Source organism: Symphodus melops (genome assembly GCF_947650265.1).
Source record: "Symphodus melops genome assembly, chromosome: 10".
Taxonomy (NCBI): domain Eukaryota; kingdom Metazoa; phylum Chordata; class Actinopteri; order Labriformes; family Labridae; genus Symphodus; species Symphodus melops.
In genome coordinates this window covers 22,367,489-22,439,577 of record NC_136700.1, presented here as the reverse complement: position 1 = coordinate 22,439,577, position 72,089 = coordinate 22,367,489, and the positions used below count along the sequence as shown (strand labels likewise).

Sequence of the window (72,089 nt, the reverse complement as noted above, 5' to 3'; positions counted from 1 at the left end):
TAGTAGATTTTAATTATTATTTCAGAAATATTTCCACAGATCATTCTAATAGTGTGTCACTGTATTTATTATTATTATTTCACAGCCAGTCATCACAGGTCTGAATGAGGAAGTATAAAGAAAAACAATTCAGATCAAGGTGGTTTCCCAAAAGATTACCATCCATAATGACACTCCCATGTAAATCACTCTTTCCTTTTATGTAATATTAATCAACAGTCTGTCTCTTTGTTGTTTTGCTCCTCTCACTGAGCGACAAAAGCAGATGAATCATGAAGGCATAATCAAAGAGTTGACTCTGCTCCAGATGTCTAAAGACTGTTGGCTCCAAACTTTTTAAAGTTCAGGATGATCGTGTCATTGGCACATGGAATGTAACATCCGATTCCTGCAAAATAAAAGAAACACCCAAATGATTATTTACTGATTAACAAGACCATGGGACAACATACTGGATATTAAAAGTGGCTCACCAACATTAGGTGTTATGACTGTGCCGTTTGCTGAAATGACCCGCAACTCCCAGAAGGTTTGTTCTGTAGGACATCCGTGAAGACCGTTCACGCTCTGCAGGAACGGGCCGTAGTTTGGATCCTCCGTGTAGGTGAACCTGAAAGAAGAAGAGATGGCTTAAGACCATTTTTAATGTAACTTCCCCTTCAAGGTGTGGCAGCATGGTGTTGTTGTGAAAGTGTGGAATTGTTTTTCAAGTTTAGCAGAAAACGGAAACACATTATTGTGCAAGATTGGTTATCTGACACTCAAATAAAAGCTCTGAGTCTCACTCAAAACCATGAGAGAAAGAGTACAAATATGTCACCCCTGTCTTTGAGTGAGATCGCTAAAGAGATCACTGACTGAAGCAAAGCTAAAGGGGATCATTTGGATTAAAATTGCATGGTGACATGATTATTAGTTTGTAAAAATAAAACTCTAATCTCACCAGAAGGCGTTGTTTTCCCTCTGCAGTCTCCGCATTCCACCCAGTAAGATTCCTCTGAAAACTACAAACGTGCTGTAGGTCTTATTGGGAGCATTTGTGACGGAGTTTGACACCAGAATGTTGATGGGAGTTTCATTAGAGTCTGAAAAATATAGCCAAACTTTGAATTCCAAGGTTCTTATTTGAGTTACTTCCTTATAATCTCTGTGTAACCCAGAATAACACCCCGAGGCTACTCAAGTGCCCGATAAGGCCAATCTGGGAATTTAACCCAGAGAACATCGCCAAAATAAACAAGTCAGTTTCAAGAAAAGAATGGGGCAAAGACACGAGCGTCAAGTTGTAAAAAAGGAATGGTTTTATTTAAATGTAACAGGGTAATTATTCAAAATATTAAAGCTGCAAAAGATGCCAGGTAGAGATCTCTTTACCCCTTTAAATTCCAAAACAGAAACAACGAGAAATAATCAATGTCAAAACAATTTAAAAAAAAAAGTAAAACCATTTAGTATAAAAACAAAACACTCAGTAGCATAAGAGTAGGAAGTTAGAGGAAAGACATTTCTGTCCTCCAGAGAGAGAAGTATTCTGAGACGTACTTGCAGCAGGAGCTCCAGGAAGCAGAAACAACAACAGAGCTGCAGAGAGCAGAGCTGGAGTCATTCTTCTCACCGTTTAAACAGCACAGACTCTGAAACATGATAATCAACTTTGTTATAAAAAAAAACAACCCAAAAACCCCCCCCGACCAGAACAGTTGAAATATCATCTCAGTGAAACACATCCAAAAACATGATTCCTACTTCTTCACATCAGCAGTAAGACAAACCTTTATTTAACCCTTAACAAAGAAATTCACAGTGTCACTGTAACAAAGCGCAAGGACACACAGAACATTAACAAATACAAATTAAAACCTGAGAAGTTGATCGGCTGTTTTCATTAACCCCGGCCTGTTGTTCAAAAGGAAAAGAGTCAATCAAAGCTTTCCCATTGGATCTAATCTTGACAACAAGTTGTTCAAATGGAACTGAATAAGATCAGGAAATACAGGCTTATTTGAATCTGGAAACAACCTGCAGTTCTTGTTGAACAACATTTTTGGCATTTTGACAAAGTTTCAAAAATGTTATAAAGTACAAAGTACAAACTATAGGCATTTTTAGACAAATATTTGGCACTTGAATTAAATCCCTTGAATCAAAACTGTGACTAGACAGTAACGTAGACATGACCAAAGAAATGAAGACCTTTGTAGCTGTATACAAAACATTATTCAAAACAACGGAATTGTGATGAACTTTTATTTTGTGTCTGTTTTGGTTCCGCCTGCTGACAAAGTATGACGTATATAGTCCGATATAGGTAAATTTTTATATACGGTATATTTGGTTATCTGGAAAATGTGGTTTCTGGATTAGTTAAAACTTAATTTTAAGTTTTATTTTGAAAAGCAGGACAGCAGGAGCTGAAACTGGATGGAAAAAGATTCAGTCCAGAACTTTTTGAACAACTTGGATCAATTGACCTTTCAAAACAACTACTTGTACTACTTTTGTCTCACATCTTCACAACTCTTCAAGTGTTATTAAGAGGTAAAAGCTTTAAGTCATGAGCTGCATGTTGGAAAGTTATAGGAAGGACTACCCAAATGCAGACAGTATCTCTTTATGTCAAACAATCAAAACAACATCTTAAAAACCTCCTGACCTGAAAGGGAAGATTGCCGAGGTCTGATCTTTGGTCTTTGAGCTACTCCTGGTCCTACAGTGTAAAAGTCCTCATCCCTCTCTTTTATACCTCTCCTCCAAACATCACAAAACAGCCAGTCATGAGCTATCAGAATGAGTTTCAGGTGAGTCACAGTATGGACAAAGAACAAGTTTAGCAACATTACAAAATAAAGTGCATCCTCAAAGCAGGAACTAAGAGCTCATCATTATACCCTCTTGTAATCAGATAATTCTTTTCTTCTCTTGCTTCCTCACAATAAGCAGGCTGACTTCATGTTTTGGCCTTTAGAGACAAACCTATGACATTATCATCAGTAGGCCTAATGAACCTCTTTAGTATATCTACATCAGGATGTTCTAATTATAGGAAACTGATGACCAATTAGTAATTCACAAAAAAATTAAAAAGTTTCACATGGGAAAAGTTAAACATCACCTTCAGTTTTATCAGCACGGAAGGAGAGTGATGGGTGAAAACGAGATGATCTAGTGATATGATTGTTGTGTTGTTCTAACAAGAGGTTGCTGTTGAAAATGACCCCAATGATGCAAATTGGGATTAACAGAAACAATTTGGAGTCGTCGATGATGAGACAAAGCAAGGCAAGTTTATTTATATAGCACATTTCAACAACAAGGCAATTCAAAGTGCTTTACACTAGACATCGAAAGCATCATGACAGAGGAAAAAAAGATACATTAAAAAAGAAAAGTTAAAAAATAACTGAAATTATTAAAACTTAAAATATGTCCAAGTAAAAATAATTCAAATATAATTAATGTAAGGAAAAGTATTAAAGGAATAATAAGACAAGGATTCTGGGTGGATATGGGGATAATGGTTTGTCTGAAATGTCTGATTGGTGTTGTTCAAATGTTCTTGTATCTTCAGTTCTCCAGGATCTTTCTGTTTGGTACAGGAAGATAATCTGTCGTCTGATGGCCCTGCCAACAATCTCCACAGTTCAATGTTGCCCATTAAGAATATATCTTATGAACAGGCGCTGAAATTTTACCTGAGAATTCAATATTTAGTATATTTTCTGTAATGCTCATGCTGGGCACCTTTAGGTGAGAGTGATCATCAGACAGGAGTACCTCAGTTTCCCCATAAAAATCCAAAGCAATTACTGTAGAGCCACGAATCTCTGCAATCTAATAGTGCTCTCTGTGTTCTTTTCCAGCGTTTAAACTAATTCCTGATTGATCACTAATTATTGGTGATGGGGCCTCTGGGGAGAGCCGGGCCCCTCCCTCCTGTTCACAGCACGATAGCAGCTATAACTTTCAAACAGTCAAGTCTGCGTCTTGTTCTGACAGCAGGCTTCCAACATAAGGCTCTGGAGGCCAAATATTTAGACGAGAAACAGTCTGAAGCTTTAATGGTCAGAAGTTACTGCATCATAGATTTCAGGAGTACGTCCACACCAATCAGCTGTCGATCTTTAACTGTAATGAAATAACATCAGTGGTACTTTTTCTTGTTATTGACTGAGTCAAAGCTGTTGGATTGATAACCTTCTCTGTGTAATGACAGGCGTGTCTCCTAATAGTGCACCGATTGATGTTGGCCATGTGGATGTGAATCACTCCTCAGCCAGGCCGACAAGAGCAATAACAAAGAGCATCATCGATAACATTGTATTTATTTATTTAAAGGTGAGATCAATTGAGGGGCAGCTTTTGTCTTGTTGGAAATCAATCCACTCATTTTGCTCTGCATGTGCTGCAGAAGGCAGACTATAAAAGTGGAGACCTGTGAGGTGGTGTTGCTCAGAGATGTTGTCCTGGTTTAGCGAGAGGAACTTCAGCTGCACTACAGAGACATCATGGTCCAATCTGAGCAGGTAAGTCATGATTAATACAGAACATCACGTCCGTTTATCCTTTGACCCTGTATTTGGGAGTAAAAACCAAAATCTGTAAAATGGGGGAAATAATGAAAGAAACATCAACAAGAGCAACATAGAGGAGGAGCTTAACCAAAGCTGTGTAAGGGATAATGCATGTACAGAGTTAATTAACATGGTAATATTACGGTTTGGATTATCCGAATGACAACTTTATTCATAACACAGTTCAGGGTGCCAACTGACAGACAGAAACCATCCCACATGACCTCCTTCCAGACTGGAGACCTGGAAAAAGATCTAAAGAGACAAACAGATTGCATTACAAAACAATTACAGACCACATTAAAATATGTACAACAAAGAGAGTTTAGAGGTAAGCCAGGTCTTTCAGGCCTAAAGTCAGAACTTCCCATGTCACAAAGCTGACTCTCTTGAAACCTGGTTAGATCACCATGGTAACTCCAAACTCGAAAATGAATTGGGTGGTACCAGGTTATGTTTAGAGTTACTGTTTTAAGTCAGCAGTTAAAGATGAAAGCAGTCAGATCTCAAACTTGTCAAATCTCAACTTTGTCAATAAATCCGAGAGAAATGTGTCAGGTGTGTGTTCGGTGTGTTAGGTGCAACACCATATTACAAGAATAAAGTCTGGAGTTCTCTGTGTCATCTTTGGACAGTAAATGAAATCATTGTTGTTTTTATTAGGTTTTGGCAGAAGTCTGAGTTCATCACGAGATACTTGTCGATATATGTTGTTTCTTTCTAGATGTTTGTTTCTTTATTAGGGGGTATCTGTTTCCCCCTGGTGGTTGTTTTAGAGTGTAATGTTTGTGTTGTTTATTTCTTGCTAATAAACAACGTTGGTCAGTTTAGTCATGTGACACAGGGTCATAGTTTTTAAACTCTAGTCAGGGAATGCTCCAGTCTCCCTCTGTGCTCTTACCATGGGCAGCTTCCTTTGTGAGTTTAGTTGCACAACTTATTATATTGGCCATACAACTTTGTGTGCAGACACTCATGTGTTACTGTTGGATATATGCCTTAAGTGGTTTCAATTTAGTTGAAAATTTGCTTTTTGAATTTTGCATTTAGGAGGGATAAGTGGCACACCAAAGAATTGTGTACAACATCTAGAACAGCCGACAGAAAAACATAAATTTTACAGCTCACACACACTTTTTAATTTTTGAAAGAGTGTGTGTTTAAGGAGTTTATCACACTTCTTGGGCTGTGGTTCAGTGGTGGAATGGCTTGTTTCTAAAACAGAAGGGTCAGAGGTTTGATGCCCAGCTCCTGCAGCCACATGTCATAGTGACATTGGGTAAGACAAGGAACCCCAAGGTCGTCATGCTGCTGGGTCTGTGGCGTGTGAATGTGTAAAAATGGATTAGTTAATGCTCACAGAGACTTTACAGAGCAGCCAATCAGTTTGTGAATGTAATGTGAATGGATAGGTGTAAACAGCAGTAAAAAAACCCGCTTTGAGCAATCAGAAGACTACAAAAGTTTTACACATGCTCTGGTCCATTTGCTTCTTGTACTTATGGCTATCAAACAATTTTTAATTGCATACTCTTCTCATAACCTGCAGACCTATAGGATGATTGGCCCTTTAAAATATGAAGAATTGCCATCAAATACTCATTCGGTTAAGTGCTGACTCTTAATTGTCTGTAGGTGTGGATGAGAATGTAACTGGGGTTGTTTGTGCATGTGACTGGTGACCAGTCCAGGGTGTTACCCGGCCTATCACCCAATGACAGATTGGTATCAACCCCTCTTGACCTTAATACACGTATGTACAATTACCTGCAAACTTAAAACCAAGTCGTAATTATGATCTGCAATTACCCACTTTTCCACTGTGAGATTGGATTGTTCTTCTATTGCAAACACACGTTATTAACCTCAGGATGATTGAAAGTAATTTAAAGCAGTCTGCAGTATCTGTTCCACCCAAAGGGTGGTGCCAGCGCACCATGTGTAGGTCGACCCTGCATGTAAATGCACAATGAATAGTTCTCAAAGTCTACAGTTTTGTGCCTTGTTTTCTGTCCACAAGCTGTTTTACTGTATCTCTGAGAGTTGGACCACAAACTGTCCGTCCTCTGCTGCTCACTCTGTTTCAGCACTTTATGCACTCTAATCTTTGTGTTTGGAGCTGCTACGACCTGCTGTCGAGGTAAAAAAAGAAGGTATCCAGACATTTGTTGCTAATGATGCTTCGAGCGTTTTTGTCAATATGATTGCTTATAACCACATCAAACAGCACCTGCCAAAAACAGATCAATACTGCTGCACAATCAATGAATGGTTTTATCAATAGGTGAAAGTGTTGCAGAGGGATGAGTTTAACTTCACGTCACAACTTTAATGATGCAACAGCTCTTTCTTTTAGAGTCCAATCTGCTGAGCAGATGTAATATAAATCATTGTCTCTTTTAAAGATTCCCTGAACATTATTTATCTCATTAAAAGTTTACAGCTGTCGATCGTTTGTTGTTTATATTTTCAAATGGAGATGAGGACTGAAATGCATATTCCATCGGTGATATAAAAGACTGACAGAAATATTGAACTGTTTAAATGTGCTTTTCATGGACTCAAACTTGTGTTACAACTTGAGGAGCCACAGGAAATAGGAAAGTTCAAGACTTTTATCATAGAAATTAAAAGATGATCATTAGTGGCAAAAAAGGAAATACTGTTGGCGCGAACTGAACTGTTTTGACTCGTTCTTCAATTCAGTTTGTTTTTGGATTTCTTTATTTTTCATTAATCCATTAATAAGAGATTTAGCTAATTCTTAAACAATGAATATGGATTTTTGTTTTCCTTCGTAGGACAGGATCAATATAAGTCAGCATCATATTAAAATACAAACACCTTACTGCTTAGGAAGTTCAACATGTCTGTGTGCTTGAGCTTCTTGTTATTGGGTTATTGACTGAGAGAACAAGAAAACAAACAATTCACTCTACACAATTATTGCCTCCCACCCCACCAACACACAGCAACACACCTCTCACACATCTCTCCGTCATACACACACACACAAACACACACCTACACACACACACACACACACACACACACACACACAAACACTGTGTTTGCAGAGGAGCAGGTGGATGGATACTCTTATTCAGACTGTAAACATCGCATCACTCCCTGTCTGCCTGTGACGGGGCGGAGGGATTGATGAACGTTGCGTGTTGTGTTAGTCTGACCCTTCTTGATGCACCCTAGACAGTCTGCGGGGGCTGCAGGTTGTGGCCAAGAGGGCAGCCGTGCTGGAGTTAATGACAGGGCTTTGTTCGGAGCCGGGGGATCGCATCAGGAAAGGTCTAAGCCAGACAAAAGCTGGGGTCACAGCTCCTCAGAGACCCCGGGTGAGAGGGCTAATGAGTCAGTATTGAGCTAAGAGGAGCGGGCCAGTGTGGTCTGCAGCCACAGGCTCAGTTGGGTCTGACACAGCAGAGACCAATTTGTCTGTTTTGTTGTTTGTGACAGGAGGCTGCAGAGTTGCATGTGACAGTCTGATCAGCAGGCATCTGATACATACTGTAACCTATTTATTCACATTCAGTTAGAGGGTTTGATGACTAAAGTCAGATTTTGTAAAGTACAGTCTGATATGTTTCAAACCAATACCAATTTTAGGGAGTAATAATTAATAAAAACACTGAGATATGCGACTTACACAGTAAAAAAATACAAATGCCTACTCTACGCTGAGTGTTAATAAGCTGCAGAAATATAACCACGTTATGCACTCTGCCTCCGTCTACATTTACTAAATAATATTTTAGACATAGTCATTCTTGTCTGCTCAGCTGTGAGTTGGTTTATATGATGTTAAAAATTGTATATTCTATTGGTGCGCTTAAAACAGACATGTATTCATGTTGACGGAAAATTTGTCACTAGCACTTGTGCGATCGATGGGGATCGATGTATAAACCTCAATCAGCCCGAAACTGGCCGAGATGTTCTGAGTATGCTTCATAGTTTTCACACCAAGCTTTGACCTGGAAGTCTGAACACGTAGAAGAAATCTGAAGAGAAAACAAGACGAGGGTATCAACATGGTCAGTGCTTGAGTGAGAACCAACCCAAGTTTTAGACAGACAAGGAGACAGTTTATTGTGTTCGGTTAAGGAGTTAAACTTTCTGAAGTACATTAATGGAAGGAAAATGGAGACCTTTGCAAGGAAGATTATTTGTTTGGTAGGTGATGTATTGGTCAACATGAAGAATGTGCATATCATCAATACCGCGTGGAAGTCACACATACTTCTATAATTTAATCGATGCTTCCCGGTGCCTGTATTATACAATAATGTTTTATTTTTTTTAAAGATTTATTTTGGGCATTTTATGCCTTTATTATAGATGGAGGACAGTGGATAGAGACGAAAATTAGGAGAGAGAGTGGGGATCGACATGCAGGAAAGGAGCCACAGGCCGGACGTGAACCTGGGCGTCCGCGTGAGGACTATGGCCTTGATGCATGGGAACACTCGCACTGCCACTGCGCCACCAGTGGCCCTAACATAAGAATGTTTAACTGTATCTGAACTTAAATGTGCATGTAAACAGTATAAACAGTGCATGAAGTTTTGCTGCAGACAGTGCTGAGAGGAGAGCGCTCATTCTGTTGCATGGTGCAAGCATTTCTCAATTTTCTGCATGAATTGTCCTTTAGGAGTGTTATCAGTATAATAGATGTATATGATAATGTATCTCACTGATATGTGGACATACAGCCTTTATTTTGGTATTTGGCTGTCACCACCTGGGAACGTTTGAGAAGAAATCTGTTCCAGTGAAACTGAAACATAGTTTTTATTGATTAATAAAAACTGTATGAAAAAAATAAAATAAAATAAAAATCTCAAACCAAAGGTCAATAACTATCCAATCATATGATGAATGAATCTTTTTAATGTTGGGTCTGTGCTGCTATACTGGGGTCTGGATCTTCAGCGTGGGAAGTGTTCTGGTTTCTGTTTGTAGTCCAGGCTGTATTGACCAATAACACCAGCAGGCTTTTTGGTGTGCAGGAAGAACAATCAAAACAGGTGGAACGTTATCTAGCTAATGAACATAGTACTATCTGGGGTTTTCTGATTAGAATTCAGAAACCTACCTTACAGTACATAGACGTAGATTTCTTCTCCTCTTGTTAATTACAGTGAAAAACAGAAAATGGTGCTTTTCTCTTGGCTCATTCCTCTGAAGTGAGCCCCGAGTGAGGCTGCTCTGTAATTTATATTCTGCTATTAAACGCAGACGCATCAGATGAACGAGAGCTTCTCCAGGTTGTTATGAACAATGATGTAACGCTCTTTACGCTTGCAGCTTCAAATGCTGAGGGGAAAAGAAATTGATTAAGCGCTAATCACTAGCTTCACTGGAATAATGGAGATGGGTTTTTTTCTCTCAGATAATGAAAGATGATGACTGACAATGTTTTGTTTTTCTTTTGCTTCAGGGAACAAACTTTTGACAGTTAACTAAAAAAAAAACTAAAAAAACAAAACTTCTTTTCACAATTCCCAACAACTTTACAGCTGAATTTGTATCCAATTCAGCTGTTATATTCAAGTTGGGATTTTAACCCACTTCAAACCTTGTTTCACGGTGGCCTTCTTTCTTTAAAATTTAAGGGGCTAAAAAAATAGTAACCATCTAAAATAAATAAAGCAGTTACTCTTGACTCTAGCTGAAAGTTTTCATAATTATTGTCGACTGCAGATGCTTCTTGGAGGCTGTGTTGTAAGGTTCAAACAAGAAACTACTTCGTTTTCAGGGCTTCACTCATTCTACCATGATGCACCACGGGAGTCATTTGCCTGTGGCCATCCTTTTCAGTACTGCACCTTTTACATATCGCTTCAGCGCATTAACACTGCACCTTTTGTACTTTTTTTACAATTCTTGTTTTATTCATGTTTTAAAATGTATTCCGATATGTCAAACTGCTTTAAATTGTATAAGAGCCTCTGTAACTTCCTCATCGCCCCCGGGATGAATCAAGTATTTCTGATTGTTCTGTGCGTGTAAAACACTGAATTTCTGTTCTGCAAACTCTCCGGATCTTGCATTCCTTCCATGGTGCTGGACTGTGAACTCCTTCAGGCTCGACTGGCTCCTCTCTTCTCTTTGTTCGACTTTGTAGCTTTTAATTCTGATTCTGTCACACTTTCACCCACCCACCCCCCATCAGTCCTCATCGCTCCGTCAGCCGCCCTTCCAAACGGACACATGCGGCTCTGGATCATCCAGCCGTGACACTGACCTCTCATCTTTATACTGACCCCCTGTTTCCCATGACCTCAGACCTCTGGAGGTCAATCCTGCAGCCGTCTGGACGTCCACCTCCTCCTCCACCTGGCCCCTATCTCCACCCTTCAGATGGTCCAGATGGATTACACTCTGCTCAAAATGATTACATTGTTGACTCAGCAGAGAAGATCACAGAGCTCGTTGGCTGATTTAATTTGCATTTAAATATTGAAACTCCAGCAAACCTGACATTTATCTTCTTCCTTATTTTGATGTATTTCTGGAGTATCATCCAATTACTTTGTATCTCTTGAATCTGTGTTAAAATGTTATCTCAGTCATAAAATAAAAAATACAATAAAATACAAGAATATTTAAATTGAGTCCAATTCTCAAATAAAAATAACACGTTGAACGTTATCTAAAGATATAATTATTACTATCAGAAGTTTTCTGATCAAAATTCTTAAACCTATATTACAGTATACTAATGTTGATTTCTTGTTAATTACAGAAAACGCTTGTCTTCATCAGCAGAGTTCAAATGCTTTTTCTATCTACACTGTATGCTTCAATATTTGTTGCACATTTTAAACTAGTGGAGTTTTTTCAAATGCATCACATCTGCAAATCCTACAGAAAATGTCAATATTGTCAGTTAAATTCTTGCTATTATGGTTTAGTTTGAGATGATGTATAAAATGACTTATGCAGAAATAAGATCTCCTGCAGTCAGCCTGCATCTCCGTCACTACTGCCACCTCGCATGAAACAAGAAACCACAAGGTCCTCAAAACAAACCTCAAAAACAAAATCACAGCCTGAGGTGTTAGCTTCTAGTTGCAAAAATAAAGCCGACTCCTGCAATAACAGTTTATATCATAAATCAATTTATACAAGATGATGCAAATAACTCTTTTTCATCTGTAATGTTGTCGCCAGTCATGAGCTGCTATGGGACAATGTCAACAACAAACAAACAGTTTAAGTGTTAGCCTTAGAGGTAAGTATGTAGAAATCTGTTTTCAAAGGGTCTCCGCAGGCTTCCTATTACTCCCAATATTGATTTTTTTTGTTTGCATTGGCCCATATCACTTCAGATTCTTTCCCTGAGTAGCACGTCACAGATGGCTGAGGAACTTTCCCTGCCTGTCTGTCTCTCCGTCTGTCTGTGTGAACTCGCTGCTCTCGTTCCTCTGCCTGCTTGTTACACAAAACGTCTCGATAGTTTGCCTGGGAGAATCTGGGTCAGTGTGCGGAGATAGCACATGCACAAGGCTGACTCGCCGAAGCGATACGTCACACATCCAGGAGAGAAAACAAAACTCCTACTCCTGCTTCAAAAACAGATTATTCCTCATAAAGCACTCTGGACAAACATGTACATGCTGTGGTTATACCACTGAGTGTTACAGAGGGGTCAGCATGTCAACGATGGGACTATTTAGAGGTCAGAGCTGATTTTCTGTCTGCTCGTACATTATTGGCATAGAGTTTAAGATTAGCAAATAATCTTAGAATGAATGTGTCCATATTCTTAGGAGAGCTTCGATAAGTGGATAACAAACATCAAGGCAGGATCATATATTAATGTGTGAATGTACCGTTTATCGACAACCAAAGTATCTGCATGTACAACATTAAATGAGATCATTTCTATTTTTTTCTTTTGTAAACCAAAAACTAATCAATAAATCATACTCTTACCATACTGTAACTTTTACAGTGGCCCAGGGTGTATATGTATTGATTTATTTTGTTTAACTCTCTTCATCCCGTGACGATGAGTCAGTCTTCTCAACATTTATCTACCCCTTTATCTCTGAAGAAACCATCTTAACAAAGCTGGTTTCTTGTGACAATGAGTACATTTCACTCTGTCTCTGGAGATCAGGAAATGAACGCATTATCCACAAAAAGCAGCATTGTTATCCTGACGTACCAGGATAAAGATGACATCTTGAAAGGAAAAATAAATAAATAAAAAATTGCTCGATATAAAATCAAGTATATTAAAGAATGGATGGATGTAAGTTTAGAGCATTCGGGCAACATCACTTTATTTCACAAATGTAATTAATTTTTATTTGAAAAGTTGATGTAAAATGTACACTTCTAACAGTAAACAAGATATATAAATGTGCTCATATTTCTGCTAAATAAACTGAAAGGAATTGAAAAAAAGCAACACATTTTCAGTCAGCGTGCACTAAATGGAAAGTTCTTAAAAGTGAAATCATAAGGAAAATATTTCCCTGCAAGTTGTCTCAATTAAAAAAACAACAACAATTGTTTTGTTAAGGGGGAATTGGTTTCAGAAAAATGCCGAAGGAAAAAAAAACAACTTTTTAGTTTTTTACATGCAATGTGCATTTTCAAGAGAGGAAAAAAACAAACAAAAAAAAACAACAGAAGATTCACTGTCAATTTAAAAAGAGAAAAACAATCATACACACAGGAAGGAAGACTCAGGAGCCACCGTGCAGTTCTTATGTTACAAGATGAAGGAAATGCTATAAAAAAAAAAATCACTCCTCACTTTCAGATACTATTTTCTATCTTTTTTAGTGCAGGGGTGCTGCAGGAGATCGTTCACAGGAGCCTTCTTTGTTTGCTGTTTTTTTGAGTCAGACGTTTATTAGTTTTGGATCAAATATAACATCACTGACGTCTATACAGCCCACACGCTCATAAGATTGAATTACATGGTTTGAAATGGGGTTTGCATGAAAACTTAGTTTCTGATTGAGACATTTGTCATCTTTTCTCGCCTTTTTTAAATTTGTCTTGTCTTCTAGCTGGATGGACTTTAGTCCGAGCAGTGTTTCTGATCCCTGCTGGACTGGGCGCTGCAGGGAGAGATATAGAGAGAGAGAGAGGAGGAAGGGAGGGAGGGAGGGAGGGATGTGAGTGAAGAGGGGGGAGAAGGCAAGAACAGGAAGGGAGGAAGTGAGTGTTACAAAGTGTGCCTCTCAGTTGTGGGCATGCCCAGTAGAGTTCGCCTTGCAGCCCGAGATCCAGCCTCTAAATTTGAACAGGAGGGTGACTGAGCTCCCTCTCTTTCTCTCTCGCAGTGTTATTTTTCTCCTCCTCTCCCTCAGCAGTGACTGTGTGGAGAGATTTTTTTTTTCCTGTAGAAGAGCAGGAGGAGGTGTTGACTTCAGCTGGTGCATAATAGAACAAGGGGGAAGTAAAGAAAAAGAAGAGGAAAGAAAGGCAAGAGAGGAAGACTTCTCCCTCCTCCTCTGACACATTCCCTTCTTTGCAAACGACTTTTTCCTCAGAAGTAACAGAGGGACCAACTTCAAAAGGCAGCGAGGAAGGAGCTGGAGAGTGAAATGTGAGAAGAGATAGAAGATGAGAGGCTGACCGCTGCTGTGTTTGCTGTGTGTACAGGTCAGTGCTGAGGAAACACCAACCCACTGCTCTCCCTTTCCTCTTTCACCTGCTTTCTCTGCTCCAAACTCCTGTCTTCTCTCTTCATACACACTCTGGTTTTTACATCTTGCTTGCAATCTGAATTTTAACAAATAATTGGTTAGTTTTTTTTTTTTAAATATGACAGCCTGAATGACAGCCTGTCAGCACCCAGTGACCGGTGTCACCCACAGCTTGCAGTGAAACTCCAGCTGCTGCTCCCCTCAGGGCTCCATATGGGAACAGTTTAGTTGATCAGCTCAGATGTTCACATGCGTGTTCACACGTGTTCAGGGAAGAAAAACTTGCTGAATGCAGCGGCCACGTGGTTTTGAGAAAGGTGAAATCACAGAGACGTACTGTAGGATGGGTGCTCACGTGTGGGAGGATGATTCGACGGAGGTAGGAAGCGATGATTAAATGTGGGATTTAGTGAATGGAGTTTTGTATGGATTTGTGACTTTCTGTTCAAAGAATTATTTTTTAAATCTCAATATTAATATTTTGCTTTATCAGTGAGTCAGTGTCTGATCTGATTTGGGCTGTTTTTTTGATAAATGTTTTTTGCATTTCTGTTTTCAGAATGATTCAGTAAGTGATTTCTTATTACTTCAGCTTATACTGCCTCGGCTTCACCTTCAATCCAGTAATAATTTTGGATTCACATTATCCAAAAGAAATAAGAGAAATGCAGAGCAGTTTGTGACTTTACTGAAACAAAGTTCAGAGAGGAAGACTCGTTATTTCATGTGTCAGACCGCTCACCTGTCTGGGGTCGTCCTTCGTCCGAGGCAACCCCTAGGGCCTGTCCCATTAACTATCCCAGCATGCTTTGCTGCTGACAGCCAAGTGTCAGCAGAGGCCTCCCAGGAGACCTTTTGTTGACAGGTTTATTATTCCTCAGGCTGTTAAAGTGGGCCACAGCGATGATACTATAGCACAGAAGCACTGCTTGTTTTTATTATGATGATGTTAATATGCCCACCTTGCATTTGTCTTGTTTTTCCCTGCAAGAATTTCTTTTAGTTACACAGCTACATGTTTATTTTCTAAATTTTTAAGTTTTCCGAGTAACTTTTTCCCCAGAGAATCAAATGTGTCCTATATATATTTATTGTTTGAATTGGTCACCAATTAACTGAAGGGGCTTTTCTAAGACAAACACCTTTAAATCTGTCACTTATGAAATGATGGAAATGTTTCTTTTAATCCAAATTATCATAATGTGCCTTTAAAGTTGAGTCTAAAGCACATTGGTCTATGTGCTTTGACTGAAAGATATATTTTAGATATTTGTTGTGGTTTTGACGTCACATCCCCCCTTCCTTAAAAACAGAAGTGAAGGTTATTTTCGTCTGTATAACACATCCCGACCTCTTCTCCTCTGGGATGAGCAGAAATGTTTACAGAAACTGTCTGTCGTCATCTCAAACACACCTCACATCCTCTCTACTCCATCCTCAGGCTTTTTATTCTGACACTATATCTTACACTTTATACTCAAGTGTGCTTGAAATGGGTTTTTTTGTATAGATTTGAAAGAAGGATCAGAGTTCATTGTGACCCTGTGCTTCTCCATCAAAGATTCTCTGTAAGCCTGAGTTTGTGTGTCACTTCTGATATTATTTCTTTTCAGTTTTTAAGTACTTTTCAACAATGTTCAAAGAACAAAAGCATTCTTTTAAAAGGACACACTGGCATTGACAATCTAAACGATTCATTCTGAAACATCTCAAAATCTCCATTTACCGGACACTTGTTTTTGCTCGACCCTTCATCAACACACGCTCATTTCAGCGTGATCTTGCTGCTTTGTTCAGATCCTGCTGGGGATTTTTTATTAAGCATGAAATAAGAACATTTCAGTCTCACTCTCTCTTCTTGTCAGATCACTTTTTTTCTCCTGTGCGGCTGAAAGGACAGAAACATCCTGTCTTCAAACCTGGGGCCTGTAGTTTGAGAGACAAGCTAATTGTGGTTTAATAAAGGGCAGGTGCATTTTGCGAAACGCTTGATACAACATGTTGGAGGTTTGACTTAAAATTCAGACTAAAAGGCTGAATATTTGAACAAGTCACTTCCTGGTTATGGTAGAATATAGATTGTTATTGTTTTCATGAAATTCTCTGGAAACACAAACAGACAACAGGAGCAGATATTTAATGGTTTTAAGTTTGAATCAATATCTTTGTTTGTTCTGAAGACAAAGAGACGGCCGTCCTCCAACCTCAGGAATGATTAACACTGAAGGAGCCAACCTAAAAAAATGACGTTGTGTCGTTAGCGGTAGCTCAGTTTGCAGCTTCTCCTGACATCCTGAGAGTGGAGATGTAAAATCATGTTTTTACTGTCAGTTGAAGGTTTGAATTGATTTGAATTTTAACAATAAAAAAGATTTTAAAATTGTGTAATAGAAAAGAGCGTGTTGAAAAACAAAATTCTATGGTTTAAATAATGGCTTCTTTAAGCTCCTCTATATTAGAAGGGAACCACCCCATCAGCAGCAGCAAGACACAACCTCAACACTGAATGTCAATCAGGAACAAAAATAAAGAGTACAGATAAGTTCAACATACTTCTGACAATAAAAACATCTGTTCTTATCTTCCGTTCAAAGATACCAGAAGAACTTAGATTTCATTTAGAGTCCAGATATGAAATATTGTCTTTCCTTGAATTTCCTTCGGGATCAATAAAGTATCTATCTATCTATCTATCTATCTATCTATCTATCTATCTATCTATCTATCTATCTATCTATCTATCTATCTATCTATCTTTAAGTTTCTTTAACCTTGGTTAATGTTAGTCATCATGTGTGGGATTTTTAAAAAGTCTGTAAGTGCAGGCCAAGTACTGCTCCCTGTTGATGCGATGTTTCAGGTGTTGAGATCAGTTGTGCATTTATAAAGCTTTGGCTAACATCACAAAGCAGTGATTTTGGGGTTGCATTCACAAGTTGGTGAACAAAAACGGCTTCAGTGCTAAAAAGTCATCGGTATGCTACGGGCTAACTACACTATGACAGCAAACTTGTTTTTATAACTCTTTGATATTCTGCAAAAGCCATTAATAAATATGTTATTTTACTTTTATTATTCCTCTGGTTCGCAAACATAATTTAAAACACCTGTATGTGTTGATGTCAATGACAACAATTCAACGCCTTCACAGTCACGAGAAACGCTGATATAAAGCAGAATAAGCTGCTGATCAAGGTCTTCTATTAGCTTTAAAAGTGGATTTTTAATTCACTTGATTTTTCTTTTCCATCACTTTAATATTTTTATTCGTTCAGCCAAATCTCCAGAGGCATCATAAGATCTTTCACAAGGTTTTCACATCATTTTTGTACCTTCTTATTTTCAAAACAACTCATATGCGGCCTCTACTTTAAAATGAAAGAAATGTCGTAAACTCAAAGGGAGAATGAATCCGTCTTGTCTGCATGCTAAGCGGTGCAGTAAGAAGCCTTTTCTGATGCAGCATTGTTGCTCCATATGGGCCAGCTCAGAAAGCTTTTGGAGCTTCTTTTATCTGAGAGTTCATTTATTTAAGCAGGACGATAACTCCCTTTTTTCCCTGGAGACTGGGTTCCCATGCATTTCGGCCTAGATCCCACCCCTGATGTCCCATCTGAGGCTCCATCGTCCATCACACAGCAGGCGGCCATGTTTTCTGAAAGGGCCGTGAACTTGTTACCTCCCTCAGCCCGACCGGCCTGAATGTCAAACCCATTTTTCTCTCTTTGTGCGCCCCTTTATCCCCTCTTCCCCTTCCCAGGATTGAAATAATTGGGCTGCATTCAGAGCGACCAGGTTGCCAGTACGGCTTTTGAATAGAGATATCAAGTCTGGTGCCACGATTCCCTCTGACCTCCCTTTCAGAGCTCCTTCCTCTTCCCTTAGCAGCCTCTATTTTGGGGTCGTGACGGGTCATCATCGTGGCTCTGGCCTCTCAGTACAATGACCTGACATCCATGGTACATTATCTACAGTGGGTCAGCTGGCCTGGAGCTCTGTCTATAGGCTATTCTTCCCTGCCCTGTTGTCCCCCTGATCTCTGGATGCAGTCTGCTCGACATGGCACACATTCAAAATGGCAACCTCAAGGGGCTTTTATTCCTCCAGCAGAATTCAATCACTTCTCTCTCTCTCCTTTCTGCCTCTCTGCTGAGTTATTCAGAGTTTAATGAGGGAAAGGAAGATAAAGAGAAGCTTATGGTTTTGGGGATGATGGAGAGGCTGCCTCTTTGTTTCTGTTGGAGGAGCCACACAGCAAGCGTTCATGTGAAATGAAGTTTTTTTTTTTTTTTTTTTAATCAGAGGGGAAGGTGATTGAAATGTCTGAGAAAAGAGCCAGGGAGTCTGGAGAAGAAGGGGTCATTAAAGTGTCAAAAGAGCTGCAGCTCTTCAAATGATCTTCTGCATTTTGGAGATGGTCCAGGTTCATTTATAGAGAGGTCTTCAGTCAGCAGAGAACTTTCTCGTGACGTTTCCCTGAAGGAGCCATCCTTTTGTTCACCTGCTGTTTACTCAGTAACTGACACATGCAAGTAAAACATGCTGATGGTCAATATATTTAAAAGATAATCCAGTTTAATTTTCTATTCATAGTAAATATCAAAGCATTATTGGTTCACAACACTGTTTATGTAATTTCTAACTTCTACTTAATGGATTAAAATCTGTTAATGCTGATGGCAGGGAGGGAGAGAGCTCTCAGCGAAGGGTGAGCTACATTAACTTTTAATTTGACAGAGAAAGCGGCTCAGTGCTGACCCTTTATGGGCGACAGAAAAGGTCTAGATGTACTTTAAAGAGAAAAGAGAGACGGTCAGACCAGACGGGGACATTCAGCACTAACTCTCTCCTACGCGGTTTTCGAGGACTTGACAGTCTCAGGAAATGTTCTCAGAGCTCGGACATGAAAATAGACGGGACTCTGTCACAAGCTGCGTCAGTCACAGTTGTGTAGTAGGAAAACTCAAGTGTGTGTTAATTACAAGAAATTAATCTTTGATTCTTCAAGTTCCTGCATATCATGATACTTCTAGATACTTTTATACAAATACCATCAGCATCTACAGTCACAGTCAAAAGACTATCAGTCAGTGTTGAGAACACAAACAAAAACTACAAATAGAAACACTGAAGTGATAAATGTGTGCATACAAGCACACGGCATTTTCTGCACATGGTGGTGTATTGTTGTTTTTTACACAAGTCTCAAGAGTGTGCATCGTTTACCTTCTCTCTTAGCTGCTTATCAAATAAAATATCTTGATCTTTTTTTGATGATGTCACCGAGCACTAATCAAATGTCAATTTACTGATTTATCCCTAGGAATTTTATCATTGCATCATTGATATGACTGCACAGGATTATCCCCTTACATAAGTGGGAGTGGGTGGCATGGGGACAGAGTGGGAGGGCATCATGCAGGCGGACCCAGAGGAAGCCGCCGTGCTGACGCTGGATGACGAAGGTGTTGTTGAGGGTTCATCTGCAGGTCAGAGTCCGTACTATGTTTCAGCTGTGTGAGTGTGTGTTTGGTTTAAAGTCTGCACACACGTCAGCACAGACGCAACGTTTCTCTGTCTGACATCAGAAATGAGGGGAGAGGAGAGCAGCCAGAGTGCACACACACAGTCTGTCTCTCTCAGGTTGTTTGCTACGTTTTCCTGGAGCAGTTGTACCAGCCAGCTGCTGTGGACGCCAAATTTCCTAGAAATTATAAGCAACTGTTCACAGTAAATGAGAGAGGCAGATTTTTCACAGACCTATAGAACAAAAACTTTAACACTTGACGCTAAAGCTAAAACCTCTGATGTTATTAAATAAAGTCAATGTGGCAGTGCAAAAACCCGCAGGTCGTCAAGAAGCTGCTCCAAGAGCCCCAGAAGACAATTATACACCACATTCAAAAAGCTGGGTTTAATAATCCATTTGGATTTTATATAAACATTACGTTTTATCCACGGTCAGCAGTGTAGCTGACATGACTGACAGGTTGGTTTGATGTAAAGGTTTGTCAGCTCAGCTCTCAGCCTGTCGTTAGGTTGACTGAAGGCTGAGACAGGATTTCCAGCATGACGGCTGCCGCCAATGAGCCTCCTGTAGCAACAGATGGGCAAGGTCACTTGGGCTTAGATCATTAATATTTATAGTCTACGGTCACTCTCACCTGTGAAGAGCATCCAAAAGGAATTAGCTGTTGGCCATTTTCATGTTTTTACACCTCTCTGTAGAACGAATAGAATTTACCACATGGATGTCAAAGTCACATCACCTACTGGCCTGGCATGTATATTACAGCATGTTTAGTAGTTTTTGTGGATCTGTGTAAACTGGCTGCATGTTGATTCAGATGACACCGAGAGAAAGACTGAAAGTTTTTATGAAGTGCTGGAAGCTCCAATTTTCAAAGATGATTATTCTCCAACTGACCACAGTGACTCTTTTTCTCGAGACCGACGCCTCTGAGCAGAATAAATTGTCTGAATGTTCTCCTACCTCACAGTCAAGCTGTCTACGGTGTGTATGTGTGTGTGCATAACCAACACCTGCCCTCTCTCTCCACCTTTATTTCATCCCCTCCGTTCCTTCTCCGCGGGGGTGAGAGTCGCAGGTTGACAGCTACGCAGCTCTGCTCATTACGGCGCATCTGAGCCAGCAGAGATTTATAGAGATGATAAAAGCAGTCTGGAGGGCAATAATGACCATGGGCCCTGTGCACGAGGAGGAGGAGGAGGAGGAGTGGGGCTGTGTCTGACCACTCTGATTTTCCTCTCAATGACTTACCTTCACCTCAAAAGAAAGAGCAGAGAAAGTTATCTCCGATGTTGACTGCTGATTATATTCATATATTCTAATCTACATGTTCACATATCTTTTTATATCTATGTTCCAAATCTCCCGCTGTTTCTAAGCCTCCTACTCAACCCCGAGGGAGCACACAGCATGAGGCGAACCACCAAATCACTTTTACAGTGTATTTTCAGAAAAATATAAGTCCAACCTTTTATACTTTTTGCCTTCGACGACTGAGCTACTCACGATTACATTTTGCATTCAATTATTAATGCATGAGAGCCTGTGAAAGCTTTGATTAAATAAAAGGTTTTTATTTCAAAGGAAATCCATAGATGTGCATAAATAAATGCTGAACTAAAAGGTTAAAATGTGACCAGAAGATCACCCCATGTTCACTTCATCATTATTTCACAAAAGTCAATACTTCCGGACTAGTAAAAATAAAAAGTCTTTTTGAGTTGAAGTAAACACATTCAGTCTGTTGCCTCATAAATCTGATACTATACTCACTCTGATGAGAATTCATTTTAGCGGGAAAAAGAGCAGCATACAAGCTAGAGATGCAGAATGTCAGTTGGACATCTTATTTTTGCCAAATTTGTGTTTGGAAACTGAACCTTCTGAATTTTAAAAAGAATTTAAGCTTCAAAAAGTCTTTCTTGAGATTTTTCATGTACACTTGAATCACGATTTATCAAAGATCACATTGCAGCCTTTACTATTCGTCTCCTGGCAAGATGGAAAAGGTTAAAAAAACCTTTTATTTTCCCTTTAAATTAACCACCCAAAGAACAGCCCTGCATGATCATCAGGTTTATAATCAATAAAGATTTGAAGTATTCACACATAACTGGACTTTCTTTGCAATTGAGTGCTAAGATATCATCTTTTGCTGTTAGATGGTACAGACGAAAGATGAAAGTGATTTGAGGCAGACTCTGACTTTGAGCCTCTCCCTGCCATACTTCCCCAGCTCCTTCAACAGACAGGCTGGAGAGCTCAAATGTTTCCTAAATGTGACGAAGAGGTCAGTGCACTACAAAACTTGAAAATTGAAAAGCATGTGCACTTTTCCCTGTCAGACAGGGTGTTGGAGTCGGGGATCTTAGGTAACAGGGCATGACTTAACGACCCTGCAGGGTTAATGTTAACAAGATATCCAAGATGGCAGGCAAAGCAAAGTCTTACATCATGTGTTTTTTCCCCCTTTAAATGAATACTACGTTTTATTGTATTTATACAGTTTCAAATAAAGAACAAAGAAGAACAGACAGGTTAGCAGAATGTATGAAGACGGTATTACTTGCATGACTGCATTAATGCTGCGTGATAAGTCATCACCCCCTTTTGCTCACTCACAATGAGCGGTGACTATTTCACAGCCCAACTTGTTGGAAAATCTACAGAGGACTGTCCGGAAAACATTTTGAGTGAAGTTCTGGTGAAAATTTTGACTGTTTTTTATTCACACATGCAGCTCCTCCGGAAAACATCTCAGAAGTTTTCAGTAGTTTTGTGCATGTTTGAAATGGGTCTTACAAGAACTCAGCTCACGGGTAAGTATAACTTTGTCATTACCTTGAAGGTTTGATTTCAAAGCTTTTAAAAATAGCAGCTTCAGTTTCCTCTCCTGACGAGCCTTTGGGTGAAGTCTGTACATGAATGTAAACAGACAAACTCTCAGTAAGTGGATAAAGGTAAACCCGTGCTCTTAGAAGAAGCCGTTTTGCTTGGACTGGCTCGGTCTAGTGTCTGCCTCTCTGATCCCAGTTCCATTTTCTGCGCCATTCATATGGTAATTGGGGTCAGGGGATGAGGGGGTTCTCACGTTCAATGTGAAACTTGGCCTTTTATATATCCACGGCTCAAGCTGCTGCAGCAGAGGCCAGAGGTGAAATTGAATTCAGATAAAATTCCCCAGTGAGTCTGGCCTTAGGCTGGACCTTGCCAGACTGGCCTGGACAGGACTAGTCTGATGCCCAGTGGAAGAAATGTATTATTATTAAGCCACCGCTCTCTGTTTGTCCTGACTTTTTGAAGATGTTAGTTTGTAAAAGAAGAGACATATTACTAGGAATAAAGGCAATTCGGCTGTATCAGTGTTGTCACAAGGCTGGATTAGCATGTTCAAGAACACAACAAAGCTGTTATAAAATATGCTCTCCTGACAGCAAAGGTCTGTGTGACCAATAAAAATGTTGCCCTGTTAATGTTACTCGAAAAAAGAAAAATGAAGGGAACACCAAATTATATGACATCTGTAGCGGCTCCATTTTATGGCACTGCATCCAATAGTGTCAAGACATTTCACCTAAACTCAAAAATATAGACCTAATGGTGTAATTAAAAAAAACAACAACAAATCCTTTGAACATATGAAACGTTTAACCCACAGATTGTAGAGACTAGTGGACAGCATCTCTCAATCTCCTGTTGAACCTGAAGAAGCCAGAACATCGGCTGATAGATGCAGACATATTTTGAATTTGTACCCAGAGTCTGTGCATTAGGGGTTGGCAGGAAGAGCGGCAGTGTTGACCTCTGCCAACAACACATGTTCAACTTACCAATAAAATGCCAAAGATCTCTGAGCCTCAGATTCTTAGTCTTCAAAATGTAATGACTCTTGTATAAGCGTCCAGTTTTCTCTGTTGTACTCTGCTAATCCAGTGCACACAGTGTCGTAGCAGCCGCATCGCAGAATCAATTATCTAATTCAATTTGACCTCAGAGCCTATACTGCAGCCAGTAAGTAAGGAGGATCTATATATTTTTGCTTCACTCCCAAGGGACCTTTATCTAAGGTGCAACCTTTATAAATATTGCTTTTTTAAGTTAAGTAAAAGTTTTTAAGATATTATAGACAGGACAAAAAAAAAAATCCAACTGAACAACACACCATCAGCCGTCACTGCCAAGTGTATGTCCCTCTGGATGATGTTGTGATCCCCAAACATAGAGGTGATAAGTGCGTAGAAGGATCTAGAAGGTTCGATAATTGTTTTGAAAAAACGAAAATGTGTTTATAAGGGTTTATGAAGCATACATTGTGATATTGCGCACTGTTGCGAGTCAATCATAATTACTTCTTTGTCTCGGGACTCCAGCTGCATGGCGACGCTGCTCAATGCTGCAGAAATGACTTAACAATCACAGGTTTCACGATGTAAAAACTGCGTTCACTTTGGCTGTGAACAAAGCTCGAAGCTTCTCCAAAACCTCACTGAGCTCCATTTCTACAACACATCATGAATTTCATCTCTGTGGAGTGCTCTCAGTTATTTAGGTAATTACATTTTTCTATTTAATTATTTAATTATGACAACCCGAGTTTGTAGCTTACCTGCAAAAGTATTTGCATTTGATGCCAGTATAAATTAAAATAAACATAAATAACAACTTCAAATATATAAAACGTACTTATGTAAGACAATGAGACCTTGTAAATATTTTTGTTCCCTCCTTGTTAACTCTCGCAAACAATATTTACATTAATTTACAGTCATGATTGAATAGAACAAATTACATGTGTTAACTTAAGCTAAGCAATCATACAGCTGTAACCAGATACTGAAGGCAGCAGATAAATAACTCAGACATCTTTTAAAGAAAGGCCTTGTAAAATAGATTAAAAAATATGACTAGGTTTATTCTTTGTAACCTTGAGTTGCAGCATGAGCAAATGTTTGTGTCCTTGAGTCAGAGCTGCATTTTATTTTCATTTTAAATACAATTATTTTAAATAAAATGATGATCACAACAAAAATATTCAGAGAGGTAAAGAAATGCAGTCGGAAAATAAACGTTCACTGCTTGTAATCTGCATTTTCATAAACTGACCGTAGTACAACTTTCAGAGGCAGTTAACTGTTCAGCGTCCTGTTTCAGGAAAGACAAAGACATGAGAGGTGCTATTTTTCAGACTGCTTTCAACATCCACCCACGGTGGTAATTCTGGGAAATGGGAGACGTGTATTTCCAGCCAAACGTATGTTGTCGAAGGCTCCAGAGAGCAAGCGACAGCCTGTCTTGAGACTGATAAAAAAGACACGAGACCAGAATTAATGAGCGACTTGCATCATGATTCAATCATATTTGTTTATTTCACAGTAAAGGGAGTTACAGTTCGGGTAGAATCCATCAAGACTCTCAAAGCATTCCTCGGAGACACACTCGTTATATATTAGGTGTTTGGGAGGGGGGCATCGGGTTCAAACAAAAAATCCTGTTTACAGTAGGAGTTTGTGTTTTCTATAGGAGGAGCCCATAAGCTACCTTCCAGTCTAATGTATTTATCCTCATGCAGCACAGGGAGAGTATGGAAGCAATTACAGGGCGCTCACATTTGCCTCCTGCTGGAAAGGAAAGCAAACCTGCTGTGTTGTTTAATATGATTAACCAGTCTGAATCCTAAAGCTGGGTGTGTGGGTGGAGGGCAGGGAAGCAAGAACAGATCCAAAGGGTGCTGCAGAGGTCTGATGTGCCACCTGAACTTTGGTTGATGTCTTAGAAAGTCTTAGAAAACGGCTGTTTTGAGATAATTGACATTAAACAAAATACCTATATGCACATCTTGGTAATTTTTCTTGTTATTTAAACAAAAAGCCATCATACACATCTAGTGGACACAAAGATGTACCGGTACTCAGATTTTAAATCTCTGCCTCACTACCACTTCCCACATTATCTGTGCACTCGGTCCGTCAGCGCCATGGTTTTGCTCCATCAGATGGCGTGCGCGCTGACCAACCAGGTCCGTCTCTGGAGCGCGAGTGAAACATAGCCATGAGCAGCTGCACACACATCCCAGGAGAACTACAAGCTCACACAGTAATAAAGAGAAAAACATGCAATCAACATGTTGCATGGGCTTTGTTGTTCGCTTGGTGCCTGATTCGATGTAATGTTGATCATGAAGGCATGTGTTGGCAAGCCATGTGTGTTTTATTTTGAAAAGTGACCGGATGCTCTGTGCCTTTTCTTTTCTGACCTCCTGTCTGGGTCATTGATGGGACAATGAAGTATATCTTGTCTTATATATTCTGTCCAACCTTGTGTGTGCTTGCAGCGTGCCATGCAAAAATAGAATCAATGCTTCTTTGAAATGGAGCAGAGCTTAGTTGCAGTAGCGTCGTATTGCATGGCCCTGACAAACACCGGAGTGTGTGGAAATTGGCAGAAATTTTGGAATATGTTTGACAATTTTTTTCTTTCCACCAAAGGAAAAAATATCAACAAAGGCTCCTTATGGTCTCTAATCTAAAAACACTAAAAGATTAAACATTAAAGAGTAATAATCCCCTCTTTTATCAACTAAACACTGACACTGATTCAGCCTTGACAACAGATGAAAATAATGATTCAAGAAAAAACGAAAACAACCAGACGATAAGACGGTGTGTTGATTCACAAAAACAGTGGAGAAACTTTTTCTTTTTATTCATATCACCAACAATTAAAAATAAAAAGGCTAATATTGCTGAATGTTAAAGGCTTGTCAGCTAGTTTAAATCAACAGAACTTCCTGTATTTTTTTCAGGGTGAGCTGCATGTGTGAATCGGCAGACTTTCTCATTCTTTCTCAGACTTTACCTGGTAGTTTCCCTGCCAGCCTTAAAGTGTAAGGCAGACTGGCTGTTATGAGAATGCAGCAGAAATGTCAGATGGATATGGATCCTGTTTGTTGATGATATACCTGAAAGACACTCCTAAAAATGACAGAAAGAAAGAAGTGTGATAAGCTTTGTCTCTCTCGACTGTAGTCATCTACGCCACTTTTAGATCGACAAGTCACTGTGATTGGTTCATTTGAAAAGTTGGCATTTCCTCAAATTGTGAAAAGAAAAGCAACATGCGGGAAAGGAGCCACATGTCACAATCAAACTCAGACCACCCATTTGTTTGACGGCGCTCACTAATGACTAAGCAACCGGCGCCTTGTTTGTGTATCTGATATCTTGGGCTAAAACTTTGGAGTGAAACTTTCCTGATAGATGTGGCGGTCCCTGAGCAGCAGTGTGACAGGGCTGATGGAGACTGATGGACTTATTTATTATTTTTGTGGGCTGTTTCTGCTGAATGCTGGCATCGGTCCAAACACCCCAGATAATGTTTGTTTTGCTATGAGGCGTGTAAGTGAAGCATGTGAGCTGGAATTAATGTTGTTCGTCCTCTGACACTGATCCTCCCTCCGACCCTGACTCCATCAGTCAGCAGGAGTTCTGCGTTTGACGGCTCAGGAAAGCTGCTGCTGATTTGTGACGTTTTGTTCAAAGAGCGTTTGGTTTATTTATCAATTGAAGGATTATGCAGTTTCATACTAAATGTCTCTCCAGTCTAATAATTTGTGCTGATGTATTAGTTAAGTTGTTGATATGCTTTCTGTGTTTATTCACAAATTAATTGTCATCAGTTTTCCGAAGAATCATTTTAATTAAAGTTGGGGGGCTTTTTGTGCATTTACTGTAAAGATAGGGAAGTAGAAAGAGTCGGTGAATCAGGGAGAAAAACAGCAGGGAACGACTTGTGAGAAAGGAGCCTCAGGTCGGATATGAACCTGAACCACCTGCCCGGAGGACCCCAGCCTCCGCATATATGGCCCGTACATAAAGCACTATGCCACTAGCACCCATTAGTCATAAATCTTCCAGACTTTTACAAGCTTTCAATTTTTTTTTCACTGTACTTATTGGGTATACACACATTTTAAATTCAAACAAGTCTGTACATGTAAACAGGATGTTTGATCAGTTTGGGTATATTATGTGCCTGCATGGAGAAGTCAGTGAACAAGACGCCGTTGTATGATATTATTGCTGCTCTGGATCTTTCAGCTCTTTCTGCCAGAAAGCTTTCTCTTCTCCAAAGACACCAGTATGTTTGCTAAATTAATTCAACGTTCAAACTTTTCCCTTAACCGAGCTCTTCTTATATCTTAGCAGCAGCAGCAGGTCTCTTTAAATCATAGCTTAAAAGTTGAGCTAATAGAACAATATCTTTAAACTGAGAATGGCATCTCCCATGTGAACAGAGAGCTCAGGCTGCCTGCTTCCAGCACTAAATAACTTTGGCAGCGGGCCGCGGTTCTCTTGCGAGAAGTGCATATGGCTTTACAGCACCAGTTCAAACAGCGGGCTTCAGCCAAAAGCAGTCAGTTAGCCCATCTCTGTTCTGTTTGAGAACTAGAAGGTCGCTTGGGAATAAAGAGAAAAATGTGTAAATAACATGATACTTTGTCTTACTGAGGATGATTTGTTATTCCTTGGTGCCCGTTTTGACGTAAAGTAGATAAAGTGAAGAAACATAAACTCATGAGTCTTTATATTTTATTTAATTTTTAAATTGTGTTTCCTCGTCTGACTTCCTGTCCTAGTTGTCATATTCTGTCCTGCTTGACGCATGCCTGCAGCGTACTTGGTTGAAAATAGATTTGCAGCATGTTTGAAACAAAGCAGAGCGTAGTGGCATGCTCTTAAGGCGGACTGCGGCGCTTTCTGTGGAAACGCAAGGATTGACTAGAGTGGCAGTGAACTGTGTTGTAGTGCATGGTGCTAACCCTGCACACAGAGTATGTGGAATATGGAGCAGTGATCTCACTAAACCAAATGAATCAACAATTTGAAGCTATGAAACCAAAATAACTACGGCATGTGATGGAAAGGATGTCATGTTGTAGATGAATGAGTATCTGGATGCAGATTTGCAGATTAACAAAAACTAAAATATTATTCAAACAAAGCCAAAATAAAAACAACAAACAAAAACAAAAACACATAAAAGGTGAAAAAACAAGCAGGCACGAGAAACTAGTACCAAACTGAAATAGGTAGAGACAGCAACTGACAACAAGGGGAGGGAAAGGATTACTGAAACTAAAAAGACTCTGGGTTAATCAGACACAGGTGAGACTAACAAAACAGGTGAAGACAATCAGGGCAATCAAAATGGAGGGAAACCAGAAAACAGTAGGAACTAAGACAAGACAAGAAACACAGTCACTAAAGTAGGATTATTTAAAGTAGGTCTGGCAAGTTTACTGGCACATCAGATCAAGAAGGCATCTCAGAAACATAGTTTGCATTTGGATAGTTGAACACTGTGAGGATTTATGAACATGGTGTGACTCCATACAGCAGATACATGCAGGTTGTTATACATGAATTCAACTTAAAAATCCTGCAAGGAACTATTGGTTAAGATTTCCTTTTCTCTTTATCATTCAGATGTTTTACTCATTGTGAATATTTGCTGTGGAAAACACAAACAGACCATTTCTTCTGCTTGCTGTAAATCATCTCGCCTGACACCTTCCCGTGGCGGTATAAATTAAGAAATAAAGTTGTTGATGGTCTTGTTTGGTTTGGGTAATGGGGGTTTCATAGTGAATAAAAACTCAGTACGGGGACTTTAATCCATATGATAATGTCATATCCTGTCCTTTTAAAATGTTTCACTCTTTTGTTCTGACTTGGCCTTAAACAAACAAAAACAACGAGCCAATATGTTAACAATAAATGTATTTTAATAATTCAAACAAACAGTACTTTGTTTTTGTATTTAATCAAGCCAAACTCAATTTCCATTCTTAAACATTCTCGCTGTCTTCTGTTTAAAATATGTGTCATATATGCTACTTTGGATAGATAAGTTGTTTCTGCAATGTATTCTGCATCTGTCACAGATAATATACAGATTCAGTTGGACAATTCTTTTCGTACTGGATTCAAATCATACATAATATTTATTTTGAAAGTTTGAACACTGCGCAAGAAAGCTGTTAAGTAGATAGATTTGTGAAGTTTTGTTACATTTTACACAACACAAAGCATTTCTGTCTGCTCCGTGTCCCAGTTTGCTTCTTGTTCATCATACTTTCTGGCCTGTAGTTACTTGAATGTTTCATGTGTAAGCCTGTAGCCTGACAGATGATTGACAGCTGGTAATGAAATGTGCAGAAATGTGAGAAACCTTCGTTGAAAAGAGGAAGTGAAATGATGGAAGTTCGGCGAATGAGAGCACAGTAAATTAAGGTAGGGAATAAGGGCAATCCCCAGGACTGCTTTACTTCTTGGTGTAAAAATGGTGGCTTCTCACCACAAACTATCGCCCTGTGTGACAGGTAATTATTTCGTGGCCAGCAGACCCTCCCCATTGCCTCCCTGCCAACTCGATATCTGCACCTCTCTCAGGGGGCCATCTGTGCTCAGCTAGCCAAGATAAGTGAGAGAAATGTGGGGCAGCTGGACTGAGATGTGAGGGGCTGGTCTGGAGCTCAGATCCTGCTCCTCGTGGACTTTTCACATAATGGTAGAAAAGAGAGAGAAGGATGTGTTGGGCAGCAGGAGGTTTGTGGAGAGGTCTGATGCAGGTGGTGGTGTGTTTCCTCTTTGTTTTTTATCTTTTCGTTATGATTGTTTGGCTTTCTAGAAGAAGGTCAGCTCTGCATGAAATCAGCATTTGAAGGCCACCACTGTGTTTTCTCATGCTAATTTTGCAGCGCTAAAGTCACCTTGCTAAAGGAAAACAGTTTGCCAATGACAGAGCTCGGCTGAATTTTAACCGTAAATGTGCAAGAAGCTTGATTTAAAAGACTCTTTCCAACAAACAAACTATCTTCATGAAGACTATATTGTTTGCAACTGCAAATTATTTCCACTTTTTCAGTATCCATCTACCAGATAAAAAGTCAGTATGTTTTACATCAGTAGGCTACTGTACATTAAAGTCACTTCTTCCATACGTGGGCCAAAAGTCAAAAGTTGTTGCAGATTTATGAAATGCTGTTGGGGAAAAAACATTTCAGAACATATAAGTGACTGTATTTGCATATGACCGATGTCTCCACGACTGTTTAACATTCATTGAGTCTGTTTTTGAGATGCTGAAGTTATGTATAAATGCAAATGATCTAACTCCACTGATGTGCAAAGTCAAACAATGTAGAGGAAGTCAAACAAGAAAAAAATAAATAAAGAGGTTCAAAGTCAGGCATGCACAAAGTCAAGACAAAGAGAAGTATAGTGAGTGTGATATATGTGGACATAAAGAATAAACATTAAAGGCTCGATGTAGACATATGGCTCAAGCATGAAGGTAATTTTTCTTGCCACAGTGCAGTCACTCTTTAAAGAGCTGTTTTTTAAAAAGATGCTGAAGGAGTTCTCTGCAGTAAACAGAATGTAACCTAACCCTGTCTCCAATAGTTTTCTCAGCTCAAATCTTGCATTATTTTACAGCGGGACTTTATCTGTGTTGGACACACTCAAATACAAGCCGAACACACAACAGTAGAAAAGACAGCTGAGGTGAGCACTAAAGAGTAAGACTGTGAATCTCTCCAGTGTACAAGCTGAGTGAAATACTCTTCACTGCTATTTATGAAGGAACTTTTTTCAATCACAGGTGTAAGGATGAAAGTGAAACATAGGTAGAAGTTGAAAGTAAATATTCTGAACAGCAGTGATGCAGAGTTCATTTTAAAAAAAAAGAGTTGTTTGTTAATCTCCAGTGTCTATGAGATTGACGTCGATCCTCAGACATAACAAACACCTTTCCTGTGAGTGTGAGTCAGTTTGGGGTTAGACAGGGGTTCTTAAAATCCACTTCATGCATCACACATCAGTCAGTTAGTCAGTGAAGTAGCCATCAGGTCATCTGTACAGTCAGGCTGTGTTTCAACTATTCTGCCAGAGAGTTCGTGATTCACCCGAACAGGCAGCCCAACACAGAACCCAGCGGAGAATTTATGAATAAAACATACTGTACAAGTGAAAGCTTGAGGAGAATCGAACATTTCAGTTCCTCCAGGCCTGCTGTCTTCCAGCCTGTAAGTGCAAATCATTGACGGTATACAAAGATGGTGGAAGCATCTCCATCTCCTCCAGTTGAACAAAAAGCCTAAATTCCAGACACTATTATCTTGTGCACTCTGATCCAGCCTGCTAAGTACCTTGGCAGTCATGTCTCTCCCCTCCAGCGAACTGTTAATTGTGCTCTCTTTGTCACTTTTTATCGCACCACATTCCTGATTTAAAAGAAGTTTTTTTCACTCAGTCACGTCCCGCGTAATGTGCGACGGAGGAGACTGCACCTGCGGTTATGATGGTGCATGATAGTTAAATTATAGGGCCATAAAAATACCTCGCTCAGCAATTTATACTGTCATTTTGGTCTCACCAGTATTTAAAATGCAGCCCATTAAAACAAGTATTAAAAGTGATTCTTATTCCCTAAATTTTACGATACTTATCGATCACCTTCTCTATCTCTTTACTCTGCACTTGTTAATTAAGACTTAAGGATATAAAGAGTGTAAAGTCTGATGTCTTGCTGTGTATTTCCCTCCATTCCACATCACACAGTAAAAGCAACCATTTTCCCCTTGAAGTTCAGTGGGTTCACCTTGTTCTCCTCGGCTGACACCTCTGTTTATTTCACCGCCCTCAGTGGAAATTGTCGTCTCTTGTCCCCCCGCCTGGTTCTCACACACTTCCTCTTTGCTTCCTCTCTCTGTTAAACCGTTAAAAAACACGACCAGCTCTATATGTTTCCCAGTCGATACAAGGAGTTATAGCCCTGCAACAGTGAAACTCTTTCAGAGAAAGGGGAGGTGGGGGATGTCTTCCGTCTGTGGTGTACGAGAGGAGGTGACACTGCATTGTGCGCCCGTGTTTGAGTGTGTGTAGGTTCAGGTTTCCCATGTCCGACCTGACAGTGCTGATTGATTTGAGAACATTAATGAACAGGTGAAAATAACGTCTTCCCTCCTGAGCTCTCAGAAATGTCGATATTATTTGCACAGGACAAACTGATTTATATTTCTGTTTGTGCCTCATAGCATCAGAGTTTGAAATCAAGTCCACATAAAGTCTCCAGTTTTTTAACAGTCCATCAATGCTGATCAAAGTTATAGTTGCACAAAGGCAGAAATCCTTCAGTTATAAACTATCAGCCAGTCCCTTTTTATTAGCTGGGTGTACAGCTGCACGTTTCTGACAAATGCTGGTCTTGTGAGAGGCACGAGTACGTTTTTATTGTACAGTATATCTGGTTCTCTAAACAGTGAAGCTCATCCATCTACACTGGAAAATCAACTATCCCTTCAATGCCATTGCTGATGCAGCAATGGCAGACCCCTGGTGTGGACCACACCTGACTTTAAAGACAGGTTTTAGAAGAGGGATCTGGCTGGGAGGTTCAAGAAAACTCTTGACAGGTGTGGAGCGAAACTGGACTGAATAAAACATTTTTTAAAAAAAGTATTAATGGTCACGCTGTGGGTGTTCATACAAAAAGACAAAAAGAGAGGATTACTTTCCAAAATGTCGAAAATGACTGACACACTCACGCGCGCAAAAGGACAGGGAGAGTGTCGGACAAAAGGTGAGCTCGGTTTGCGGATCTTACCCATTCATCTCTCCCTTCCTTCATCACCCCTTTCTCTCCCTCTCTCTCTCTCTCCCTCTGTGCTTCTGCCTTTGTCTGGGGTTCGGCCGGAGTCTGGCAGACCTAGACAAAAGAATGCTGCCTGTCATGAGGGAGAGCAAAGGTCTCTGCTCTCTGGAGGGGGTGGAGGTGGGAGGACAGAGGGTTGGCAGGGTGTCAGGGTTGGACAGGCATTGTCAAAGCTGTGGCTATCTTTTTTTTTTTTTTTCTCTTGGCTTGCTTCTGATCCTACCTCGCCTATCTCTTCTGCTAATCTTTTCCTCTTACATTCACCTTTTCCCTGCTCTCTGTCTTTACCATGAAGCTCTTTGCCTGTTTAGCGGTGTCATTTCATACATGATTAGTGGCTTCTGCTCTTTTTTTTTTTCAGCAGAGTGCAAAACTTCAGGAAGTTCATGGTTGGGTGTTTCTTAAAGCTAACTACGGTTTTGGCTCTTTGATGAACTCCATGTTAATTTGCAGACTCTTTTTTTAAACACAATTTCCTGTTTTTGCACTTCAACGTTACCAAACGGATTGTTTTTTGTTACCAAACTTACTTGATTAATATCTCGGATAACTTGATGGTTTGTGCGAAATAATATTGCACCATTGGTTTGTCCTTTCATGTGGGACACCGACTGCCATCTCCTGGGTGAAGGATAAAAGCTTACCTGCACCGAGCATTTGCAAGCTAACATGCATATTCTGTAATACTATGACCACTACATTCAGAGTTGTTCTTTCTGACACAAAGAGGCTTTTGTGTTGTAGGGCTGACATTCACTCAGATAAAAAAAAAAAATACATGAATGTTTTTTTTCTGCTGCCTGACACTGAAATCACTGTTTAAGATGTGCCGTAACACAAGTAGCATCGAAAATACTGTTTCTTTTGGGCGGGGCGAGACGATTTCCAATGCATTCAGGAAAGTTCACATCGGAGAGTTTTTGTGCAGCTGTGGAGCTCTTCATTCTCCCATCAGTTTTCCTTGCGCGAGTTTGTAGCAGTACTGACCCACGACTTGTGCTGCCAACCTGCACTGGTAACTTGTTGATTTAACTAGCACTCTACAAGTTGTATTTATTCATCTGTATACCACCATTTTAAATCTATACATCCAGCACCCCCTGCTCAATGAATAAGGGCCGATCTGTGGTGGCACCAGGTCTTATACTTTGAGTGATCGAGGTGGCTTCACTTAAGGGTGATGACGCACGTCTCAGCTTTTTATTCTGGTATATACTGTAGGGCACAGCACACTTTTCAGATGAAGTGTTCAGTTTGTCTTCACCGAGACAATTTATTTGGTTATTAATGCATGAACATTAAATGTAAACCTCCATCATCCAGCTCCTCTTTACCTGTTGTAAGAAACTTTTAAGTTCCAAAGAATGTTTATCATTTAAATGCAGAGGTTTCCATTGTGTTGTATTTCCTAAGTATCTAAACTAAGGCATGTAGAGGAATGGTCAATGTGTGGCGCAGTATTGTGTGTCATCTCAAATAAAAAATTACCCGAGAGCGTACTTCATCACATGTTGCACACTTAATCCTGTTTTATCCTCCCTGGAGGAATTCAAGAGGCACTTCTTTCTTTCACTGCTTTTCTTTTGCACAGTGACACGTAAAGTCCTTTGTAACACCCACTTACTTCTTTAATAATTACACAAACTGAGAGACATATTTAAAGAAAGGTATCATCTGTAGTACATCAGGAGTTTATTTAGTTGGATGGTGAGTTTTTCATGGTGTTGTGTAAGGTCCTGTTTAAACAGTGTGAGCTGTATAAGTACGTTAAGAAGTGAAACTTTAATAACCATTCCCATGATTTCTGCTGCCACTGATGTGATTCTGTCATTCCAGAAATATATTTTCACTTGATCAATATCTTCAAATGTGACATTTAAAAAGTGACATTGGGTGCATGATGGTGATTAATGTATTTTATTTTCATGACTACGTGCCTCAGTGCTGGACTGGGACGAAAAATCGCCCCTGGCATTGATTGCCCAGACCAATAAATTTTGTTCAGCCCAAAAGATCTTACAGGCAGAGACACTACTGTTACTTTGATTGATTGCGAGCATAGGGTCCAATGAGGATGGGTGGGCCCAAGACGTTTTGAGTAGGATGGGCTGATAACTGAATCTTAAGCGTCACGATATTAAAGGGACTTAATAGCAACATAGGACTTTGCAACAGGCTACAGCAACAATACTTGCAACCACTCACTAAGCCTATCGCTAATGTGCTCACACACAAACACATTATATTTCTGTTATCTGCTTTTGGGCATTTGCCTGGTATGCCATATGGCCACTCCTGATCTGATCTGCCTTAAGACCGGGTTGCATCATTGGCTGTAAACCCTGGAAGCCGATCTGTTTGTCATACTATATAGAAGTCACTTTATTTTGACAAGGTTACACTAAGATGACTTTGTGCCGTCAGCGTGAATTTGTGCATCATCTGTCGATCTAGATGTTTGGGGGAATCCTGGTCGAAAGTCGTCCTGCTCTCAGAGAGGTGACTCAGCCTCTCTGTGGTCTGACTGCAGGGTACAAACAAGAGCTGACACCTATTGTCAGGCTGCTGCTGATCTGATCTGACTGAATGATTATTTCAATATTGAAGCTGAAGCTGTTCATTTACATTGCTGGCATCCCAGAATAATAATTAAAAAAAAGCCTGCTGCTTGTATCAGGATTCAGATACAGAACGAGGAAGAGCGACAAAAGGCTAAAGATTGAAACCATAGTTTTACACTCCCACATCCCTAAACTTTATTTTACAGCTGTTTGTTCTGCACATTGTGCAGACTGTTGCTATGCAGCAGTCTGGGGACAAATTGATTATTCAGTCCACAGCCCAGACAGCCGATTGTCTCCTTTTCGGCTTTGATTCACTGAAATGTCATTCTGACCGATGCCAGCGGTGATAATTTCCTGAACGGCACAGTAAACACTAAATATTTACTGAGTCTGAGGAAGAACGAGCTAAATCTGATTTAAATGGTAATATTTTGATAAGAAGCCGTCTGGAAAAATAACCAGTCAGCCTTTTGTGGCATGAAAATGTCGAAAATATTTGCATTTGTAGTTTCTTATCCTTTAAGACCTGGTGTCTGAAGAAAAGGGACTCGAGTTGAACTACCCCCTTTATTTACATTTTTTATAGTTAAACCAACAGAGATTTGGGGAGCATTTTCCAATCTTCAATTGTCGTCAGTTGTTTTTGTGACTCTTCCTGACATGTATCTATTCTCCACTTTAAATCAGTTATTTTAAATTACATGGCTTTAATCCTCCTAACCTGATGACGTTATTTTATTCTAAATGTGCCTGACGGTCTGCATGCAGTCTGTAATGTAGTGTCTCCGTTGTGCCAGCAGAGGGGGGGAAGGAAACGTCTTTGTCATGAATGAAAGTGTGCAGCAGCAGCAGCAGCAGCAGCAGCAGCAGCAGCAGCGGTGTGGGAGATGATTGCAGAGTGTGTGAAGTGCCCGCACGCCACTTTCACGCCGTCTGACAGGAGAAAACTTTTTTCCCCTGTGGTTGATGTCGAAAACGATTCTTCTTTCAGATCTTTGCATCAGTGTTGTATTATTGCTCTTTTTAATACAGTTCTTGCAGATTTACTCTCAGTGTTTTCAGCTCAGATAATTAAAACATTCAATCTCCATGTTTACTGAAGGCAAAAATACAAAAAAAGAAAATAATACTTGCTTTTCATTTGTTGTTAGACATTGAGAGAATAACAATTCTGGAAAGATTTTCTCGAGCAAACAAAGATTTTAAAAGAAAGAAAACTTTTTTGTTTCTGTTGACTTCTTCACATTTTTCTGATTTAAATGTGAAAATACTACAAATTAAATATTTACAAATTACTCTCTGAAATTCTAATTAACACAAATTCAAATAACCATTTTGAAAACTTGTAACTTTATTTAATATAAATTATAATTTGACTTTTAGATTTGAACCTTTTTACCTTTAGGTCCTGTATGTATCTTTAAGGAACATTGAGTTACTGTGACACAAAGTCAAGAGTGCCAAACATTTACTTTTGTAAATGTCTTCAATGAAAACAAAAAAACACATATTTTGTTTTTCCAAGTATTGTATTATTAAAAGTATTAAAATCTTGCATCTTGCAAGTTTTCAGCAAACCATTTGGTACCAACTGATTTCTTGTGATTTAACTTTAAAAGTATCAGAGCTGAAATGTTCTCCTACAAACATATACTTTGATATTTTTTTTATTTCTCTACAGTTTAAAAAGTCTGTCCAGAAAAGGAATCAATAGAAACTTTCATCTTCTTCACACTTTCAAATTTAAGCAAAAAGCTTTGATTTTGATGTCAGAAGCGGCACACGGCGGCCCCACCTTTGTCGTGGGTGGACGAAGCTTAGGGTTGATTGAAATAATGTGTGATGGAGGAGTTGGGGGGGAGGTGGCGAGGAGTCAGAGGAGGAGAATCAAGTTACCTTGGCGCTTTAGAAACGCACTGTAAAGTCACAGGATACACACTCTCACTCCCTCACACACACACACACACACGCTCCCTCTCTGAAAGCAGTGTCTCTGGGAGATGATTTCCTTCCCTCCCTGTCGTCCCCCTCGCACCCCCTCCCCCCGCTCCTCGGCCCCCTCCTCTCGGCTACGCAGTGTAAACACACTGTTCCAGAGGAATGTTGGACTCCCTGACCTCCGCTGCAGTTCACTCGGTTCAGCCTGGCCGCGCTGTGCTCCAGCATCAGCAGCAGCAGCCCCCAACTCCTCCCTCACCCGTCTTCCCCCCTCGCCTCCCCCCTTCGGAGCCCCTTCACTCCACTCTTTATTTTTTTCACTCCTTCTCCTCGTCTCACCGCTCCTCCTCTACTCCTTTCCTTTCTTTCCTGTCCTTGTCCCTCACCACCTCCACCCCCCTCCTACAACCCGCTTTTTTTAACCTCCCCCCTTTTTTCTCCCTTTTCTCCTTACTCACCCCCTCCTTTATTGCTTTCTCCCACTTGTGTCGTTTCCCTCGCAGTCATCTCTCAGCGTAGCAGTACATTGTCTGTCTCTTTTCTGTCTTTTTCTTTATGTCTGTCTCGGTTTTGCTGACTTGATTGGCACATCAGAACTCACGCCGACAGTATTTGGGAGTGAAACCCTGCAGCTGTAGTGAAAGCATGACTACTTGTAGTAGATGTAGTAACCGGATTGTGCATGCAAACGTGCTAAAAGCACTCATGTAACCTACAAATGCACACACCTTGCGCAGGCATCATTCTGTGCAAAAAAGAAAACCTTGCACATGCCACCTCTGCACACCCTCAAGCCTCATTCTCTCCCTCCCTCACACTCACGCCCGCCCCTACCTCAGCTCACAGTGGACTGTAGTTCCTAGAAACAGGATACCAGAGCCAGAGGCTTTAGTGTCTCTGCTCTGAGGTGTCTGAGGGCACAGGGAGCCGAGAGGTTACAAGTGCATCCGGCTGCTCGTCCGTTTGATTACAGAGGTGACAAGATGGCAGACGTGCTGCTGCTCGGCGTTTACCCTGACTGTAGTGTTTTCATCATGCGGCAGTTCAGGCGGGTTTAATTGCCGCAGGATAAAGCAGATTATAAATACATGCAGCCGGTCAAGGCAGGTCGTGCTGAATGCGTACGTCTGGGGGAATCAGAGACTGTTTGTGTGTTTGTAATAGATGCTGCTGCTGCTGCAGGGGCTACATGAGGAAGAACCAGCCAGCCAGTTTTACAGCCAGTCTGTCAGGCTGCCAGCTAACCTGAGCAGCAGGGTCAGCAGCCAGCCAGCACACGTAGCATGAATATAGATAGACCAGAGGAGGGAGCATTTGTGAGGCCAATTTTAGCATGCAAACCCAATCCTCTACACTCAGAAGCGATCAGTGCACATTCATGCATTTACATTGGAACAGACAGTTTTACATCTCTCTCATGCTTTTCCTCTTGGAGCGACTTTTCATGCTACATTTTTGGTCTGAAAATTTGGAGAGAAGTAGTTTTTACACTTTGTAACATCAGTCTGAAACATGTTTGAAGGACATAGAGGTCTGCACTCATTAAAAGACAGTAAATGTGCTCAGCACTGGTGTGTGGTGTTGGTCAGTAGGATCTTTTTATAGATTTGGATTGTTGATGGCTTGCTACCCAGAGGGAAGTTATTCATGGTGTACAAATCTGTAAAGGTATCTGATTTATACATTACAGTTGAGAGTACATCAGTCATGGTAGCCCTGGATCAGTAAGAAGGTAATGGCATACATTTGAAACAAAATGAATCATTTGATATTTAAATGAATCGTCCCTGTTGCACCTCCAAATGATGATTATGATATTTGCCATAAGATGTGATATTTTCCTGCCGTTAAGAAACAGAGTTATCAACAAAGGCCATCGTTCATGTTGCAGAGAGAACCGTCTATTCTCTCATCCTAAGGCTGGGAGATATATGTTTTTAAGATCAATATATTTTCAAACAAAATAAAGGTTAATACAATATTGTTAATATCAATATAGCGTATGTTGCATTAACATGACGCTATACGTGTCTTCTGTAGAGCTTCCAGTTCATATATTTCTCATCTCAATCTCTCTCTATCAAGACTATTCTAAACATAATGAAACTTTTGAACAAAGCTCATCAACACAGCTTAGATTTTCTCTCAGATTGAAGGATACACACTTCACTTTATATTGTTACATCGCTCAGGGTCGAAAAACATCGTCCTTTTGTTGTTTTTCTGAGGGTAAAAAAAAAAAAGACGAAAAAAAAGCCACAAAACCCCTCTTGAAGCTTTCTGCATCAACAGCATGAATTGTTTCTCTCTTGTGCTATCACCTGAGGATATCTCTAACATCCTATCTATCTGTGTGTGTGTGTGTGTGTGTCTGTCTGGCTTTTTGTCCTTCATGCTGTCTCATGATGAATCTAAACCAGCCCTGTGTTCACCATCTATTCACTTGCATGCCTGTATCGAATCTCTATTCATGTCACTACATATTAAATATGTGTTTTAAATGATTCTCTTTGTTCTGTTGTGAATCTTTGGGCAGGATAGGATCATTAATTACTCAGGTGATGTAATTGTCGGACACGGTTAATGAAAACGATGCCGCTTTGGAGGACCATGTGGTCTGTTGCTCATTATGCTGGCAGGAAAAAAGGAACTTGGCTGACCTCTGCTGGCCTCTGACAGGCAATGTTGCAGATGTTGATCACGGTTAATGATTTGATGCAGGATGTACATTTGTTCTCAAGGCTTCCTCTGGCTTCTATTAACCACAGAACAGCTTCAGGGATCATTAGCAGAGTCAGTGCCGCTGCTGAAGCAAACTGCATCAATTTCACAGCAGTCCAGCTTCTTTTTCTAGTAAAACATGCTGTGATCTTAAATGTTGTTATAGTGCAAGCTCACATAGTAATGCACTCTATGTTGACCTTCAATGACCAGATTTTTAAAAACGGATAGTGCAAGAGATGAAAGCTTGAATGAAATGGAGAAAAACAACACAAAATCACACATTTTTTTTAATTGGGGTTTTGCGTGTGGAAAAGGAGCAGAATTCGACTTTACTGAGAAGGGGAAAAAAAGAGATGTGGAGGGAGAGCAAGTGAGACAGTAAACGAGTGAAGTGAGTGAGAGAGGGAAGCAGATGGCTGGAAATATAGCCTGCTAAATTATTCATCCGGGCTGGAGTCTGGAGATAGATAGATGGATCGGGGCTGGCATGGACACTTTTATTAGGATTCCAGGAGCTGTGAGCAGAGTGCTTTCAAAACACCCTGATTGCCTTGTGAGACTAAGAAAAGTAATTGTATCAGGGAGCAGCCATTTACTGAGAAAATTCAAATCGCCACAGATACTGTATGGGCGTATATTAAAGCGAACTTTGCGAAGCATGAAAATAAGTTTAAACTATCCGTGGATGTGGTTGTTTCAGCTGCTTCATGAAGCCGATGTTTTTACTGCAGCAAAAAAAAGAAAAGAACAGAAGTACAATCTTTGACAGATACTCTCCCTCTAAACTTTGACCAATTCAAACACAGTAGAGGTCGTATCAGGATGCAAATCTTTGCAGTGTGCTTCGCTGTGTCGATTTAGATGCAGCGATGTATTTTTGCAGAGTCAGAGAAAATAAAATAAGTTAAATGAAGAAAAACTTGTGCTAAGCATACATTTTTCAATTCATTCAGCTCAAACGCCGTATGAGATGATACAGCATGCAGAAAAATACATTTGAACCTGTCTGGGATTAGATCATTTAAGATGCAGTGATGTCTTTACTTAAATGGCAGAGTCTGAAACAAAGAAAAGACAACATCAGTGTTATAACTTGACTGATGTACTTCAGGTTTCACGTTCCAGTAGAGTCTAATAATTATAAAACATTAGTGGAGAATCTTAAACTAAAATGAATTCCACTGCAGGTTTTTACATTTGCAATAGACCTGTGGAGTAAATCGGGATGATGTGACACTTTTTACTTATTGCAATTCCTGAAACAAAGTATAAACTAGGTAAGTAAGAGTATTTTCACTGCCTTGTTTCAATTTCTAAACCCAGTCCTGACAAAGTTTATCTGTCAAAGAACAATCTGACAAATGTTCCCTGTCTTAATTTCGACCTCTGTTTTCTCTAAATGAGGTGAATTATGGTGCAACGATGTTTCTCAAAAAGCACCGACAAAAATCCCACCTGTGCTTCGATTGCAATGCACATGTAGTTTTTCTTTGTTCCTAAATCTCATCCCTGCAAAGTCTACCAATTAAGAGAAAAGTGTGAAATAAATCCTTACCTAATACCTTTAATCTTCATTTTCAGTAAACCTAAATGTGTACCAGGAGATTCAAGATGCAATCGAAATCTAGTTAAGCCATATTTGATTTGAAATTAAAGATTAAATTGGACATACATATTAAACTATTATGGATAAAAGAAAGGAAATACTTGACTTGCTCTTGTCCTTAATTAATTTCACCTCCTGGGTTGTTATGAGCTGTTTCAAGAGGCTGCGGTGCCAAGCAAAGCATAAATATGAATTTAATCCATGACTGAATGAGATCATTTTAACTTCTGTCATGTACAGTATTTCTTAAACCCAGTATCTGCAGTGGAATCACTAAGAGGAAAAAAGGTACAAATACCTTTTATAAATGTGCTCCCTCTTCATTTTGACCACATCTCTCTCTGAATGAGGTGTTTCAGGGTGAGACTACAATCTCTTGAAGGGTCCAGCGATTATGAAAGAGAGGATGTTCACTAATGTTCCAGTCTTTGATTTTTATCACCTCTGAGTTTGAATGATGTGACTTGGAAAATGTGTTGTCAAGAAAAGTATGCATATAAGTTTTAACAGTCCTTAAATAAAATCATTTCAGCTGCACTGATGCATTTATGAACCCAGTGCCTGCAGAGGGTAATACTGAGAGGGAAAACACATGAATTTCTTTATTCCAGATGTTCTCTTTTATACTTCGGTTACCACTGGGATTGTCTGAAGAGCTTCAGGATACATAAAAATGGGTTAAAGCTATGCTACGTTTCCATAACCTAAATTCTGCAGAAATATCTGAAAAAAATATTTAACAAACTCTCCTTGATTTTTTTTCTTTTCTTTATGAGGTGATTCATGTTGCTGCAATTTGTCAGGGAAAAAGTGGGAGCTTCAACATCCTACCTGCTCCTGCCTGTTTGTATTTTTCAAACAAGTTTTAAACATTGAGGTTGAATAAAAATAAAAGACTGCCAAGAGAGGGAAACGACCTGGTTCGTAAAATAAGATTTGTGGTCGGCATATGCAGTGAACGTCTGCTGCAGGGAAGTCCAGCAGTCCTTTAGTGTGTTTTAACCCCTCTGTGGAAAAAGGTAGTAAAAATGTCTATATGTACTTGTGGTTATTTACAGTTTCACTTCTGCTTTGAGAAAAAACATAAAATATTTACCTTTAGATTGGCATTATTTCCCCCTTTGCTTCAACACATACTGTGAAGAAAATACTCTCTCTCTCTCTATGTTCTATTTTTCCACTTAGCTTTGAGCATCATGTGCAGCATATATGACACTCCCACACGCACATACACACACACACACACACACACACACACACACACACACTCCTGAGTGGAGGGCTCCGGGGAAATAGAGCAGAGAGGAAGCTACGTGCCTTCGCCAAGCAAGGGCTGTCTGGTGTCATGGCAACCGGTGCAGATTACCCCACCCTCCATCACTCAGAGAGAGAGGAGAGGAGGGATGAGCGTGCGCACACACACATACACACACACACACACACACACACAGACACATACACACAGCCATGAATGTATAGAAACACATAAAAGTGTTTCACAACATCGTAAATGCTCTTACATGATTCATAAATAATCTTTTTAAAATGTGTGCTTGTCAGCTTTTTCGACTGCAACATCTTTTCTGCAGCTGTAAACTCTTTAAAAATAAGCTGGAGGAAGAAATCGAGATGGGAGGGAGAGAGTGGTGCAGGGAAAAGGTGGAGAGGGCCATAAACATATAGTAGAGCTAAATACGTCTGGGGGATATATTGTTATTAAAAGCAGTAAGGTTATCCGACGAGCAGCTTTACTGTGGGGGTGAACAGTTAGAATCGCGCTAACGCCTTTCATGCCGCCAGAGTCCTATTGAAAGGAATTTAGCGGGAGATATTCTCTTAAGTGCGTGTGTGTAGGTTAATGCTGCAGCCTGAGAGGAGAGAGGAGAGGCAGTGATGCATGGATGAGCTGACAGCCAAAGAGGGAAGAAAAGAAGGAGAGAAGAAGAGATAAAATTAGAGTCTGCATGAGGGTAGAACGGGCGAAGTTTAAGATTTTTGTAGGGAATCAAGAAAGAAAAGGGTGTGGAAGAGATAAATGACAGCAGCAAGAAGAGGGAGAGGAGGAAGAGAGGGAGGGGGAGAGTAGAGGGCGTTTGAGGATATCGCCTCCGAAATTGACTGCGGCACAGCCATCGTCCACAGTTACATCACAAGCTGAGCTCAAACTCACGATGAACCCACCTCCCTCTCTCCTTCTTTCTCTCCCCTCCCCTCTTTCTCTTTGTCTCTGCTAACCTTAAAACACCTCAAATCCAACTTTTGACCATTTGGCAATTATGCAGAGATGACTGAGTGTGTGTGATGGGATGTATCATTATTTAATGGGATACACCGGAGCAGCCCAAAACTAAAATCCAGAGATGGTTTTTTTTTTCAAGTCTCTGGCTTCCTTTAGTTTTTGTGCTGCAGTTATCAGCTTAAAGTGAGCTGCATCACATATTTAGAAGATTGTATCCTTCATTTAGGAGCAGTTTTCTAACTCCCCTCTCCTCAATAAATCAGCTCGTTCAGCCGTCTGATGCTTTAAAATCAAATCATCTGGACCACGCCTTACGTCACTTCTACATGCACATGGCTCTGCAGTCAATTTAGCAACTATAGTATGCAACCTCCAATATGATAAGGATAAGGATAACCTTTATTGATCCCCCAATGGGGGAAATGTGGGTGTTACAACAGCTCCAAAAAACAGTAAAACAGGGAATATAAACAAAAAAGAAAAAAAGAACAGCTAAGACAGAAGCAATACAATTGGCAAGGTCTATTTTAACATGCAACATAAGCTGGTTAAGAAGCTATGGAGGCCTCTGAAATCAGTGCGTGAATGGGTCACTGTGTCTTGCAGTATAAAAAGCGCTCTGAGTAGTTCGAAGACTTTAGACCCCAACATCTGTAAAAACAGGGCTCTAGTTTAAAAAATAACCAGGATTCACTTTTGAAGCAGGAACATATCGGCATGGCAGGTTGAAATTCAATATTTGCCTTGATCTGTTTAACTAAAAAATCTGACATTCGGAATGATTGATACTATAACCTGTGTTTTCTCCTCCCCTTACAGGAGCTGATATGACAGACTGGAACCCACAGATGACACCTGACACTATCCTGTAATCTGTAAGTACTGATGTTATAAACTGAGTCTATGATTGGTCAAAGTCTGCTGGCTGTCTCATGTGTCAGTGATCAATGACATAATGATGCATGCATCACAAACGGCTCTGTTAGTGTTTTGCAATCTAAAATAAATAAAATACAAATCAAAAAACGTTTGCATGCCCTCTTTCTCCAAAGTACAATCAAACAGAAATTTTAAATGAGCGATCAGTAATTGTTCTTCTCAGTGATCTATGAATTGGTGATCACGTCTTTCTTCCTGCTTCTACATTTGAGGGTTTTCTCCGTATCATTAACTGAGTATATGTTTCAGAACACTGGCTGAACAAACATCATTACTAAAATTTGGTCTGAATATTAAACAAAAAAATGAGTGCCAAGTGAAGTCACTAGATTGATCAACAGTTATGTTTTTTTTTCAGCTGTATATGGGATAATGACAGAGAATAATGGAGTGAAGTGAACATAGGGAGGTTTTTCTTGCAAATTGTCTGTAAATAAATCTGAGATCAGATTAGCACATCTATGCTTTTATGACTTCAGAAAAGTCAAGCTATCCCCTTTAAAAAAACCCCTGAGCAGATCACATATATTATCAGTCTTTAATTTACGTTTTATCTAAAAAATGATGAGTGGTCTTCAGAATATTACGGCCTCGCACAGCGACAATATATCTCTCGAAATAGTGACTTTACTAATTTGTTAGTGCTTTACTTGCAAACCCTATATCCCTCAGCGATGCAGTGAAAATGTCTCTGCTGCTGCCATCTTAGTGTGAGATGTTCCAACACCTTGAAATCCTGCACAGACTCACAGGTAGTTGAACAGGATTTCAAAGATTCAAATGTCACTTTTCGGCATCGAGGATAAGAGTGTTGAAGACGTCAGGTTTCTGTGTCTAGCTCGCTGTGTGCCTCTGTTTGATGCAGCTGCTAGCGTTCTGTGGTCATCGCTCTATAAATACAGCAGCTGACTGACGGACCCTGCAGCAGCTGTCTGCCGTCTCATGAAACATAGACACATAATGTATACACTGATGGAAACGGGAGGAAACACATGTGGAGTGTTTATTGTTGTTGTAAAAGTATTTCAAGGACTCCTCTAAGATGGAAGACCACCAGCATATTTTTTATTTCTTTTTAACGGTCATCCTGTGACGCAATCTTTATAACAGTCACAGTTTCACTTGTTTAATAATTCAGGCTAATTCGCTTTGAGCTCATATAATTATGAATTTATTTGGGCTGGTAAGATCATGTAAAATCCTCTGCTATTTGGTTAATGGCAATTTGCTGGTCTTGCCCAAAGTGGTACTCGGTCGTCCAGTTCTTTGAATCTTTTGATTGATTTTTGTCTGGGCCCAACCTTTAAATTTGAGATTGTGTTTTTTAAAACAAGTTTGGATCCAACAAGATATTTGTGAAACACAAATAGCAACAATACTTAACAATTGAGGCAGAGGTAGACCAGCAACAAAGGGGAATGAAGCTGTATACTATGTGCAAAGAATTACACCTGTCGCTCAGTGGTTGCATGATGCTAATGTCATCAAACTCGCCCCGTTGCTTGTGGGCTATTTTTCTGATATCCCTGCTGCATTTACACATAAGATCAACCCCAGGTTCTTGTTTATATTTTACAAAAACAGCCATCTCGGCCTCAAAAATACTGAAGAATTTTATTTGTTACATTATTTGTGCATCAAGCATGGCAGCATTCGACCAAATTCCTCCGTGTTCTTTCAGGTCAAAGTACTGTTATTTTCAAAAGAATCAGGAAGCCTTAAAGAGAGCAATGTTACAGCCCTAAAGGCAGCAAAAGCTTTCTATTCCTGCACTGATCTTTTCAGTAACGTTGGCAGACCTTTGGAATAAAAATTTGAGCCTGTCAGGTTGAAAAAAAAAAAACTTTGATCAGAAGCATTTACCTCATCACAATGATTATTGCAGCCATTAAAGCTTTCTTTTGCAGGTCAATATTTGACCAATTGAAAAACTATTTGTACCTATTTGTCGAGTAGACCACAAGAAATGTAAATCTGCTGCTTTTCATACCTGACATTCTGCAGAAAAGGTTTTTAAGCTAAACAACACACATCCCAAACAAAGACCGTTGAAAAGTAACAACAATTTTAATGCAACGTTCTTTCTATGATGAGTATAAAGAATGATATATCAGCCTTGCCAAGTTACAGACAGTGGACAGACAGATCCGTCAGTGGTCTCCTCCTCTGTCGAGCACACATGACAGCAAAGAGTGACAGTGAAACAATGATGCGGATGTTGAGGATCCCACATTTATCCTCCCCATTCAGCGCTGCAGCAGCTGCACAGACATAAGGAGAGGCATCGTTACAGCGAGCTGAGGACTGTTAATAGGCCCGCGACGTGGGGGGCCTGCCAACTCTGCACGGGGCTCATGAGAGGAGAGAGGAGATGAGAGGAGGGGAGGGAGGGAGAGCATGAGGAGGTCACAGGGTTAGGGAGGAGGACAAGATGTGGGAGGAGTGTTTGAGAAAGGACGAGCAGAAATGAAAGAGTTTGTGTACAGTAAAGGGTGTATTTTTATCTTCCCTGAATGAAAGAACATGAATGAATGTGGAGTTGCTTGCCAATTTCTCCCGCACAAATGGCTTCAACCCAGGAACATTTAAATGAGGAAAAGATGACTGAAGACAAATTACAAAATAAACATGCCTAGGTGCAGCATAAGATATGTGCATCCATCCATGGCTGCTTTCTTTTATCCAAATGTTTGAACCTGCGGGTTTGCCTTAATCCTAAATGGCCACAAAGTCAGTTATAATACTGTTAACAGCCACAAATTGTATGAGGCTTAGAAGGAAATGACTAAACCAACAATGACTATGAACTAGCAGGTGTGTATCCTAGTCTGATGTTAGCTTCTTTAACACCATACTGACCTTAAAAAATTGAGCCACAAAGTGAACTAAGCTAAACAGTTTGATTGTTAGCTTCACCTGAATGCAGAAATTTGTTAACAGATTATTAGTCTTTACATTTTTGCCAATGGTAGTCCGGATGTCATTTTAGTGGATTGCATTGAACCAACTTACGTAGAATTATTTTACTACATACACCAAAGCTGGCTGATGTGGGACTGGCTTAGACTACGAAAATATTATAAATTGTAAACCACAACACTTATCATACCACAGGAACAGATTCTACATTTTATGCCCAATCTAGGGAAATCCAACAACAGCCAACATCTAAAACCAATCCAACAGAATGTGACTACAAATGCATTTTTAGACTCTTAGAAGGCATGTGGCTGTAAGGAATCTCCCAAGGATAGAGCGATACTATTTTGTATTTGCTCGCTGGCTGTTGTCAGGACGGGTTGCAAAATAAACAAAATAAAATGTGTCCAATAACAAATCAAGCCTAGTTAAAACCCAATATCAGGATATCATATTTTAAATGTTTCTCTGCCAATAAATTACCTTTAAGATATTTTTCAAATTTTTCTAAATGTCTGGGTCATTTTCGACCGATGTCTGTAAGTCTTATCAGGATCATTTTTTGAACCTTTAATGATTGACTGAACACTTTTTACATGCTTACATTTTTTTCCACAAGGCCTCGAAAAAGTTAGAAGGTTGTTTGGTGCGTTTGGGTTTATATCCTTCGTCCCTGAAAATATTCTAAGGAACTTTATGGATGTTTTATATTATTTTGTATCTTCTTTCTTAATGGAGCATTGCTCAGTTGTGTCTTTTGAGTTTCTGGCAGCAGTCGGTGTGTGTGTGTGTGTGTGTGTAGGTGTGTGTGTGTGTGTGTGTGTGTGTGTGTGTGTGTGTGTGTGTGTGTGTGTGTGTGCGTCATCGGAGCCGTCTCTAGACCTTCACAAGGTCGTACTCAGTACATGCCACTCTTTCATTAGCACGCTCATGTCAGGAGTTTAATGTTTGCTTCTGCAGAGTTAAGGTGGAGCTGTGGGTGTGGCCTGCAGACATTTTTTGTGCAGGACATGATTGGCAAAAAAATATGCACAGCTTGTTTATTTTGTGTATAATGTGCATGTGTGTTTCTCCTGCTGGTGCCATCCAACTGAAGGTCACACCATCCCCATGCTCAGCTTCATGGAGAGCTGCCAGTGCTGACGGCTGCTGCTGCGGCTGCTGCACTGTGTGTCTGGCACATGCCTCTCCCTCTGCAGGGTATTGATTAAGTGGCACAGCAATGCCTTACCTGCTGAAACCAGCCAATACCAACACAGCTGATGCTCCATCAGCCAATACCAGAGCGGGAAGAGGTTTGGAGAACCTGGAGACAAACTGGCAGCCAGCAGACAAGGGGTGTTTTTTTTTGTTCTCCTCATCTGGTGAAAAAAAAAAAAAGAAATCAGAGAAAGTATCATGGAGGAGGAGTAGAAGAAAGAGTGGTAAGATGGAGGGTGGGTAGAAAATGATGGGGAGAGTGGAGGGTAATGAAGCAGGGTGAAATGGATGTGTGAAGGAGGGCCATTTTAAAAAAAGAGAGATAAGAAGAAAGAAACTCAGAAAGAGAAAAAAGGAGAAAACAGCTTCTGAAAAAGCGCCAGGGACTAGCAGACTGGAGGAAAACGGGCAAAGAGGCTGTATTCATGATCACACACATACACACAAATATTTTGAGCTGTTTCAGGCTGGTTTAATGAAGCTGTCAAGATGAAAAATGAGCTAGTCAAATGTAATAAGTGGAGAAGTTGGGATGCTAACTTTTCATGCAGAACTGTGAAGGAAAGTTTAATTCTGTGCTGATGAGCAGGAGACGTATAGAATTCATCGAAGAGCGGAAATAGTTATACGTTTTTGTGAGCAGTAAACTAGTGACTGATTTGTTTGTTTAACAATTAATCACAGTATCAAAAACAATTACTGAACAATGAGTTTCCTCCCTTTCTTGTCTCTTATTGTGTCAACCAACTTGTTAGTAAAATAGCCAACTGCTAAATGTTCCCTTGCGTCCATTGGACAGAAACCATCAGCGATTATCTCTCAGGTAGATGACCAATGCTTCAGGGCAAACGAGATAAATCAAGATAAGGGATTACAGAAATGCAAGCCAAGCTTTTCTTTTTGCGTCAAAACAACATCTTGAAATACAAGAACTGATTTAGAGTTGAAAGAAGATATCAGTTGTCGTACAGTCTCAAAAGTTTCCTGGAAACAGTCACATAATAATGTACATTTTAGTCACACAAACATGATCCAAAACCAACTCAAAAGGGATTGTTTTCTACCAATCTGACTACAAGGGAATCCAGGAAACGTTTGATTCCTGAATGTTTTTCCACTGAACTATGAATAGAAATTATTCTGCAGTTTGGTTCTTAGCAGATTGTTTTATGAGAGTTTGCTGCTGTGTCGTGTAAGAACTTAACAGCACACAGTAGTGAAAGCCAGACACAAGTTTCCAATTTTTAAAAGAAGACAATTTTAAAGTCTGGACCCACTGACTCAGTCTTTAGGAGGACTGACCCGATTCAATTCATTATCAGGTTAAAGCATAGACTATATAAAGCATGGACGCAGTCTCAGTGACTTCACCTTTTGCTTTCTGAGGTGGCGTTTTGAAGATAAACGATGACGGTCACTGTCAATGTAACTTGTTTTCGTATTTCATATTCAGAAATATATAAATTACGGATTTTACAGAGAGTTGTGTGCTCCAATAAAGCATGTCATGATAAAAACAATAAAGGACAACAGATGTAATTAGTTTAGCTTCTATAAGAGATGTATAAAGGCCACAGTTGGCATCTGTTGGTCAACGCAACAACACTGGAGTGATGATCACATATTTTGTCTTGTATTACAGATAATGCATGCATCAAATATAGACTGGTGCATCGTGTCCAGCACCTTTTGTTTTCTGACTTTTCTGAAAATAGGGTTTGACATCAGAGCTCGAATCTAATATGACATCAGAGCCTGTGATTACCAGAATATTTTAAACTGAATGAGCTGCAGGTTTCAGCAATAAAATGCTAATCACACAATAATAATTAGATTCAACTGTTTAATTTTATGGTCTGTCTCTGTCTGTCAGACCTTCACTGTCTCCTGAACATCTCAGAGTTCCTAAGCTGTCTGCTGCTGCCGAGGCATATTAGTCGACGTGTGTGTGTGTGTGTGTGTGTGTATGTAGGTGTGTGTATGTGTGTGTGTGTGTGTAGGTGTGTGTGTGTGTGTGTGTGTGTGTATCTTTAGTTTGATGCATATGGGTTTGGTTGCTTTTGTGTTTGTGTAGGCGGGTGTGAAAGCTTGCAAACAAAATGCTTTCTACAGAATGTCAAATAAGGTAATGACAGACTAAAGACGGCTTCACGGAGCTCTGATATCTGTATCTCAGTGTGTGTGAGTTTCTGTGTGTGTAGTGTGTGCATGGCTATGTTGGAATATTTTATTTGAATAAATCTAGTCCCACCCTCTAACGTGTGTAAAATTGTATTAGATTGTTTTCTTGTTTGTGAGGACTTGTGAACTGGGTGTGGCAGCAGAATCGCCACTATTTTATATTTTTCACACAAAAATACAAAGACGTGAGAAAAAATGTAAAAGCAGTAGGTGTGTTTGAAATCTGTACAAGCCTGTATGAAAACCACACAGAGGAGACATCAAATGAAAGACTTAAATATAGACACTGAATTCACTTAGATATATGTGCGAAAAGTTATGCAAACATGAGGCATTTAAGCTAAAGACTTTTGACAACAAACATTAGAATATTTTTTGTATTTTTTTTACCTTACCTTCATTTACAATTCAATTAGACAACTCCAATACTTCACAGAAAAACTGACGAAAAGATGCTTTAATCAAAGGCAGACAATGATTCTTAACCTGTCTAGTTGGGTTATTATGTTAATTGAGATGATTATGTAAATAATATCCAAACAAAAAAAGATAAATGCGAGAAGAAAAAGGAGACAGAGGAGCAGACAGAGTCAGACAGACAGTCAGACGGGGGGGCGTTAACTCGCCCTGCTGTTGTAAAATCTTTCTTTGATTGTCAGTAACACACTCCCTGATGTATGATCCATCTGTATTCTTAGTAATAGCTCACAGCCCTGCTTGTGCTATTTCGATACTCAACAGGGGATAAAAGCTCCAACGGTTTTGTTTTCATCTTTCTAAATATACACTTTGTTTAAGTAGAGCTCCAGTGGTTTGCAGCTGTATGTATCATCAGCCTTTAAATGAGGGTAAAACCTATAGACCAACATGTAGTAGAAATGTCAAAGCAGTCTGAAAATGCTAAAATCTCAATTTGAAGGCAAACTGCACACATTCCTTTAATTCATCTTGTAAAGAGTATCAGATTTGACCTTGAAATATACAACAGAAAGACTTCATATTCTGTTCAATCAAAAGAAAAGCTTTGCTTCACTGTTTGGTACAAGGTATTTAGCACATCGAACATTACAACTGAAATAGTCTTCAAGTGCAAACACTGGTATTTAAGCTCACTGAAGTGTTTTTCCTTTGACTTTTGGAATCCCTGGAATTTGTAGAACAAAAGCTTAAGAATAATGGAAGTCAAAAAAGCGAAGTAGTTCATCAAAATAATGATTTTGTATCATGAACTTGTAATAAGTACATCAAATCTGAAAAAGGAACGAGTGAGCTTGTCAGCCAGGCTTGCTCAAGAAAAACAGCTTAACAGCAGCATTTTGGGCCAGTTCAAGGATGAGAAGCCTGGACACATGACAGAAAGGAAATCAAGTGTTGATGAAACAAAGGTATAAATTATCATCTCTAGCTTAGCGCCGGATACAACAGATCTGTGTTTTGCTATGCTTCTTAGATGGTAAAATGAGCAATGGACCAAACTGTTCATATGCTGGTCCAGGCCTTAAAGCCTGGCCCAATCAGACACCAAAGTTACGCAGAGCAGGTTTATCAACATGAGATTTAAAAAAAAAAAAAAAAAAAGAACAACATCATATTTAGGAGGTGTACAAAAAGCCAAACTGGAGACCTTCAAATGCAGTCCAATATGTGGTGTCAAAGATTTTTGCTTTTTTGCTTTTCTATTTCGTCTAAGGCTTGGTTGGCTTTTCTACGATTGGTCAGTTGGTGTTTTGAGGGAGGAAAATGCATAAAAAAAGATGTGGTAGAGGTTTGCATGATATAAAGGTTTGACTCTTTAAATTGAAAAAATGCATTTATTGTCTGCATATAAATATAAGCTCCAGTGTTTTTGAAAATACCGTATGGTGTCTTGATCTAAGAACATGTGAAGCATTTTGGGATAGTTGTCATGTAGATTCTTTTAATCATTTATTTATTTATTTTTTGGTCTCACTGACCTTGTCGAACTTGATTCACTTAGTGAGCTCTCTTTGCTTTCATCTCATCTTGTCTGTTCAGTCTGGGCCTTGACCTGCTGCTGCTTCTTACTTAGTGTCCCCTTCCTTTCTGCTAATTTTCAGGCTTTTACCATGTTCTTTATATAAATGTTGATTTTTTTTTCTTCTTCTTGCCTCCATTTGGGGGAGAGGCAATAATTGAATCTCAGTATGCTTCAGTAATCTGTTTTCAAAGTGTGATTTTAATAAAAGAAGAAGTTCACAGCAGCTCCAGGCACTCTTTACAAACTGCATTATGAATATATTTTTGCACTGTGGCTACCGTGTTAAGTTGAACAATCATTTGGCTTTTAGGAGCTTTACAAATTTTGTTGCTAAATATGTAAAATCAAAGGTCAGAAGGCTCATTCTGATTGTGGTCAGAAGGTCAGGAGGAACATTTGATTCTTCTTTTATATAAATGGAAATATACTTTTACTATGAGAAGTGGAAATGTTTTGCTGCAAGTTGCCACATGGGTCCAAAACACAGAAACGCCCTAATTTGGCAGACAACATTTTGGAGGTTGGATTCCAAACTAGTGTTTTCTTTCATCTTAAAGATTCAGATATCAAAATCAGGAAGGGTAAGAAAGTTAAGAGAATATCAATATTTGGACAGTGATTTTAATACAAATAGAAAAACACCTGTTACTTAAAATACTCTGTGCTTACTGTACATTTCTGCACAACTCTATGATGCCTCCATGTTTGCACATTTGTGCAGACAAACTGAGTGAGTGTGAGAGATGTGAGGCTGCAGGGTGGAGGAGGGGTGAAGCATGCCAGACTGATAAACTGACACGAGGAGACGTTTCTCTCTAACAGTTCATCTTCAGCTCCTGACAGAACCTCCTGGAAGGAGACCCCACACACACTCATAGTCTCTGTATTTCAGTGTACACTCTAACATGAAACAGTAGATGCATGTAAAGGATGATATGTAGTGTATTCCACAGAGACTCCACAGATGTGTGAGATACACTCAATTCTTAGACAGCCTGAACCTGCAGCCTCGCTCTGCTCTGCCTGGTATGCATGCAGCAATTGTACTTTTTGTTGTGTGTGTGTGTGTGTGTGCGTGTGTGTACATATTTCTATTGTATGTGTGTGTTTCGCAGTTATAGAACAAAGGATCTTTTGTATAACTGGCCCTTGGCTTTAACTTCTCCTCAACCATCACAATGCGTGCTGCATGTATTTTCATGTGTGCTGTCCACATGTGTGTTTTGCTCATTCCATGTTTATCAGATGAGACTTGAGTCTGAGTACAGAGTGTGTATCCCTGTGGAGTGCAGCTCTCGCCCCTGGGCTGGGCTGACTTTAGCCCTCCTGCTTTTTGTCCGACCCTGCTCGCCTTTCTGTCCTCTGGCTACGATCCACCAGACTTGTGCTGCAGCGAATGCTAATCCCTACTCCTGACGGCAACGCCTTATCAAGAGGTCGGCATTACAATTTGATGAAAGAGAGGATTTTAATGAGTCGACAGAACAGACATTTTGTGTAAAATAAGTCCCAGTCTTAAAGAATACGACAAGTGATGGATGTACTGTAGTTTTTAAGTATTGCCATTTTTTAGATGATATTTTTTTAGGAGTATAAAAAATGTTAGTCAAAATGATTTCTTATGTTATCACAGCGTTCTTATCAGTCCACAGCTTTGCTAAGTTTAAAGATGTTTTTTATAATAACCAAATATATATATATATATATATATATATATATATATATATATTCACTATAAAACTTTTTTTCTCCTTGCCGCATCATACAGTATGTTTGTGAAAATATTTCCATGCTAATTATTTGCCTATATCGATATGGTTTCAATCCTGGGTCATGCATATGCAGACATGACGTAAACGAAACAACTCACGTGGCAGATGAAGCAACAGTGTCTGTCACGTCACTTTAATGACAATAATTTGTAGGCGGCTGTGGCTCAGTGGGTAGAGTCATCGTCGCTCAACTGGAAGGTCGAGGGTTCGATCGCCAGCTCCTGCGAGCAACATGTCTGATGTGTCCTTGGGCAAGACACTTAACCCTGAATTGAAAAAAATGTCTGAACATTTTCTGCTACGCTCTCACCCCACTCTGCTACAGTCCCACCTGTAATGGACTCGGTGGCTGGCAGGAAAAATTCCAGTCGGAGTGAAACGCACTCTTACGCATACACACAGTACACAGCCATGTGTAATCCCATCGCTTTAGCTGCCCATCCCTGTGTCATGTGTTTGTTTGTGTTGTATCTTGTTCCTGCTGCCATATGCTATCCGCCACCGCTGGTATCACACTCTGCGGCAGGCCCTCAGTAGCCTGCTGTTCTCTGGGCTCGGCTCGTCTTGTCTAAACAAAGACTGCTCTGACAAACACGGTAAAGTTCATGATGAAAGTTACGTAGCAGAGACTCATATCTTTTTACTGATCCACTTTCCACACAAACATGTCAAAACAGCCCTTTGGAGATCTGCTGCAGCCATTAGATGTCGAGTAGATGGCTGAATAAGAAAGCACTTCTTAGTGACAAAACAGCTAAGCATACAAAAAGAGGGATTTAATACCAGTGATGAGGGAAAATTGTTCAAAGTCTTTTAAAAACTTCCAACACCGTGCAGGAAAACATGCTGCAGCATTTGAGTGATAAAATGAATGTTTGTTTTCACCTCACAAGGATAGGGAGTTGCTCTTATATTTAAAAAAAACAAACAAAAAGCAAACTTCCAATAGAGCCTAAATCGAGTGTTTGGGTATTAGCAACACACATGTTTGTACAACTAGCAGCTGCCACAGCAAACACAACCTTTTGAAAATGTATACCAGCTCTCTTGGGCTTTCAGGGCTCTGTTGCCTCTGTATGGGAATCTTAAGCATTTGTGCTTCCATGCTTAAGGTCAGGTAAATGGTCCCACCTGTTAACTTACCACCCAGGGCCTTTTCAGTGCTCTTTATCTGGCTCGCTCACTCACCATACTCTGATACGTTTTTCTATCATTGATTCTGCTGACATATTTGTATGTTGTGCAGACAAATAACTTAACTTGAAATGAAAGTTTTTAACGAAGGAAAAGCGACATAACTCAATGATCTCTGTCCTGGCACTCACAAAACCATCAGCTGCAGCTTCCCTCCTGAACACTTTGTTCATATTCATTTTAATTAAAATCCAAGGTTAAGGTCAAAAACGGGGTTCTACACAGCAAGTTGAGCTTCATTGCCTGCAGTGACATATCAGATAGTTGCAAATCGAAACCATTGTTTTAGAGCCATGACTGGTGATTTACAGTAACAGTCCCAACATCCTTCTTTTTACTCAAAATTAACCTGACAAGAGTTGCATTGTCTATCCAGCGTCTGTACTTTTAAATGCTAATATTTCATTCACAAGAAAAAGTGGATAGCAATACTGTAGGCGTTTTTGGACCAGAGGTAATTTTTCATAGCTCTTAGGAACTGTTGGAAGCCTCCCCCTCTTTTTTACTGATTCCTCACTGCAGGAATTATAACTTATTTTAATTCCTAGAACTCCATTTAAGAGGAACTTTTTGAGCTCCTGCTTCAGAGTAGGTACCAATGAAATGCGAATGCTGACAGAAAAAAGAGCCCCATTAATGTGTAGCTGTCAGAGAACTCCCTGGTAGAGAGTTCCTTTTCAAAAAGTCCCCCATAACTTTTTGTCCGAAACCACCTTATGACTAAAAGGCTGCAGGCCAGCTGCTTTATGGACACTATGAAGCGTCCACTATAAAATCCTGCACTGGCTAAAGGCTCATTTATGTGCTTCATCTGATACACATACAGATATAGATGAAGATTTCTGTCTGTACTCTGCATTCCCTTCACTGGTTCCTCAGATATCAAGTTCAGGAGCAGGGGTCTGACTTACAAGAAAAAAACAAAAACTTTATTCCTGCTTCTACAAGCGCTTTTAGGCATGAAAATGAGTTTCAGTAGTGAGGTCAATTGTTTCCAATTTGAGCTAAGTATGACAACGCAAACCATGTCACAGAAATCTAATAGAAAACAGGAAGCCAGATGGATTAAATCATGTGAACATTTGCAAGTTTCTCATTTAAGAAACATGTTTGAAAGCTGTTTCACTCTTTAACCATCCTCCTCAGTACATTTCCTATCATCTGTTTCCCATATGTCCAATAATAACTGTATTGTAGAACTGTGCTGATCTGTGATAATAAACTATGTACTGTCAAAGGAATACAGACTTGAACTACTTGTGGTTTTCTTACATAAAGCAAAGAAAGGACAGAAGTTTGCTAAAGTCATCAGGTTTATTGAAGAGTGTCATGAGCAATGACAAACTATGTTTGGAGAACTTTCTTTGAGCACTTCACAACACAAAGAGATGCTGTAGTTCTCGTCAGTGCTAGGACTATAAAGATGTGAATGTAAATTCTAAGATTTTTTTATAAACACAAACTAAAAAAGCCCCATTGATATCACCAATTGTCCTTCCAAATTGTGCGATTCTTATTTCTACACCTCTGATTATGTTGATTTTGTCCATAGACTACATGGACGTAGTGATATTACATTTTCAGTGACTGAAAATGCAGCGATACTGCAGCTTTAAAATCATTGTATTTTCTTGTAACATAATAATTTAAATAAAGAAACTAAGGAAACCATTATTAAAGTAAATTGGTCTACCCTGCGTGTACCTAAGCTAGTAGCATTACGTTTTTGTGACGTGCGTTTTCCTTCAGTCTGGTTAATCGAGCCGCAGACGTGAGCGGGGCATCGGGTGATGATTTGATTTGGCAGTCACAGCCTGGCAGTACAGCTGTTGACAGTTCAATCTTGTCCAGGTAACTTTGCTAAATGTTTATTGCTGTGCTCATGATGTGGTGATGTTGTTTCTTTGTAAATCATATTTTAATCAGGGCCACCCCAGGCCAAGTGGGGGCCCTAAGCAGGATTTTATTTTGGGGCCACCCTTCCAATAACATAATAATAATAAAAAATTGCAATTACTAACGAATCAAATGAACAGCCTCTATCAACAGTGGAACAAGAACTTTACAGATTAAAAGTGGAACAATAAAAGCATAGATTAATAGGCTATAAACCTGAGCCAACATGACCACCAACTGGTCAATTAAAAACTCATTTTTTTCAATAAAGCTGAATATATTCAGTTAACAAGACATTAAATAAATGGTCATCAGGAGCGCTTGAAAATGTAATCTCCCGTCCACATCTCAACACAATTATCATCTCTTCTGTCTCATGATTAGCACGAGCAGACATGCCAGCAGTTTACGTTCATATGCCACAAAGTTTTTTTCTTTTTTATTTCAACAACATACCCACCCAAGTGAAGCACGAGCCTCTTCTTGTTTGGACTTTTTCTTTCTTTTGCTAGTTCCCGAATTGTATTGAAGTTTGGAAGCCATCTCTCTCTGGGCCTTTTTCAAACCGACCCCTACACACTCCCCCTCCGTGACGGAGTGCACTCCGTCAGAAGTCACACTCACAGCTGAATGAAGTCCCCTCCATCCAGGTGTAGGGTAGAAATACAGCAGCAGGCATTGGGACAAACTTCACTCTCTCAGGTGGAAACAGGAAGTGTGTGTTACCATGGTTACTCAGCGGCATTCTGGGGGAACGGCTTATTATTAATGTACGTAATACATTCTGTAAAAGTCTTTATGTAGATTATTTTTCTCTAATGAAATTTATATTAGCGTAGACTTATAGCAAAACGATCAGATGGAGCCCACATTTTATTGTAATTTATAATTTAATGTTAATTTATTATAATATCAAAGAATAGGTTGGCTTAAATGAAAGCACAGACAAGGAGACTATAAATGAACATCACAGCTGCAAGACGTATATTTTTTTGTAGCCGAAATTAAGTTTTACAAAGAAATCGAAAGTAAAACAATGATAAATAAATAAGAGTGAGTCTGCAACATAATTTAATATTCTTTAGTTTTTGCAACAGTCCCTTTAAATATGAAACACAATGAAATAAACACGTCAACAGAAGGAAGAAAAGAAGAGGAGGCTTTTATTTGATCTTTAAAACAATAAACAGGTGAAGTTATTCACGTCTGTATGATGATATTAAATGTCCGTCTTAGTTGGAGCAGTGTTTTGATTTGTTCAAACACGAACACAAGGAACTTACTTTTGTACAGGTCACTCCTTCCGTGGCTAGCGGACGTAATAGGTGTTACACGTGATCATCAAGTGGGCATCGGTGCAGACTCGCTTGCGGAGGGTTTTATGGCCCACTACCACTCCCTGCTAAGTGGTTTGAGACGGACTTAATATGGCGGACCCTCTGCGTGGACGCGCAAACGGAGGGGTAGTGGATAGGGCTAGTGTGTAGTGGACGGTTTGAAAAAGACCCTCTCTCTCTACCCGCAAACAACTGCCTGCTGGCCCATCTGACCGCTGATTGGTCAGATGGTGATGCTTCGCGCTTTCAATCATTGCGTCTCTTTTTTTTTTTTTCTCTCCAGCCTCGGGCTGACTTGGTGGCGGTGCTCTACGCGCGCCTCTAAGCAAAATGCACACGTATCTTTTGCGCATTCACAGAGAATGATAATACTTTATTGATCCTGAGGGAAATTCAATTCACTTGCGCAAAATGGGGCCCCCCACCGATCGCGGGGCCCTACGCACAGCGCGTGTTCTGCGTTTAGGGAGGGGCGGGCCTGATTTTAATAATAATGATAATAGCAATACTATAATATAACAAAGAGTATAGTGTAGACCTGCTATTTCTGCACTTCTGCATCGGCTGTGTTTTTCAACACTTGATTTTGCAACTGACTGACTTGTGTTGTTATTTTAGCTTTCTGTCAGTGGCAGATTTGTTTTATTTAAGGAAAATCCTTTTTTTATCAAAAAACAGCTGTTACATAACTATCTTCAAAGCAACCAAACGCCATTGGGAAGAACACAAGTTTAGTTTGGAGGACTCTGGTATTACTGCTATGTGAGACTCATTTGTCTCACAGAGCTATGTGAGTTGTATGCAACACAATGTGCAATACAAAAATCTACAGGATGCCTTAACACACACAAACCCACCCAAATTCACAGAAAGTTTACGAACACACAGACACCAGGGAGAAGCTCTCACTACCTCTGAAGGTGAGATAATGAGTCAGTGCAGAGAGCTGAAGTCCAACAGTACATATAAGCTCCCCACACCTGCTTTTAATCAAGGCCAATCAGCCACAAACACACCTGACTCTGCACTGAGGCGATTCAATCAGCAGCCTCAGTGAGAAGCTCGTGAGTGTGCCCTCACAGTCTGCTGTTCAAACGTATCTCATAAACCTATAGACCCTGTCAATGTAGGGCCCATGTTTAAGAATACCAGAACTTTCTTTTTATGATCTGTGGTTTCTCACTGTGGCTACAGGAGGGTTCTGTGGTAAATTTGTATCATAATGTTGGCATGGTAATGTTGCACGTTTGGAAACAACCCCACTGCTTCCAGGAACTAAGAGAGGCCAACATGGCTGCCAGACGCTGCATTACATCACTTGAAAGTGTCTCTACATTGGATGGCTCTGACATTGGCCTTGGGTTATGTCGAAACCATGTGTTCAAAAGAAATGAGCTAAATGCATCCCTCCCCTCAACTTATTTTATTTGAACTTGAAGACATGATTGGCGCTGCCGCTATTTTAGACTCTCTTTTTGGAGGTGTGCTTTTTTAAGCATCCTTGGCAACTCTGATGATTGTGAGACCAACCGGTATTCATTTAACGCACTGTACTTGTTTAGAAAAAGGAAGAAAAAAAAAGAGAAGAAACTCCTTCACTGGCGTCCTAGAAATTCTCTTTCAACTGCTGTTGTGAATTCTGTTTGAAGCTCCGACTTGACAGCTTCATTTGTGAAGTGTCTCAATTAGGCAGAATATTTCTGCCGACATATCTCAACGCCCAGACTGTCTCACTAGAACATGAAAGCCCAGGCTTAAGGAAGTCATCACACACCTCAGCAGAGAGAGAGACAGACACACACACTCCTGCGTGCACACACACACACACACACACACATGCAACCACTAAAAATAGAGGCTGCTATCCTGCTAACGCTGGTTAATGCTCCTCACCCCAGACAGTTTGATTTCCATATCTTTAATGTGCTTTTTTTCTCCCTTTCTCTTCTCTCCATCCCTTCTCTGCATTACTCCTTCTTTCTCTCTGTCTTTCTGTCTTGTGTGAAACAGTCTGCTCTCTTATAGGAATTCTCAGGAGGGCTTGCAGTGCATGTTGAGAGGGAGCTTTTTGTATCAGAGAGCAAGAAAAAAGCAGCCTGAAAAGATTTCAACAATTGTGGTAATTAGAGATTTTGGAAAGGCGAGATCCCCCCCCCCCTTCACTTCCACCCACCCCACCTCTCACTCTCTCACTTTCTCTCACTCGGGCTCTCTCAGGTCTTTCAGGCCACTGTAATGGTCTCCATCTGGTCTGTGAGGGGGGGAGAAAGGTATTGAATCCCTGGGCTGTAAAGGACAGCCATCTGGGCCGAGGCCACTCCCACAGCTCTGGGGCTACTTCTCAGCTGTCCTAACCGACCAGCCGAAAGGCCCAGCCGCGGCCCTGACTGAACGCCATGACCCATGTCAGTTAGAATATCAACAATAGGTTCTGGCCTGCTTATCACAACAAGCCCACGTGAGTCTCCAGACAAATAGTCAGCATTGCAGTCAGCTGGCCAGTTGTTTCATTCTGCTTTTATGCACTCTCCATATTGCCAAAAGGCTTTGCAGGGCAACTTGTCCTCATTCAACACATCAAATTAAACCTTATTATCGTATATGTTCTCAATAGATCTTTAAACACTGACACTCTGTCACTGTGCTATTTGTGTCTTATTGTGTCTGTTCCGGATTTTAAGGGACTCTTTAGTTTGTTCAAAGCTCTGTTTTAGATCTTAACAACTGAACTACAAAACGTTTGTGTTAGGTTTTAGGCACAAAAATGCCTTGGTTAAATTCTGGAAAGCCATCTTGGAAGCTGCACAAAATAACTTCAAAAAACACTTTTGTTATTGTTATTTTTCAACCATTTGTGCTTTTACCAGATAGGACAGAAAAACAATCACAGTTTTGATTCAGGACTTAAACCCTAATCTCCTTGTGGAAATTTCTGCAATGTTTGACCTGTCCATAACCCTCAAACCACCTCCCAAAGTGGACTTTATTAATATTTCTTCTGCATCTCTAAACCCCCGACACACTGAATAGCCAAAGTAGGGCTGTCATGATACCAGAATATTAAACTTTGATACAGTTCTAAGAAAAAGCAAACAATATTGATGCCTGACCACAGCAACACAAATATAAGTCCAAGTCACCCTATTTCATAATTTCTTGTTTTTAGTAAGCAAAAATTGAACAGAAACTCATGCATAAAATGTTACAATCGTATTTGTGCAATTATACTGCGTCCTCTGTCTTTCACTTGCTGCAGGTTTTGGTTTAAATGTGTTTGAAGATCTGAAGCTTTTTAAAGCCTCAGTAGTTTTTGGTACTTTGAAACTTTCAAAAATGAGAGATTGTACTGTTTTTAAAATATGTGGTATCAAAACGTTTCAAAGTATTGAACATTTTTTTTACAACCTTTGGCCAAAGCATTTGCTCACAGAAAAAGTTTGCTGGCCAGCTAACTACATCTTTATTTAACGGCTCCGGGATGAGAATCGGCTGGTTGTACAAGCGAACACCTGCAGGCAAAACTCTGTAGTTAAAATGTAAGAGATTAGCATCAAATAGAATATCAGAACAGTCCCAGTTGGGCTCCAGTTCATGAACAGGGTTTCAATCTTTGTTCCTATATTTCACCCTGACTTGGATTGGCTGATTGAAAAAGAGTAATACTTGGGTTTCAACCTTCATCGTTTTATTGGTCGCTTTGTTCAGGATATAACCTTAAGGAGGACAATGGTGAAAACTGGGAAAAAATGATTAGATGGTTAACGCAGATGAAACAGCCTTTAAAACTATACATGCATTTACACATTTTGAGTGGAGGCAGCTGAATGTTTGGCAGCACTTTGAGTCCAGGGCAAATTTCCCCAAGGCGACAATAAAGTACATCGTATCATATTCCCTTTAAAAACAACAACATCATTGTTGGGGAAGGTTTGCTGTGATATTAATCAGCACTTTTAGTGTCAAATAGCACTGAAGTCTCTGGAAAAATTATAAAGAAATAAATAAGACAAATGCAGTCACTGTTAATCGTTCTTGTGCTTTGAGGAAATAGAGAAGCAGTAAAATGTTTTATACATTAAAACTAATGTTTGCGCTAAAAATCGTCATCGGCTCAACAAATCATTTAGCTACTCTTTTGTTGTTGTGCTAGACTTGAGCTGAAGGTTCACTTTCTGCACTTTAACACAAACAGAAAAGATGGAGGTTGTGTTTCTGTCAAGTAAGCAGACCCTCAAGATGAAGGTTTAGAATAATATATGGTAAACGCTTGAGCAGACCACTCAAATGATGTTTAACGAAACACATAACAGAATCTCAGACCTCGAGCCTCAGCTGTTTATTTATTAAATAACCCGCAGCCGTCCAAACGTCCGATAATCTAAACACAGCTTGATTTCCTTAAGAGCCCTCCAAACATAAACAGTACGTCCTGTTAGAGCTCACTGTACACAGTATATTTATCCTCTTCATTTTAAATAAAGTTTCCTGCTGATCGACTGCTCAAAGGTCAATAACTCCAAATGAAACTGCGTCCTGGCATTATCAGCAGCAGGTATCATCTCTGTGAATCCGTTCAGATTTCCCAAACAGGCTCTGTTTTTGTTTTTGGGGAGAAGTGAGTCTTTGGAGTGCAGCCCTGCACATCGAGGAAACTTAAACCAACACCACAGAAGAAGAAATCCCAAGTTTTGGTTTTAATCATCTTCCTGGGATCACATAAATAAATAAAGCTGACCATAATATCCAGAATCTTTCCCTAAGTATATTTAAAAGATTATTCACAGACTGAGACCAACAATCTGACAAAAAACACTTCCAATGTACTAAAACATTACAGAGTATGATATTGCTGTTGTGGATGTCATTAACCCTTCAAACTCAACGCTAGTAAGCCAGTGCATAGATTGATATTTTTGTTAATTCTGACATCATTTTTGGACTATTTTCAAATGCTTAACATCCACAGTATCTAGAAGACCAAGGCTGAAAGGTTACAAAAGTTTAAAAACCATGAAAATCATAAAAGTATCATCATTTTGTCAAACTACCAAAACATACATTTGTTATTTTTATTTAATTCTGCTATATTCACAAACAAAATGTACATTGAAATGTATCTCTTTCTTTACACTCCTAAATTTAAAAAAATTATGTGTATATATATATAAAAAATCTATATTGGAATTTTGGAATTTAATTAGTTAAGTTAATGTTTATCTTTTCTGTTTTCTACACAGAGTCTCGAAGGAGTTTGAGATTTTTTTAAATAATCAAAAAACACATACAGCACACTGGCCTTTTTGCATATTGAGAACAAATTTGGACGTAAATTAAATACTGATTATTTTAGCTTGGTATGTGATCCTGGACAACAGAGCGATTGACCTTGACTTATTATTTCAAACCAAACCACAATGTGTTTACTAGACTAAACCAAGTCTTGTTTTTTTAATGATCATCTGCATTTAAATCATCATAACACAAATGTCTATCCAGGATCAATAGATGTGGGGGGGGGGGGGGAAAAAATTCTAAAAACATTTGAACATTTTTACAAACAGATTCAATCTTTCCTTTCCGCGAACCTCTTATACAGAAAAGCTGTTTGAATACCTCCAAACTTTTGCTATATGGCACCTACATGTAGTTTCTAAGGTGAACCTTTAGCCTACTTTAGTGTACCATGAAGCTCATGTCAAAGTGTCTCTTGGACTAAATATAAGAATGCAATCAGAAAAACATGAACGTTTGAAAAGGGGAAGAGAACATTAAAGGGTTCAATATGACACGGGAAGGAACTTTAAGAAAAGGTTTTTCAAATACAAAACAAGAGACTTTCAAACATTCAATTAAAATTATTTACTAACATGAACTATTGAGGTAATTCAGATGATGCTTGTATCACTCTGAAATGTGCATGATTTGTGTGAAGCTATGACGACCTGTCTGAACCACATTCCAGCAAGTAGTCTGTCCATGAGTCTCCCCATCTGTCTTGTTAGTCTGTCTTTGCCTGTGGCCGTTGTGTGTCCCGTCTTTGAGGTTGCCTCTGTCCGTCCGTCTGTCGCCTCTGACTTTCTGTCTGTCTCATAACAGTCATTCAAGCTATACAGACACTCAGCCAGTGGAAGAACGTCGGGCAGGGTGCCAGCGAGCTAGGGCGCCAGTTGGGCAGTCCATCAGTAGCATTAAAGACATGTTATCCAACCGAGTGTACCCGCCTGGCTTAGAGCCCTGAGCCCCTGTCCAACCCCCCCCCCCCCCCCCCCCCCCATACTGCCCTCGAATCACTCAGGGGCCCTGGGTAGAGTGCACAGAGTCCCCTTCTTGCTTTATCAGCATGGCACCCAGGCATCCAGCCTGCTGCTTTGGGTCTCTTAAAACACGTACACAAATAAATGAGGAGGGTGCTGGAAATAACTACTTTCTCATCTCCAGCCAAGCTGTCCCGCTGCTCGGGTCATTGTCTTTAAAGGGACAGAACACCAGAGGAAGCAGACTGCCATGACCTCCACTCAGGTTTTTTTTCCTCTTTAAGTCAGCAGAGATCAGTAACATAAAGAAAGATAAAAGGCTCAAAAGAGCTGTTTGTTTTCTGTTATACTTAGCCAGATAATGGAGTTAGAGCTTTTTTGTTCATCATGGCTAAAAATATTTCTGTTGCTGTTTGATTTATTCTGTCTCTTGTCCTCATTCTATCTGCTTTAATTTTATGGTCCCTGCCCTGTAAATCAACTTTTATTGTTGAGAAAGGTTTGGAGTGTCACTTAGTCTCAATAGGGATGCAATGATTATGGATTTAAACATTGCAATTATAGTCAGAGGAGTAATCCCACTTTCACAATTATCAATATTGTTCTGCTTTTAGATTTAAACATTAGCTTCATTCATACAAGCATATTTACAGTCTTTAGAAAAATATTTTTTTCAGTTATTTTTACTTAAAAAAAAACTAAGATAACAAAGTACTCAAAGAATCCTGTACAAAATAATAAAGGTCAATAAAGTCTGTCTCTTTTTTCAAATTGGAAGAAATAGAATTTAGCAGAGCCTTTAGGATTAATGAACCGTGATGTTTTAAACCCCTGTTAACCAGTTAACCACTTCATCCCTGGTTAAGTACAAAGAAGTTACTTCAGGAGGGTATTGATATTTACACAAAATGTAGATTTTCTTTGCACTCTGTTATTCAGTGAACCTTTGCTTGGCCTTGAGGGTTTGTATTTATTTGATCATTTTATGGCTAGGCTTTCGGATTGGAAACCTATTATCTCTTTGCTGATTTAATCCTGTACATGTGCAAGTACTGTGGTATATTTAACAACATAATTCATGCCTTTTAGTTTCAGACATTAAATACGACTATTTAGAAATGTTGTAGCTAATTTAGAGCATCAATGTACATTTTGGTGTGTTACCTAAAAAGTTCTTTACTCTCCACTGATTTATAACAAATACATACTGTATCACCAACACTTAAAAAAAGAGCAGGATCAGACAGATGTGTTTTATTGCCAGGTCTCCTAGCAGTTTACGCCTGTCACAGGATAATTAGGAGTTGCTCCAAGCCTGAGTCAACTCTAACTATAGTTGAACCACAAAGGACATTTTTAAGCCTACTCTTAAAAGTAGAGAGGGTGTGTGACTCCACAGCCTGATAACAGTTACCGCCCATATTACTTTTAGAGACTGTAGACGTACAGTTCTAAAGGGGTAGTGCAGCATCATGAACATGCTGCATGCTTGATGGAGAAGTTTGATGGAGATTTTAAACGGTATTCTAGATTCTTGGGGCCAGAAGCCAACATGGGAGATAATGATATATTTTTCTAGTCCAAGTCAGTTCAGAATATTAATGCAGATGACAGTGGGGAAAACATCCACTCTGTCTCAAATCATCGATATCTTCTTTGAAGCATTTCTTAGTAGTATACAAGACTGCACACTGTATGTTGTATTAGAAAGCACAGCTGTAATGAAAAACAAATAGTTCAATCCTAAAATGTCATCTCAAGTTTTTTTTTTCTAAGTTGTCTGACCTTATTTCACTTCTAACTATATTAATAAGAATTAAATACTGCACAGTGGCTTGCCTGTTTGACCTGTTGAATCTGTAGATAGAAGAATACCCACTTGTTGAAGCAGTTTCTTTTGGGTTGTTATTGGTGGTGCTTCAGGTAGCTTTGATGAAAGACTGACGAATGCCCTTTTTAAGAAGGGAAAAAGTCAATAACAAAGCGTGAATTGTCAGCTACAGGTCAGCAAGAAAATACAAAGTCAAGCACTTCTCTTGGGCTGAAAGGAGTTTTCCTATCCAAGAATCCACAGCCATCTTTGCCTTTTTTGACCAACTTCAAACCCTTATCACTTGTCATGATTATTTTGTGGATACCAACATGTGTTGGTATGTGGATGATAGTTTTTTCTTACTGGAATTTGTCTCTTCACAGAGATTATCGTGGACCGTTGAAGGTTTGTGAGGGGAAACACAAAAGGTAAGGCAATTACCTTCACCTAACTGAATGGCTGCATATCTTTCTCTTTTTGGCTTTTTATCTCAATCTCTGCTGCCTTTTGATCAGTCCACCTTGACAGCTCGCACAACATCCACCAACATGTAGGGGTTCAGTCTCGAGAGCACAAGTGTTCATTGATTTTGACTACTGGCTCATACATACATGGAAAATCAATGACTTTTTACTGCGATTGAGCCACCCACACATCTTTACAATCACAAAGACCTAGGTGTGGTCTCTACAGTTAAACCAAGTTGTTTTTTGACTGGTTGGACAGAAATAAAGACTCTATCAAACCTATTGACAGACAATTATGAACACCTGCTGACAAGTAACAAAGACAGGGAAACAGTTCAATTTGTGGTTTTCTAACAATAGTGTACAAAAAGTAGTGATAGAGTACAATGTCAAGAGACAGGAATAGCCAGTTGGATTTTTTATCTGCCATTACTACTCATTAAAAAATGTACAAGGTCATTGTAAATGTTCAATTCTTCCACAAAGTACAAATTATTTTGCTAGAGTGAATGGATGAAAGCCGAAGGTCATGCATCCAGAAGAGATCTGGTTTAGGACCCTGGTGTGAGTTTGTCCAAGATTCTCGGCTTTAAGCACCCAGCCATTCTGGGTTCAATAATCACAATTCTTCAAGGGAACAACGCGAGCCTCCTGTAGCTCAGGCTGACCATCACTTTTCTGTTGCTTTGCATACGTCACTTTAAATAGTTTCTTTCAGCGTAATGTTAACCTATACCTTTTCATTCATTTCATGTTTTCAGGTTTCAGCTTCAATTTTGTGCAGCAAGTGAAAAATGTTTTCTTCTGCGCTGTGCTTTCAATGGAAGTAAATGCATGTCAAGGTTTTTTGGCTCCATTTTCCCTCTCAGTGCTGTAGCAGATTCAGGGGAAGGAATCATTGTTCTTCTCAAGGGCTTAGAGATCTTGAAGAAGCTATCGACGGCACTGTTCCCCCTCCTCCTTCCTTCATCAGCCTCGTTCTCTCGCCCTTTATCACCAGTCTATGAAATAAATTGCATCACAATGTTCCCTTATGGCCAAAAGGAGTAGAAAACTCGAGCATTTTGCATGATAAATGACAAACGGTTTGAGAACAGGTACAGCTGCAGAACGCTCTCTGATGAATAGTGTTTCTGTTATAAAGGGCCGATATCGACCTTTTATGAAAAAGCATGCATCACCCGGTCATCGGTGTCCACTATGGTAATGATGTGTGTGATGCATCTTTATTGATCTCATATCTACTGTAGAATTGATTACAGTTTGTCTGGAAACAATTGGATGCATTGCATGGTGCTGTCTCTTCGATTGATTTGAAGCATGGTTCCCCTTCCACATAAACCGGAGATCACCACAGTGCAGGCAGCTCTGCTCATCCAGCTGCATGTAGACACAGTCCTAAAGCCTTAACAGCTTGTGTGCAGAGGTTACAGCCTGTTTGCAAATGGAGAAAATAGCAGAGCATAGGGCCAGAAGAACAAGGGTTTGTTTTCAGTAAATGAAAACTTGCAGTTCTTATATTTCAGCAGTTAAAAAAAACAACGTGTTGGTTTGGCAGCCTCTAAAAGAAGCCTCTTCTGCTGTGAAGATTCTGTGTTCTATTTTTGTGATTCTAGACATCAGCTTGTCTACTTATTAAATCTTTATACACATCATATTTATTTACCCCTTTTTCCGCACAAGCACACAAGTATTGCCTTTTGATTCTGTAAAATCTGCTTTATTTTTAAATTCATCTGCAAAGTTATGCTTTCCAGAGTCATGTCACGAAACACTAAATCAATACACACGATCAGAGCATGTCACTAACAGCATAGTAAAGTTTAGTAATGTAAAGTTCAGAACAAGATGGTGCTAACAGTGTTAGAAAATTATTTGCACGTCTATGCGTTATAGGCCGACACACCCTTTCTCTCTGTAGACTTTTTTTTGCCCTCTTTTCTGTTCTTCTGAGTACAGCATACTCCCTGCTGCGTTGCCTTTGGATGATTGTCTCGAGGTATAAAGAGCTCTGCAGTTATAATTCTATCGATCATCCAAACTATTGCTATAAACCTTTAAGAACAATTTTCTCCAGGAGCCTCTCCATCTTTGCATCCGTCTCTACCTGAATAGCGCCTCCTTTTCTTTCCTTCTCCCCTCTTGAAGTCTCCATTACTGCTTTTACTCTTTGCCCTCCTCCATCTTCAATCTCTGGCAGTCTGTCTTCTCTTTTCATACCAGAAGGCATCCCTATTCCCCTCTTCCCTTTTCTATACATATTTTTCTATAAGCTCTGCAGCCCCCCCGCTCTGCATACATCTGGAGCCCCTGTTGAGCCATCTTCTTAAATTCTTGGCATGTTTCTTCTCTGTGAGCCCGGCATCCCCTGGCTGGCTGTCTCCACTCTCAATACAACAGTATAAATTACACCGTGTCCTCACGCCACCTTTACACACAGTTATATTCCAATGCACACATACATACACTATATACTGATGCTGACAAATATTATTATTTTCCATCCTTTTGGATTTTTTATAAACCTGATTCATGGCTTTAAAAGCATTTTCATTCCAGATTGTATGAAGGAGAAATACCAGGACTTATCATGTATTTGAACTTCTTGATAATGAGGATGTTTTGTTTCATCTCTCATCACTTAAGAGTTTCAGAGGCTTTCTAAATCATCGTAGCAAAAACCATATTTAATCATGAAGTCCTTCATAATTAAGGATCACATTCCCTCAGCATTCAACATTCAAATGGTCGTCAAAGGAGCTGAATTATCCACACATACGCTCCTCTCCAAACGAACCCAGTGACAGCCCTTCAACCTGGTGAACACGACCTTTGAATCAGATCACTCTTAATACTTCTTTTTTCTTCTTCATCTTAAAAGTGGGTTCTCCAATATACCAATTTGACTTATGTACTGAGACACTGATGTGGGGTCATGACCTCAAGTGCAGCCGCCACCATCATTCACTGGGTTCATGAAGAGGCTGCTACCCTTTCTAAAGCGTGCTGGTCTTTTCTCCCTTGTGAATCATGATTGCACATTAAGAGCAAATGTTGGTTACCCTTGAAATGAGGGAATCTCTGGGTCTTCTGTTTCTGAAATGGAGGTCACTTAGACCCGAGAAAGAGGGTTAACTCAAGCCCTTTCCGGAGAGGGATGTAACTTTAGCTCTGAGTGTCTATGTGTGTCAATACAGCTTTATGCTGGTGATAAAGATAATGCACATTGAAATAAACGTTAGGTTACTTTAATAAATAGCCTGTGACAAGTATAATTAAAAGACTACTATAAGCTGAGTTTGTTCTTTTTTTATTTTGAGCACTTTTAAACTATTTTCTTCTGCTGATTGTATCTTAATGAAAATACACTTTAGGTTTAACATCATGCCACAAGTTTGGACCTGCAATATTAGAATTCTGATTAGTCTAAATATTAATTATTAAACGCTGATGAGAGAATCAGTTTACGAAAGAAGAGTCTTTTTATTTTTCCTTCCGAAAACCCGTTCATATTCTCCGTATGTCGGCATGAAGATTGGGA

General features: G+C 39.7%; 1 protein-coding gene and 1 long non-coding RNA gene across 4 annotated transcripts; one reads left to right on the top strand and one right to left on the bottom strand.

Annotated features, from left to right (window-relative positions):
- Positions 1 to 2,768, bottom strand: LOC306830482 (uncharacterized protein). Of its 3 annotated transcripts, none has more exons than XM_079354024.1 (5): positions 2,654 to 2,768; positions 1,543 to 1,634; positions 944 to 1,085; positions 474 to 610; positions 1 to 388 (listed from the first exon to the last, which is right to left on the bottom strand). In XM_079354024.1, the coding sequence occupies exons 2-5, from the start codon at positions 1,604 to 1,606 to the stop codon at positions 312 to 314; spliced, it is 420 nt and encodes a 139-aa protein (XP_079210150.1). In that variant the 5' UTR covers positions 1,607 to 1,634; positions 2,654 to 2,768; the 3' UTR covers positions 1 to 311. The 3 variants fall into 3 exon arrangements, with proteins under 3 accessions (XP_079210150.1, XP_079210151.1, XP_079210152.1); XM_079354025.1 differs by lacking the exon at positions 2,654 to 2,768 and adding an exon at positions 1,861 to 1,958; XM_079354026.1 differs by lacking the exon at positions 2,654 to 2,768 and having other exon boundaries at positions 1,543 to 1,729.
- An 11,075-nt stretch (positions 2,769 to 13,843) lies between these two features.
- Positions 13,844 to 68,842, top strand: LOC306830129. The gene is made up of 3 exons (XR_013779930.1): positions 13,844 to 14,216; positions 45,397 to 45,452; positions 68,465 to 68,842. It is a non-coding gene; the product is annotated as an uncharacterized lncRNA (long non-coding RNA).
- Positions 68,843 to 72,089: the final 3,247 nt, after the last annotated feature.

Coding starts and splice junctions, on each gene's coding strand:
- LOC306830482 (XM_079354024.1), bottom strand. CDS start 1,606: ATGACTCCAGCTCTGCTCTCTGCAGCTCTGTTGTTGTTTCTGCTTCCT. Junction 1,086..1,542: donor TCCTGGAGCTCCTGCTGCAA/GTACGTCTCAGA, acceptor TATATTTTTCAG/ACTCTAATGAAACTCCCATC. Junction 389..473: donor AGTCATAACACCTAATGTTG/GTGAGCCACTTT, acceptor TTTATTTTGCAG/GAATCGGATGTTACATTCCA.